Here is a 72,089-nt window from a genome sequence, read left to right on the forward strand (position 1 = left end):
GCTGAAGTTGCAGAAAGAGCAGGTCAAACTTAAGAATCAAAGTGCTACTGAAATCCAAGCTGCTTATGACTCTCTCCTTCAGGCTCATGAGGAAACTAGTGCGGAAGCCAAGGAGTTCCAAGCGCGGACGGAACGTGCGGAACAAGATCGTCAATGGTTCCTTACTCGGGGAATTGACGCTGTAAGTTATGCTTAACCACTTGTTGTTTTTCTCTCAATGTTTGATACTAGGAACTCATGTTTTCGTCTTAACAGGTTGTCCGCCATAGAAAAGGAAGTAAGGAGCTAACTGACAGTTTCTCCAATGTGATGGCTGCTTCATCCTCACTTGGGCGTGTTACGGGTTTCCATGAGGAAGTGAACTAGGCGCGAGGTAACCGCACATTCAAATATCATCCGCTCTATGGTGTAAACGTCAAACAAGATCGTGTCAACCGGGTTAAGGAACATGACACTTTAGTCTTCCCCCTACAAGATGTGCTTCCAGAATTTGCTTCCGCATATGACGGCGTACAACTTTTGAAGACTTATCTTGGGGAAGACTCTGAGGATGACTCTTCCGAAGACACGTCGTTGAAGGCTCTGGAAGGCCCATCGGCTTCAAATCCTTAGGATAAGCTTAGATGTGTTATATCTTGTAAATTTTTCTTTTCCTTCTTGTAATTACTTTTTGATATTTTATATCTCTTGAGAAGATTTTTCTGAAATCTTCGACTTTTTGAAGTATTAGAAAGTTTGGATAACTATGATGACGTGGCGGAGAGAAAAACTTATTGAGGACAACTGATAAGACGTTCATGACGCCTTTGACAGCCTGTTTTCATCATCTTGAATTTCCCGCCTGACGTGTCAGTCATCTGGAGGTCCGCGGTTTCTCTCTCTTCTGGCAATTTACAAATCGCATTAATTGCGATTGGTATAAATACAACCCTTGTAGTTTCCATTTAAACTTTATCACTTTTAGATTTCTCTTAGACATTGGAGATTTTTCAACCTTCTCTTATATTTCTTCCTTTTTTCTGTGATTTCTTCATCTTACTGTTATTCCGATGGCTAAAGAAAAGAAGAGTACCCCTACTATCAACGAGGTTGCCGTTTGTCTTAAAGAAGAAGACTATAATGATGTTGTCAATGTTTATGGATTAACGACGGTGTGGGAACCGGAACTTCCTTCTAGTGGTTCTATTGCTACTAACCCGCCTCCAAAGAAAATGGCTGTATACATAGACCATTTTACCACGAGAACTTTCGGATTCCGATTACTAAATTTGTCCAATCGTTCTTAACAACTTATAAGGTTCATCTTTCTCAGATCCATCCCTTCGGGATGTTAAGGATTCGACACTTCGAATTTTGTTGCCAGACCTACAACTTTGACCCATATGTTGGCATGTTTGCCGTTTTTTACAAGATGACCTTTCGCGATGGGTGGTATAGCTTCGCGACTGTGGAGAAGAGGGTTACAGGCACGGAATGGCTCCGTAGCCTCCATGGCTGGAAACCTAAGTTTTTCTGGATCCGAGAGGATGTTATTCCTTTTGCGATGCATAGGCGGAAGGCACAAGAGGCTATGCGGGTGGTTGTGGCTTCCGCCTATGAAAATCAGCCATGGTACCAATCGATGATCTCCACACCGACTCCCATGCGCCCAATCCACGAAGGGGCGATGGTGTGTGCCAAGATGAGCCGCCTATGGCCGTTTCCAAATCTATAACCATATTACGAGGAGACCAACAAGAGTAAGTTTGTTGTTATCTCTGTTTTGTCATTAAGAATTTTCTGATTTGTTTCCTTGCTTCGTGTAGGTGAAGGTTCTGCCTTTAGCACCTTGTTGGATCGCAAGGGGGGGAATGATGGTGCGCCGCCCAATCGACAAAAGGAATGCGTCCTTTCTTCAGCGCACCCGTTCTAATTTCGTGTTCCCCACGGCTTTCCGCCCGGAACCCAAAGTGTCAGAGGCGATGTATGCTAAAGGTGAGGTGTGCGTTAAAGAATGCATCCAGAAATGTGAGGGCATTTTGAAACCCAAACCTATGACTGCTCTTACTTCTAGCGGAGTGATTGTTCTCTTCTCGTCTAGTGAGGAGTCATCATTTTGCGAAGAAGTTTATTCAATTGATGCTAATAAAGCTGTGGGCTCAACTGCAGGTCTTACCCGTCAACAAGCCGCGACTAATCAGGAACCAAGCCCTGATAACGTTGATGTTACTGCGGAAGTTGAGGGTCCAGAACCTGATGACGCTGCTGCTGAGGGTAAACGTCCGGTTGTTGACGTGGGTGTTTCCAAGGCGGCGGTTAAGCGCAAGGTTAACCCTGTGAAGATTGCCTTAAAGAAGAAAAAAATCCAAGAAAACGACTTCTTCCGCCTTGGAAGCCCGTTTAGAACAACTTGATGCGGAGGACCCTTCTCTAGGTATGTAAATTTTGTCTCTACTCTTTATTTATTTTGAGTTGGAGAATTTCTAACCCATTGTTAACACTTTTTTAGTGAACCTGGATAACCTTTCTGAGGGTATTTCGGGTTTGAAGGATTCACCTCTTTGTCCGCCACCGCCACCTCCTAATACTGCTGAGGATCCGGTCATTTTGACGTATGATTCCCCGCTGAAGAAGGAAATTGATACGATCCATCCTGCCGGGAAGTCGCCTTCTCATACTATTCACCGCTTCAGGGATCAAGGTGGTAAGAGTACCTTCCCTTATGCTTCTCAAACTTCTCCTACTGCTGAGGAGGAAGACCCCACCCCGCATCAACCTAACTGGTCCTTGCGTCGGGATTCGACATTCCGCGACGTGGACACATGTTTTGAATTTTTGGAGGAGTGTCTTCCTCATGGTGAAAAGAATAGATGCCGCCTTAGTATTCGCCAAGAATTACTAAATTCCCATTCTTATTATTTGGCGAATACTATGTCCACTACTCATGAGATAACCAGAGATTGGTTGGCGATGAATGAGGAATGGGATGAATTGGCGGCTTCTGCTTCTGATGCTAAAGGAGAAGCCCTTAAGGGTATAAATGAAGCTAGGGAAGCCGGCCAGGCTCTGGAAGCGGAAAAGGCTGCGCGGTCCGCGGATGAGGAAGCCAGGGTCGCTCTTCACAAGCAATTAGATGAACATGCCAAATTACTGGAAACCCTGCAGGCTGAATCAGCGGCCAAGGACAAGCGCTTGATTGATCTTAACGCTAAAAACCGTGATCAAGCCTTGGAATGTGCTAAACACAAGATGGAAATCATCCAGGCCAAGGCGGACCAAAAATGGTTATTGGCGAAAGCTATTCCCAAGGTATGTGCCTTATTCTCATCATAAATGTTCCAAGTACTTTTAGAGTTACTTATGTGTAACTGTTCTATTAGGTCATTGCCGATGTTCGGGCGAGTGACGAGCTTGGGAATTGTGTTGCTATCCTCCTCAAAGCTTCGAAGCAGGCCGGTCGCCAACTGGGATTTCAAGAAGGTTATGAGTTTGGCTCAACCTCTAGGCTTCCTAAGGAGTATGTTTTGGCTGGCCAAGATACTGTTGCCATCATTAAACAGAAATCAAAGGACTTTTATTCTTTGAAATTTTCTTTGACGAGGCAGATATCCATGCTTGCTGATGAGGAGGATAGCATTTAGCAACTAAAGACTCTTCTTGAACTTGACAAAGAAGATGAAGAAGAATAAGAAGATGCGGGAGGCAATACTGCGGAACATGAAGATGCCGCGTCATAGATAGATTTTTCTTTTTTCTTTTTAACTAGGCTCCTTCATCTTTTGTAATCCCTTTTTGTATGAATAAAGAAGGCTTTGTTATTGCATCCGTCACACTTTGTTTATATTATTTTTTTATATATAATATAAGTGTTTTCAGAGGATCTTCTTTGTGTACAAATAAAGGATTATGTGACAATACAAGTCTCAAATGACTGAAATGAAAATTTTCATAACTGAGGCATAAGCCGAATTACAAGAAATGAAATTACAAAGTTTTTAACATCTAGTTAGGCACGTGGGCCAAAAGACAAACCACAAAATGTAACATTTCTTCAGTTGGGCCCCATTCCAAGTTCTAGGGATCTCTGCCCCATCCAACCTTTCTAGTGTATAGGCACCTTTAGACAGAACTTTCTGGATTCTATAAGGTCCTTCCCATGCAACTTGCCCGTAGGCTCTTGTCCTGAGGCTTCGTTATTGCGGGAGACATAGTCTCCCGCATCGAATTCACATATTTGAACCCGCGAGTCATAATATTTTTGCAACTGTCGTTTGTAATTATGCTCGCGGATTGATGTCATTTCTCTCCTTTCCTCGAGGAGGTCGAGGTTCATCCGAAGCTCATGATCATTATCTTCAATCATAAGGACTCTAGCGGATGGAATACCAATCTCGGCGGGAATCATGGCTTCTGTGCCATATGTTAAACTGAAGGGGGTTTCAGAATTACTGGAATTCCTTTAAGTGCGGAAGGCCCATAGTACATGGGGCAATTCGTCCACCCATCCCGTTCGTTTTGTTCCCAGCCTCATTTTGATTCTTTCTTTGATCGTCCGATTTGTTCTTTCGACTTGACCATTCGCTTGCGGGTGGGCTACAAAGGTGAAGATTTGAGAAATGTGTAACTCTTTTAACCATTCTTGCAACCCACTGTCCGCGAATTGTGTCCCGTTGTCACTAACGAGCTCTAGAGGGAGGCCAAAACGGCATATAATGAATTCCCACAAGAATTTTTTAATGCTCGCTGCTGTTATAGAAGCAACTGGTTTGGCCTTCACCCATTTTGTAAAGTAGTCGATGGCTACTATTAGGAACTTGATACGTCCGGGGGCTTCAGGGAAATGTCCCATTATGTCAACTGCCCATTTCTGGAACGGCCAAACTCATGGCCTTCGGGATTGACCAGCCTGAGGCCTGCACCACATCCCTCATTGCTTGAAGCTCCATCTGTGAATAAGGACCAAATTTGTCCTAATTCCGGAGGTGCTTGGGGTTGTTGCTCGATTAAGCATTCTTTTTCTTTGTGATGCGGAACTTTTGTCACGAAGTCCGCCAACACCTGCCCTTTGATTGATGGCTTAGGTTTGTATTCTATTGCATGTTCACCTAGTTCGATGGCCCATTTGGCCAGTCGGCCAGATAATTCGGGCTTACTGAGAACATTTTTGAGCTTGTATCCGGTTAAAACATTGATGGGGTGCCCTTGAAAGTACCCGCAGAGGCGTCGGGCAGCATAGACTAGTGCTAAAACAAGTTTCTCAAGCATGGAGTATCTTGTTTCCGGGTCCGATAATGTTCTGCTGACGTAGTAGATCGGTGTTTGAATATTCTTTCGATCTGTCAGGAGGACGACCCCAATGGCAATGTCTGACGCTGATAGGTATAACGTTAAAGGTTCCCCCGCACAGGGTGCTGTTAACGTGGGCAGCTCCATCAAACATTTTTTAACCTCCAAAAAAGCTTGTTCTGCTTCCGCAGTCCAATTGAAATGTGCTTTCTTAAGGCAATTTCTTAGTGTTGAGATAAATCGGTGAGATTTGGCTGCATTGTTTTCCAAGAATCGATTCAAAGCAACCAAACGCCCATTGAGTGTCTGAACTTCCTTGAGGGAGGACGAGGAAGGCATGCGGGCTATAGCTTGAACTTTGTCTGGATTAGCTTTGAAGCACGCATCCGTGACAATTACTCCCAAAATTTTCCTTCTTCCATTCCAGATGAACACTTGGCTGGATTCAATTTCATGTTGATACTCTTCAAAGTGTCGAATGTCTCTTCGATATCTCTCAACATTTGATCTTCTTCAACGCTTTTGATTACGAGATCATCCATATACACCTCTAGATTTCGACCGATTTGACTTTTAAACGCTATGTCCATCAATCGTTGATATGTGGCTTCCGCATTTTTTAGTCCGAAAGGCATCATTTTGTAATAAAAGGTGTCTTGATCGGTACGAAATGCTGTTTTATCCTCATCACCCGCTGCCATGCGGATCTGATGGTAGCCTTTGTAGGCATCCATGAAGCACTTAAATTTGAACGGTGCTACAACATCAACCTTGAGGTCTATTTCAGGTAAATGATAACAATCCTTGGGACATGCTTTATTTAGGTCCTTGAAATCGATACACATCTGCCATGCCCCATTGCTTTTAGGGACGATGACTGGGTTGGCGACCCACGTTTGGTAACGGATTGGACGAATAATCCCTGCCAGCAAGAGGTCATGGACTTGTTCATTCATTGCATTTGTTTGTTTCGGACCCATCTTACGTTGCTTTTGAACAATTGGCGTAAACAACGGGTTTACCCTTAGTTTGTGTTCCGCAATGTTCCACAGGACACCCGTCATATCCGTAGGTTGCCATGCGAAAACATCGACATTTTTTGATAATAACTATTTCAAGAAAGTCCGTACTATCTCGGAGATAGCAGGTCCAATTGTTACAGTTTGATCGGGGAAATCTTTGTTCAAGACCCACTTTTCCGGTTCAGTTCTCAAGGTTTGTTTTGGAATCTTGCTAGGTTTTGAGCTCTCGGTTGCAAAGCAGTGCCTGTTAACATGAATTATTGCGATGCCAGTACAAGTTGGGACTCCTACTGCACCGTGTGCCGTGGACGGATGAGCATTGAAATCACCAATCGCTTCTCGCCCAAGGATAATGTCATGTTTCGATGTTGCTGGCAAAACCAGAAATTCGACCTCCTCGGTCCTTGAATGAATTCCATCACTTAGGGTGACTGGGAATGGAATTACACCTCGCGAATGCATGATTTCTCTTCCAAATCCAGACACTGGAGCGTGAATGGGTTTCAGTCTTTCTTTATCTTCTTCTTCAAGCTGATCAAAGCATTGTTCATACATGATATCTGATGTGCTGCCGGTGTCGAAGAAGACGTAATGAGAACGATAGTGTCCGAAGAGAGCAGTGATGATCAGGGGATTCTTACTGTTCGGACCCCCTTTAATTCGAGGGAAGATCATTGGCTCATTCTTCCATTCTTCATCATCAGACTCTTTTCTTTTATTCCCTGTATGGAACTCTCCTTGTATCATATGAACGTTCAAATCTTTGATTTGCTTCTTACTCGGGCCTTGGATGTCCCGAACAGGTGCTTTTCCATTGTCCGGTTTTCCATTTTTTACCAAGTGTTTTAGCTTTCCAGATTTCACAGCCGTTTCAATTTCATTTTTCAATGTTCTACATTCATTCGTATTATGACCAATGTCGACATGATACGAACAGTGCTTGGTAGCATCCAAGAATTGTAACACCCCGACCAAAGGCGGATTATACATCGGGGCGCCACATATTGTTTCATTACTCGTGACACTATTGGGTGTCAATATTTAATAAATACATTCATTCGCGCACGCGCAGGGTAAACACAAGATAACATAAATCATCATAAATCAATATATTATAAATCATAATATTCGAACAGCAATAACTTGTCTTGATACATTTTAATCTAGGTCAAAAATAAAGAAACTTCCTATGTGTCCACAAGCTCCAAAACAGCTACTGCAAACCTGAACATGTGTTAAAATAAACGTCAAACACTTGCGTGTTGGTGAGAAATCAAGTTTAATACAATACATAGATAATCATAAATCTGCGCGCAACACGTGTATGTCTGGTGTTTAACAAGGGTGCAATCAGCTTGTGATCAAGCCTAAATAGATCATAGCTCATAGTTCATAGTTCAATCCGTGCTCCCAATTGAGCACAAAAACGAGAAAACATCTGTGCAAGTGTAAACAAAGAAAACCGTAAACGATAGGTCTCCCGTGTTCATCTAATGGATCCATGAAAACTTCGGAATAGGCCGAACAAAGCGGTTAATGATACACACATACAAATAAACAGCCAAGTAAACGTCCTCAACACATGGGATACTGCGCGACTAAAGTTCATAAACAAGTTTAAGACTCTAAGTTTGTATGAACACATGAACATCCCAAAACATTAAAAGCAAAAAGGGATTAGGTATGAAATTACTCACTTGATAAACGATGCGGTGTAAGATAAAGCAAGAACCAACTTTAAACAAGCACAAGTTAACCTATAAATAAGATTATTGTTTTAATGATTGGTTTAAGTCTTGATTATAAGTTAGCATAATTAGTAAGTAAATTATTATATATATATATTACCGGAAAAGCAGGGCAGAACAGGGAGGAAGACGGAGGCAGAGAGGGAGACGGCAGAGAGAGCAAGGGGCAAGAGAACAGGAGAGATTAAGTGTTTTGTGTGTGTAGTGTTAGGAAAAATAATACTATTATTTATAGAGAAACCCTAGGAGACATGAATCCAAAAAAAGGGGAAAGGATCTTAAACAGGATCAAGTAAAAGATATCAAAAAGCATAAGAATCCAAAAGCAAAAGATATGGAAAGATATGGCAGCTGCAGAGGCAAGATAAAGCTGACAGGGAACAGTAAAAAGCATGGGCGGGTCAGATAAAGGTACTGGTCAAGCATGGCAAAAGCAGATCTCAAAAGATAATGTCAGTCACTTTATCTGCCAACCAATGGGGTTGGTGCGCATGCTGCGCCAAAAGTGGCTTTTCAGACATAAAGCAGATTAGGTCAACAGCTCAGAAGATAAGACAACACAAAAGCAAACGGCTAGATTCAACAGAAGAAAACTCAAAGGGTTCAGCGCGAGAAGGCTAAGGCGCGAAGGCAGACACAGAAGGTCAAGAGAGCGCGAGCGCGAAGGCAGACAGAACCAACCTTAACGCGTCGCGGAAAGAACTACATTTCTAAGCGCGCCGCGGGAAGAATCACATTTCTTAGCGCGCCGCGGGAGGAACTAAAATTCCTAGCGCGCCGCGGGAAGAACTATAATTCTTCGCGCGTCGAGGGATGAACTACGAATCTTAGCGCGCTGCGAGAAGAACTACAAATCCTTAGCGCGTCGCGGGAAGAACTACCGTTCTTAGCGCGCTGCGAGAAGAATTACAATCCTTAGCGCGTCGCGGGAAGAACTACCGTTCTTAGCGCGCTGCGAGAAGAATTACAATTCTTAGCGCGCTGCGAGAAGAGTTCGTCTCGCGAATCGCTGAAACAGGTGGTCTTCACGCAGGCTTCCTTGCAAGGGGTCTGCGCAGACAACCTTAGGCGGGAAGGAACAAAAGAGTTAGAAGAAAAAGAGGGAAACAAGGCTTAAGGGCGGGACGGCGACAAGAGGGAAAAGAAGGCGGAAAGAGAGAAGGAGAGGGACGGGACGGCGGAAAGAAAAAGAGAGAGAAAGAGGCGGGAAGGAAATATATATTATTATTTAAAAGTAAAATATAAGTATAAATAAATATTAAATCATAAAAGAAAGAGATCGGATAAGAGAAACGGGTACCTGGGTCGGGTCGGATTCGGGGCAGATGTCACAGTCTCCCCTACTTTAAGAAATTTCGTCCCGAAATTTATCTCGAAGTAGGTTGCGCAGAGAACAGGTGCGGGTACTTGATCTTCATTTGATCTTCCCTTTCCCATGTAAACTCGGCTCCGCGCTTGGACTCCCAACGAATTTTCACGATAGGGATACGACTGCGCTTGGTTTGCTTAACCTCGCGATCCATAATCTCAACAGGCTTCTCAACGAAATGCATAGATTCATCAACTTGAACTTCATCAAGTGGAATGTGAAGGTTCTCGTCAGCTAAACACTTCTTGAGATTGGATACATGGAACGTTGGATGCACATTACTGAGCGCGGGCGGCAGGTCAAGTCTGTAGGCAACTTTTCCTACACGCGCGAGAATCTTGAATGGACCAACATAACGAGGAGCAAGCTTACCCTTCTTCCCAAAGCGGACAACACCTTTCCAAGGCGACACTTTGAGGAGAACAAGATCACCAACTTGAAATTCGAGAGGCTTTCGCCTACGATCTGCGTAACTCTTCTGTCGGCTTCTGGCAGTCAGCAGATGATCACGGATCTTAGCGATTTTATCGGTTGTCTCTTGAACAAGTTCGGGTCCTGTGATTTGAGTTTCACCCACTTCGCTCCAACAAATCGGGGAGCGGCACTTACGACCGTAAAGTGCTTCAAATGGGGCCATACCAATACTGGAATGATAGCTGTTATTATAAGAGAACTCGATCAAAGGCAGGTGTGAATCCCAATTACCTCCAAAATCAAGAACACAAGATCGGAGCATATCCTCAAGAGTTTGAATAGTTCGCTCAGACTGACCGTCAGTCTGAGGATGATATGCCGTACTCATGTCCAAGCGAGTTCCTAGCGCAGATTGGAGAGATTTCCAAAAGCGAGATATAAAACGGCCATCGCGATCGGATATGATGCTCAAAGGAGTACCATGGCGGCAGACAATTTCCTTGACATAAAGCTGCGCGAGTTGCTCAACACGGTAGTTTTCACGAATGGGCAGAAAGTGAGCAGACTTAGTCAATCGATCCACTATTACCCAAATGCTATCATGTTTGCTTGCTGTCAAAGGTAACTTGGTAATAAAGTCCATCGCTACACATTCCCATTTCCACGCAGGAATTTCTGGTTGTTCGAGCAAACCAGATGGGCGTTGGTGTTCAGCTTTTACTTTAGAACAAGTCAGGCATCTAGCTACGAACACAGCAATATCCTTCTTCATACCGGGCCACCAATAAGTAATGCGCAAATCCTTGTACATCTTATCAGCGCCAGGATGAATAGAATACCGAGATTTGTGCGCTTCACACAGGATATCAGCGCGAAGATTCTCATCAAAGGGAATCCAGATGCGATTGAGATAGCAGAAAATTCCACTCAGATTAGGCACAAAATGCGCTTCCGCGCCACACGCTAACTCGGCGCGAAGGTTACCATTACTGATGGATGCGCGCTGCGCGTCACGAATACGCGATTCAAGGTTGCTTTGAATCGGCGCGAAGTGAAGCTGGGTGCGCGGCAAGATACAGTTAAGCTGGCAGGGTTTTCGGCTGAGCGCATCGGCTACCACATTAGCCTTACCAGGATGATACCGGATCTCACAATCGTAATCGCTGATGAGTTCGTTCCATCGGCGTTGCCTCATGTTAAGTTCCTTTTGATCAAAGATATGCTGAAGGCTTTTATGGTCAGTGTAAAGGATACACTTAGTACCATAAAGGTAGTGTCTCCAGATCTTTAAAGCAAAAACAACTGCACCAAGTTCGAGATCGTGAGTTGTAAAATTCTTTTCATGAACCTTGAGTTGCCTTGATGCGTAAGCGATAACCTTGCCTCGTTGCATAAGAACACAACCGAGACCTTGGTTGGATGCATCGCAATACACGACAAAATCATCATTACCCTCAGGTAGCGCAAGAACAGGAGCTTCACACAACAAACGCTTGAGCGTTAGAAAGGCTTCTTCTTGCTTCGAGCCCCAAATATACGGTTTACCTTTGTGCGTTAGAGCTGTTAAAGGCAATGCGATCTTTGAGAAGTTCGAAATGAAGCGCCGGTAATAACCAGCTAAGCCCAGAAAGGAACGGATCTCAGAAGGAGTGGATGGCGTAATCCAGTTCTTGATTGCTTCAATTTTGGATGGGTCGACATGAATACCCATCTTGTTTACAACATGACCAAGAAACTGTACTTCATCAGACCAGAATTCACACTTGGAAAGCTTAGCATAGAGTTGCTCCGCTCTAAGCTTTTGCAACACCAACCGGAGATGTTGCTCGTGCTCGGCCTTGGTCTTAGAATACACCAGAACATCGTCGATAAACACAATCACGAATTTATCCAAGAAAGGCCTACACACCCGATTCATTAGATCCATGAAAACGGCGGGTGCGTTGGTTAAACCGAAGGACATGACCAAGAATTCAAAATGGCCATAACGAGTTCGAAAAGCAGTCTTCGGAACATCTTCATCGCGGATGCGCAACTGGTGATAGCCAGAGCGGAGATCAATCTTCGAGAAACAAGAGGCACCTTGGAGTTGATCAAAGAGGTCGTCAATACGCGGTAAGGGATACCGGTTTTTAATGGTGAGTTTGTTCAACTCGCGGTAATCCATACACATGCGAAACGATCCATCTTTCTTTTTAACGAACAACATCGGAGCACCCCAGGGCGAAGAGCTAGGGCGAATGAATCCTTTAGCAGTCAACTCTTGAAGTTGGCTTGCCAATTCTTGCATCTCAGCGGGTGCAAGACGATAAGGAGATTTAGCTACGGGGGAAGCACCAGGGACAAGATCAATACGGAACTCGACTTCACGAGCGGGAGGGATACCAGGAAGATCATCAGGAAAAACTTCAGGGAAATCACGCACAACAGGGATATCGCGAAGCTTCTTTTCTTCAGCAGGTTTAACCACATGGGCTAGAAATGCAATACACTTCTTCCGCATGAGTCTTTGGGCTTCGGCGCAAGACATAAGTTTAAGACCACTGGAGGGTTTTTCGCCGTAAATATGAAGATCACCATTTTCTCGAGGAATGCGAATCAACTTCTTGGCGCAAATAACTTCGGCGCGATTATGCGAAAGCCAGTCCATACCAATAATAACATCAAAGCTTCCAAGAGGCATAGGGATGAGGTCAATCAGAAAATCGTTTTCGTTAAGGTTCAGCGTGCAATCTTTAATCACTGAGTTTATTAAAACAGTTTCACCATTAGCCAATTCAACTGAAAAATCCTCTTTTAAGTTATCGCGCGGTCGCGCAAGCTTCTGCTCGAAGGCGCGAGAGATAAAACTTCGATCGGCGCCAGTATCAAAAAGTACAGAAGCATAAAATCCGTTAAGCAAAAATGTACCATTAACTACGTCATTATTCGCTTGCGCTTGGTGCGCGGTTATGTTAAAAGCTCGTCCACGCGTCACTTGGTTTGAAATCTGGTTCACCGGATTCGCTTGCGTAATCTGAACTTGTAGTCTCGGGCACGCGTTCCGGAAATGACTGGGATCACCGCAGTTATAGCACGACCTGGGTCGTGGGTTTTGGTAGGTTGGTTGTGGGTTCTGCGGGTAGACTGGTGGTATTGGATTGGCGGGAGGGACTCTACAGTATTCGGTTGAGTGACCAACGCGGCCACATCGGTTACATTGTCGACACGGGGTCTGAGTTGGGTGGTGAAATCTACAGGTTGGGCAAAGGGGTTGGTTTCCTGTGTAAGGTTTCTTAAGAGGCGGGGCAGGGAGTGCGGGATTGGTTAAGGCATAGTTATGGACTACAGGAGGTGTTGGGTAGGTTGACAGAGGGTTAGGCGTGTAAACTGGAGGTGGGTAGGCGGGTTGCTGGACTATGGGCGGGTTGGTAAGCGCGTAAGCTTGTCTGCGCCTACGTTTCTGGTTATGGTTTGAGGGTTCAGGTTTGGTTTCTGCGGGTTCAGGGGCAGTCTTGGTGGGTTTGGTCTTTTCTGTTCCCCGCAGGAACAGGGTTCCTGCTCTGACATGGTTGTCGCTGAGCACAGCGGCCAACTCAATGGCGTCAGAGAGGGTTACTGGGTTCCTGGCCCATACAGAATCTTGAATTTCCATGGGGAGACCCCCAAGGAATTTCTCTATGGCTCGGCGGGAAGGGGTAACAAGGTGAGGGACAAGCAGGCTTAGTTCATGGAAGCGCGTCGCGTACTCGCGCGCTTCGCCACTGTACTGCTTAAGATTCCAAAATTCCTCCTCCAGGCGCTTAACTTCGTTGGGAGGGCAGAATTCTCGCGTAAGAATTTCCTTAAATTCCTCCCAGAGCATGCTGGAAGCAGCTTCTGCGCCACGCGCATGAGCTACTCCATTCCACCATGTAAGCGCTCTGGATTCCAGGACACTGGAAGCATACAGGGTTCGTCTGTCTGAGGGGCATTGGGTGTGGAGGAAAGTGTTTTCTATTTTCTCAAGCCACTGAAGCATCACGGTGGCTCCTTCAAGGCCTGTGAACTTTGGAGGGTTACCCGCGTTAAAGGATTTAATGTTGTAACTAGAGGTGTTGGTATTGTTTTGGCTCAAAGCTTGGGCTATTGCGGCGGCCATTTCCTGGGAACGTTGCTGTCTACGCATGCGCGAGGCTTCTCTTCTCTGAAATCGGCGAGATAGCGGAGGCATTCTATAAAAATTTTAATTTTAGTTAATATCTTGGTTTTAACGCAAAGTTTTAATCTTTATAAAGCTTGGTTTCGCGGAGTCAGTTACTGTCAAAAGTTAAAGTAAAATAAATGACCCTAAATGCAGACTTAATAAAGGTAACAAATTCGAATCAAGAATCGACAATTCATGTATCACCATTACTTTCCGAATTCCCAATTTAAGATATACGAGCAAACGAGTATTGGAGGTTGACGATTCATGTATCACCATGACTTTTCAATCTTCAATATAAAATATACAAGAAAATGAGTATTGGAGAGTGACAATTCATGTATCACCATGACTTTTCAAGTCTCCAACCTCAGAACATAATCGTAAATGGGAATTGAAAATCAACTATTCATGTATCACCATGACTTTTCGGATTTTCAAACCCAACAAACGAATATGTAAGAAAAATCAATAAAAATCGAAATTCAACAAAAATCGAAATATCGCGAAATAAAACATAAAATCATATACTGCGTAAGCGCGAGCATATTCATAAATAACGAGTAATTAACAATAAGCGCGCAAACATGAGATTTCTCTCATGCGCGAGAAGGGACTCTTAGGTATTCTAGGCCGTTACGTCTAACCACCTATCCTAAAGTCAACGCGCTCTGATACCAATCTGTAACACCCCGACCAAAGGCGGATTATACATCGGGGCGCCACATATTGTTTCATTACTCGTGACACTATTGGGTGTCAATATTTAATAAATACATTCATTCGCGCACGCGCAGGGTAAACACAAGATAACATAAATCATCATAAATCAATATATTATAAATCATAATATTCGAACAGCAATAACTTGTCTTGATACATTTTAATCTAGGTCAAAAATAAAGAAACTTCCTATGTGTCCACAAGCTCCAAAACAGCTACTGCAAACCTGAACATGTGTTAAAATAAACGTCAAACACTTGCGTGTTGGTGAGAAATCAAGTTTAATACAATACATAGATAATCATAAATCTGCGCGCAACACGTGTATGTCTGGTGTTTAACAAGGGTGCAATCAGATTGTGATCAAGCCTAAATAGATCATAGCTCATAGTTCATAGTTCAATCCGTGCTCCCAATTGAGCACAAAAACGAGAAAACATCTGTGCAAGTGTAAACAAAGAAAACCGTAAACGATAGGTCTCCCGTGTTCATCTAATGGATCCATGAAAACTTCGGAATAGGCCGAACAAAGCGGTTAATGATACACACATACAAATAAACAGCCAAGTAAACGTCCTCAACACATGGGATACTGCGCGACTAAAGTTCATAAACAAGTTTAAGACTCTAAGTTTGTATGAACACATGAACATCCCAAAACATTAAAAGCAAAAAGGGATTAGGTACGAGATTACTCACTTGATAAACGATGCGGTGTAAGATAAAGCAAGAACCAACTTTAAACAAGCACAAGTTAACCTATAAATAAGATTATTGTTTTAATGATTGGTTTAAGTCTTGATTATAAGTTAGCATAATTAGTAAGTAAATTATTATATATATATATTACCGGAAAAGCAGGGCAGAACAGGGAGGAAGACGGAGGCAGAGAGGGAGACGGCAGAGAGAGCAAGGGGCAAGAGAACAGGAGAGATTAAGTGTTTTGTGTGTGTAGTGTTAGGAAAAATAATACTATTATTTATAGAGAAACCCTAGGAGACATGAATCCAAAAAAAGGGGAAAGGATCTTAAACAGGATCAAGTAAAAGATATCAAAAAGCATAAGAATCCAAAAGCAAAAGATATGGAAAGATATGGCAGCTGCAGAGGCAAGATAAAGCTGACAGGGAACAGTAAAAAGCATGGGCGGGTCAGATAAAGGTACTGGTCAAGCATGGCAAAAGCAGATCTCAAAAGATAATGTCAGTCACTTTATCTGCCAACCAATGGGGTTGGTGCGCATGCTGCGCCAAAAGTGGCTTTTCAGACATAAAGCAGATTAGGTCAACAGCTCAGAAGATAAGACAACACAAAAGCAAACAGCTAGATTCAACAGAAGAAAACTCAAAGGGTTCAGCGCGAGAAGGCTAAGGCGCGAAGGCAGACACAGAAGGTCAAGAGAGCGCGAGCGCGAAGGCAGACAGAACCAACCTTAACGCGTCGCGGAAAGAACTACATTTCTAAGCGCGCCGCGGGAAGAATCACATTTCTTAGCGCGCCGCGGGAGGAACTAAAATTCCTAGCGCGCCGCGGGAAGAACTATAATTCTTCGCGCGTCGAGGGATGAACTACGAATCTTAGCGCGCTGCGAGAAGAACTACAAATCCTTAGCGCGTCGCGGGAAGAACTACCGTTCTTAGCGCGCTGCGAGAAGAATTACAATCCTTAGCGCGTCGCGGGAAGAACTACCGTTCTTAGCGCGCTGCGAGAAGAATTACAATTCTTAGCGCGCTGCGAGAAGAGTTCGTCTCGCGAATCGCTGAAACAGGTGGTCTTCACGCAGGCTTCCTTGCAAGGGGTCTGCGCAGACAACCTTAGGCGGGAAGGAACAAAAGAGTTAGAAGAAAAAGAGGGAAACAAGGCTTAAGGGCGGGACGGCGACAAGAGGGAAAAGAAGGCGGAAAGAGAGAAGGAGAGGGACGGGACGGCGGAAAGAAAAAGAGAGAGAAAGAGGCGGGAAGGAAATATATATTATTATTTAAAAGTAAAATATAAGTATAAATAAATATTAAATCATAAAAGAAAGAGATCGGATAAGAGAAACGGGTACCTGGGTCGGGTCGGATTCGGGGCAGATGTCACAAGAATGATCTTCTTGTTAGTGGCTGTGGCTTTCTAAATTTTATATTCTCTGTAGTGAGAATTTCAGCGGGAGTCTTTGAAAGAGGAGTCCAACTGTTGGGACTTCGGTTTGCGGGTCCCGCTTTGTTCTTGTTGCCTATGAGGGATCTTGCATCAAATGGTTTTGACACTTCCGCACTTGGCTGAAGCCTTGACCAGATATGGCCTTTTGCCTGTCTATTAGGTCTTGGATTCTGAAATTCAACTAAATTTTTGTTTCGGGTTACCATTCCTCAATGTTTTCTCAGTGTTAGCATACACCTTTGCCGCAGTCATAAGGTCGTCCCACTCTTTTGGCATTCCATCTCTGCCCGTAAGCGTGCGGACTAAATCGTCGCATTTGACGTTTTAGCGAAAGGCACCATGAAGCATGTCTTTACTGATTCCGCCAATATTCAAGCTTTCGTCATTGAACCTGGTGGTAAAATCTTCCATGGACTCGTTATCGTGGCGGATAACATCCAAAATTTCTGATTGGTCTCGCGTATGTTTTTTCTGTTGACTGAAGTGTTGGGAAAATTTTTTCACTAGATCGTCCCAACTAGAAATTTCACTGTTAGGTAACTTTTCGAACCACTCTCTTGCTGCCCCTGTTAGTGTCAATGCGAACATGTGACATCAATAAGGCAGCGTCCAACCACTAACACCACCTACCGCAATAAAGTTCTGGAGATGATCACTTGGATCAGTCATACCATTATACTTACCCACCGATGTAGGTATCTTAGCATTAACAGGAAAGGGTGCCGTGGCAATACTTGCTCTAAACTTTGATTTTTCAGCGAAGGCCGCGGGGCGGTATGGTTTAGTAAAGTCTTGTTCCGCATTGCTATGGTATACGGTATGGCGGACTATGTCATGCGGACGGATGCTTTTTGCTTGAGAACTCATCCTACTGTCTCCAGTATAAATACTGTAATCTCCCGGGTGGTAGGATGAATCGTAACCATCAAACTCATCTAAATAAGATGGCATCCGCATATTTATGCGAGGACGAGGACATAGCCTCGGAAGTTCGCCAAACTCTAGTTCCGTCTGTTGACTGTAACGGGTTTGACTTCCTCGCACTGTTGGCGGAGGAGAAGGAGATCCCCTAGGGGATTCCTCATAATCCAACGTGCGGGCGTGAAGTTTCTCGTTACGCTTTCTACGCTCGTATTCAGCCACCAAACTTTGTTGTTGCACGTGGAGCCACTCTTCAGGAGTCAAGGCTCCTCTGGATCTGGAATTACGTCTATGAGATCTCGCCGCGTCAGAGTCACCTGAATCATTTTCTAGATCCAACACTGACTGCTTTCGGCGAGTTTCTTCCGTAATCCGTCTGAGATTACCCAAATTAGAACCTTCCGGTGCCGAGGCCCGTCCCATATCTGGGGGGGTGATGCCGGTTGGTGCTGTGACGTTCGCTAGGGCAAAACCCCCAGGTGTTACGTCAATGTTCCGTGACCTTGGAGCTGTGACTCGCTCAAGAGTACCGCCACTTGGAGTCGTGATGCGTGCAAAAACACTAAGACCCGGAGGTGCTTCTGTGTTAGTTATACGTGACTCAGTTGCAGGGGTCCCGTCGGCCCTTCAGGAAGTTTTCTCATATCAAACGAACCAAAAAACCAACGAAAACTATTGTTGTTCTAACACGTCCCACGGATGGCGCCAATGAAGAAACACGAATCCACTCCCCGGGTATGGGTCCTGGATCCAATGAGTCCACAGGGTACAATACGACAACTACTACCACGATATGAGTAAGGTTTCCTAAAGTCCAGTGACCGTAACCTGCAAAACAAACACCGTGAGTCTCGTTACAGGAAGGACAAGAGGGGGGTCTTCCTGTAACTACCCTCCGGCGTGAAAATCAGTAACGTTCGTAATAAAGAAAGTACTGAAGTACAAAGACTAAGTGTAGTCATAATATAGGTGAGTGAATGAATACCTCATACCATTTGACAAGGTATTTATAGCCGAAGGATGAAGGAAGGATGATTGGGGCAGCTGTCCTCTTCTAGAAGATCTCTTATAACCGTCTGGACACGTGTCCTCTTGTGATAGGTTGAGCTATACGTCTCATGTGCATTAGTATAACAACCTGGACACGCGTCACCAAATGATAGGACGGATTGCACCCTGGCCATGTGCACGGTTATAACAACCTGGCCAGGTGTCCTTTATTCATTGGTTAATATGTTATGTATTTCCCAAGTTAGAATCGTAAGCTTTCTTCTAGAGAGTATTTGAGTGATGACAGTTGTCCTGCTAGCACTGTCCTCCAGTTGTTTAAGCGGACAGATGTCATGTCTTGCGGATGACTTTTGAGGACGCCAGGATGCTTCCGCGTGTGTTATGAGAACGTTCCTCCTTACTCGTAACATGCGGGTGGCTCAAGTGTCCCGCGGGTGGTTTATAAGAGGGTTCTCTATGACCCGCGGGTAGTATTTAAGGATATTTGGGTTTTTTTTTGTACCCTACCTCTACAGTGACTTAAACATTTATCATTGCCTCATCCCCTAAAGATTATTAAATGTTACGATCCACGAAAATGAAATGAAGGGAACTAAAAAGCTTGTAGAGTCTCTAATGGAGTATCAACTTTAGGTTATAGGCAATGTAATTTGTTATACTGTATAAACATAAGTTTTTAGGTGGTTTGCTAAAGGTTACAAGTACGGACAATAAAACACAAATTGTCATGCTTGGGCTTAACAATGTCATCCCTACACGTTTTTTCAATATATTTAGTCAATTCTATGCAATTTTTTATGTTCAGATTCTTATAACTTGAAAATGGTATAAATCTGTTTATTGAAATTCAAACTTGTTGACAAATTGTATAAATCTCTATATCTTTCAATAAAGTTAAAGACAAATTAACTAAACTCCGCATTTTATACAAATTTAGTTACTTCCTTATGTTGTGAATAAACTTAGAAGATTGCATTTAACATTTACTAGAATTTCATTTTACTCGAGTCGACTATTGAAACATGTTTAACGAGCAGTTACAATGTCTTGCGGATACGTAAAATGTATAAAATTTTCTAGTAATGTAGTTTATATATAATACAACACGAAAAAAGAAAAGGAAAAAAGATTCGATGATTTACACGAGTTCTTTTGTGGTTCTTAAACTCACCATGGAAATGTAAAATGTAGAATATCCATATATTTTAGAGAGAAATATAAAAATAAGTATATATTATACGGATTAATATTTTGGCTGGTTTCCAAAATATTTGGAAAACGAAGACGAGCAGCCTCATCTTGGAAGGCTAAGATTATGACATCATCAACTCCAAAGTGCAACTTTTCTATCCTATGTGATTTCTAGGTTCATTGCTTTACAAAACAAGTTGGATTCTATTCTATCTGATCACTACCCATTACATATTAAAAGTAGGATTAAGAAGAATGAGTTGCTTGATAATATATTAAGATCATTATCTGTTTATTTTATTAATGGAAAAAGAATATTCCTTATTGTAATGTTTTTAATATAAAACTGGTGGAGCACATGTATCTTAAATTTTTGAGTAATATAACCTTTAATGCTATATGTTATACAATGCTAAATTGTTAGGGGTGTTTAAAAAAAATCTGAATCTATATCCGTATTCTAAATATTTAAAAATCCGAATTCGAATTATTCAAATCTCGAATATCCGAATTTTCGGATTCAGATGGTGATTTTGAAATTTTTGGATAGTTCAGATATTCGAACTATTCAAAATATTCTTTTTTTAGTTACTAAATAATAAATATTATTTATATATTTTCGATAAAAAAATTTTATTTCGGATAATTTTTTGGATATTTAGGATATTTTAGATATCCGAAATATTTGTTAAGTAGTTCTTTAAATTTTTTATAATAATTATATTCAACCTAATTTTCAGAATCTTGCTCCCTATCCGATTGGATATCCGAAAGGTTCGGATATTTGAAGTTTTTTCGGATATCTGACTATGAACACCCTACTTAGCGGGTTGGTACAACCAGCGTGGTGCGTTTATTAGTCGATGTGAATTTTATCGGTATAGGATTACTAGAACTAAACCAAAACGTAAATTCTTAAACACCCAACTCCTAGGTATCGAGTTATGGCACTGGAACTAAGCATAAAGGCAAAACCCACGCCTTGCGGATAACCAACGCAGATTTGGTCGGTATTAATTATAGCAACGTATACATAAATTAGTAAGCCAAAAAAACTATAAAAAAAGAAGAAAAACTTGTGTGGCACCACCTCGTTGCGCCATGTGTCCCTATAAAGTTTTTGCGTACTAATATTTGATTTTTATTTTGTATAATACTAAAAGAAGATCATGAGACGCTTTTACTACCGTCACGTATGCAAAATGAGATTTAACTAATTAAACTCTCAAATAAATTCTATGGTTTTAACATGTATTAATTGATAGAAAAAAGAAAAGAAAACATGTGATTAGTAGTTTTGCAGGTGGCCCCACCTCCATTGCAAGTGAACCTTTCGACACCCTCTTTAGCTTGAATGCAATGGCGTTCATCAAGTTAAAGTATTATGAGGCATGGTAGTAGCGAATTGGCGATGTAATTTCAAATTTATGTAATTTTTTGTAATCGCATGTTGTCCTACTCGTGAAGGTGTTTTAATAAAGTTTATCTTAAAAAACGAAGCCACTTGAAGCCTCCGCAACACATGGTCTAATAACGAGAATCTTTATATCCGAGCTCCCTCATAGAGTCATAGGTAGTTTGTGTTCACTATAGCATGTTTGTTATATATATATTTTTTCTTTTTGACATTTAACGCGTCTTGTGACCTTCACGTCCAGGCATGCGTGGCTTATTTCTTCTATGGTCGGAGCTCCAAAGATTCAAAAACGATGTTTTCTTTTTTAATATTGATTATTCTGGTCTAAGTCAATAATCTCCAACTAAAATGTTCAAATTAATAAATGAAAATCCATGAAAAAAGAAAATAAATATGCACCCACACACGTATACTAATCCTCCTTTACTGCACCGTCCTCTCTCTATATATATACCATCTGCCACTATATACAATGACACTTTAACATCATAACTGCGTGTCAACTCCAATAATATTATTCGAGCTTCCAAACACAGTCCAAATTAATAAATAAACTAACACTCATGAAGGGTGTTATTAATGGTGTAGTTAAACCATGCAACCTAGCCAGACCAACTCATCTGGCTAAGGTCTTACACTACACCACTCGTACCGACCATCGCACCCGGCAGTTGAAAGTTATCAAGAGTTCTTGGAATAGCGAATCGGGTCAAACCCGAGTGGCCAATCGCGTGGCTAAGTTGGGTCATAAGTGGAGGGAGTATCAAGGGATCAAGAATTGGGAAGGGTTGCTTGATCCTTTAGATGATGATCTTCGGCATGAGATACTCCGGTATGGCGATTTTGTCGAAGCCGCATACCGGAGTTTCGAGTTTGACACGTCATCACAAGACTATGCCACGTGTAAATTTACTAAAGATACAATGTTGGATAGTTGTGAATTAGGGGGGTGTGGATATAAGGTGACTAAAAATTTACATGCCACGTGTGAGGTTCAAATGCCAGGTTGGATTGACAGGGTGCCAAGCTGGACATCTGCTAATTCCAGCTGGATTGGTTATGTGGCGGTTTGTAATGATGAGAAGGAGATTGCACGATTGGGGCGGAGGGATGTGGTTATTGCCTATAGAGGAACCGCCACGTGTCTTGAGTGGATCGAGAATGTACGTGCCACGCTGACGTCATTGTCTAATGACGTGGCACATGAAAAGAAAAGAGCAATGGTACAAAAAGGGTTTCTTAGTATGTACACGACAGCAACTCCCATGTGTCCAAGTCTAAGAGACATGGTGAGGGAGGAGATGTCAAGAATAATTGAGACGTATGGCGATGAGCCACTTAGCGTGACGATAACTGGTCATAGCCTTGGTGCGGCCCTAGCCACGCTCACGGCCTATGACATAACCTCGACATTCAAGAACTCCCCAATGGTGACCGTTGTTTCCTTTGGTGGACCACGTGTTGGAAACAAGCATTTCCGATCACAATTGGAAAATAGTGGAACTAGAATCCTGCGAATCGTGAACACGACCGATGTGATCACGAAAGTCCCAGGATTCTTGGTTGATGATAGCAATGACATGACAAAAAGAAGAGTTCATGTTTCAGGGTTGCGAGGATGGCTACAAAAACAAGTAGACGAAACCAATTGGTTTGGATACACTGACGTGGGCAAAGAACTTCGACTTAGCAGCTACGCGTCACCATATCTCACCAAAAGCGACTTTGCCACGTGTCATGACCTAAAAACCTATCTTCACTTAGTCGATGGTTTCGTGAGCTCTACGTGTCCATTCAGAGCCACGGCAAAAAGACTATTAGCCGGGGCGAAAAATTAGAGGTCACAAATTTTGTTAAGACGACTAAAACATAGTACTCAAAGAGCGTGACATTTTTGTCCGATTTTTACCACCAAAGTAATTGCACTACAACGATCGACGGAACAAGATGTCAATTCAATTGGTGGCAACACGCATTTTACGAACGAATTTGTGATTGTAAATACCCAGTTTTCTAGTATCGAAGGTGTCACTTTACAAGAAAACATGTAAAATTTTGATGTCACCAAAAGTGTATAGATTCCAAGAAAATAGGCAAAAACCCTAATGGGAAATAATGATTGAAGCAAGTCAAGTAAATGGAAAAGTAGTTTTGGAAAATGGGTGTTTCTTTTTTTCGTGCAGGCTGCAGAGAAATGATAACAGCAATGATCACCTTTTGTAAATGCATGCATATCGATCCATGTATGTGAGCTAAGTTCCTTGCACCAAAAGTAAACGACTACCCTTAGTTATCCAACCACAAACTTTTAGTGCTCTTATAACAACTTCTGCCAATCATTTAGTTTGATCATTACAAGGATTTCATCAAATGGTAACATTTTAATATCATAAATTTATTGGTTTTTTTGTTATGTTAGGAATAAGAGAATTTAATTATATATTTGAATGGCAAGTATGATTTAAAAATAAACCAGGACAAAACCAAAATTACATGATAAGTTAAGTCTAGTCGGAAGACGATCCAAAAGTAACCTCCTGCAACTCAATATATTAACCTTCCTAGGCATATATTTGTTCCATCTAATACCTTTAACTGAAAACGTATCATCTTGTTCGAAATCCTAAATCCACTTAATCGGCATCGTTCAAGAAAATGTCTTAAAAGAAACAATTTCATCTCATTTCATTATGTGACCGGCCTCTAATTTAGCAAACAATCTTTTTAACCTCCAAATTGAATAATCTAATTCACCATCTTAATTTTATTAAGTATAATATTTTCTACTGATATCATACATTTTGTTGGAACTAAAATACAAGATAATACGTTGTAATTTGGTGTTTGTTGTAAACGTAATATTAATTAATATGTAAATGCAAATTATCTTTAGGTTTTTGTATTTAAGTAGTCAAGCAAATTGAACGATACACTCATGTAGTTCGATTCATGTAGTTCGATACGTACGTAGCTAGATAACTAATTGGAATTTACACATATATTTTATTATTTTTACAATAAGAAGCTTATTTTTTTTCTTATGTTAAATACCTTTTAGATTATTCACGTAATTAGGGTTTTGTTGGAGGTACATGATGAACTGGTGACTAGCTGCCTAGCTGGATCTCTTATCAGTTTTAAAAAATGTAAAGAAATGGCTAGTAAAAAGGCAAATTAAAAAATATTAATTAGCCTGGATTCTTTATGCATTTGTATAGTTTAGAGAACAAACATCTACAATTTCCTAATTAACGATATTATAAAACGAGTGTAATTAATAATAGTTTTATTTGCCCTTTATAATTTAGCTGAATATTTTGAAACACACGTTAATTTCGTCTAATAAAAGTCTCTGTTATGTTCTAACAAGAGTGATAACAAACTACAACGTTGGTCATGCATAAAGTAGATAGATCTTACAATCTGAATACAATGAACCATCTTCGTTGTTAATATTAATTAAATAACTATTTCATAATTACAAAAGTTGAATTTTGTAACAAAATCGGTATCATCGGCATTTTATTTTGATTTTCTACTAGAAAATGAAAGGCAATAATGTAAGACTAATTAGCAAGGATCAACCAAACATATATTATTGTTCTTCTAGAAGGCTAAGAGTATATCACTATTATTGATAAACTAAAGTTTACAAGGAAGCAATTAAGGGTGGTGGAAGTGTTCTTTCACCCGTAACTTATCAAATCTGATGTTGAATTTTTCATCTTTAGTTTTTGTGATAACTTCACTGTGCGAACTAATGATTTACATGCGTGTATTTTTTGAAATTCGCAATCGTATAGCCAATAAGGCCTGATTAGAGAGAGGCGCGCGGGGGGGGGGGGGGTCAACAGTCTCCGACCCTAACACCACACTAGCCCCAAATTTTTAAATAAAGTGTTTAAACTCAATTACTTAATTCATTTAGCCCATTTTTATATTAAAAAAATATGTATTTTTAATGTTTAAACTTAATTACTTAATTCATTTAGACCATCTTATATATATAACAAATGTACAACCAATCATAACAAACAAGTTCAATTAAAAAATATAATTGTTTCTATAAAACTATTTTTACTAAAAGCTCAAATTTTTTCTCGCATGCTGCGCAATTTTTTTTTATGATTTTCAAGACCCTGCTTAGAGCATTTGCCCATATTAACGCTCCAAAATGATTTTCAATTTGTCTCACTGTGTGGTGGATTAATGGTTCTATCATCAAACTTAACTCGTTAATTAATGCCTAATATGATCACTTGTTATATCATACTATGACTTTTTATAAGCCAGTAGAACTCATTAAGTTGAATAAGTGGATTTATCATCACATAGTTCACTAACACCTAATATGAATTGTTATAAACTGAAATGGTTAGATGCAGTCTAATACGAATGATATATTTCGCTGTAAAACAATTCATTTAAAGGATTGTTTATTGATTTAGAACGCTTTATTTGATTTGCCGGAAATGGTGAATGTTTATATATTTATTTATCATTCATTAATAACAGTTATTACCGTCTTAAACCATCATTGGTCATCTGTCAATGATATTCACTTTTGATCGGTCGGAAATATTGACCGGTGATTGTGTTGTTGGTGATACATGAGTGAAAGGCCTATTGGAGATCTGTTCGTAAGTTTCGTGAGGGGTATTGGCAAAACTTCTATTTACGCTCAATTGCTTGAAAAGATTTCACAAACAAGTTATCAACGCATAGTAATTTCAACGACGAAGCTTATTTTGTTAATAAGTAATTAGAAGGGTATAGAATTTTTCTAAAATTGGTGCTTCCCCATAGATAATTAATCAAATTTAAAACAAAAAAAAAACAATGTATTATTCTACTAGAATACGTTGAAATACTTAGTGGACGGTTGGAAGGAAGGAAGGAGTATTATTTTAGGGCACTTACCCAAAATGGGTAGTTTGAGAAAAACGTTTGGTCATAAAACGGGTACGTGGAGGTCATAAAATGTGAAACACACTAACAACGTACTAATAAACAATTTATAGTACGTGTAAAATAAGAGCTAGTATATATGTGTCGTCCTAGACTAGAGTTCTGTGGTCTTACTATGTTGTCAGGTCCACACGTATTGTTTACGGAATGTCTTCACACCCCCACCAAACTCTTTTACGTCTTAATGTTTAAAACTTTAAATATAATTAATGTGTGGATGTCAAAACACATGGAGACAATATTATGTTAATTGGTTGACCATCAATAAACATTTATATTTATTATATGAGTAAGTTAAAGTTTTATTTATATTTTAATAAATAAATGAAAAGGTGACGTCTTTACTTTAGTTTGGTGGTATACTTTATCTCAATGACGCAATCGATTCAGATGGAGGTGCACAAAGCCATTTTAAACTTTATATAAGCTTGGTTTAGTCAACAAAAGTTAAAATTGGTTTATGATCGGTTTTGGAAACGGGTTGAAACCAATTTATTGAACGGTTACTATTGGTTATTTACTGGTTTTTGCCCGGTTTCAGTTCGGTTAATTGGTTTTAGTATAGAGAATTACAAATCAATTCCGAACCTACCATTTAATCGGTTCCAAGCCTACGGTTTCAATAGTTCCAAACCGATTTATATATAATCAGTTTCAAACTGGTTCTTTAATTTGCCCACCTCGCGATTCAAATAACAATTTTCAATTAACTTGTTATATCACTAGTAATAAATGCAAGGTGATAACTGGTTAATGTAGTTCTTAATGATTTCTATAATTATGTTTGTTTGCTTAAACTAAGGGGCATACAACCTTAACGTCATTTCCTCACTCGTCATGTGAGTTTTTCTTCAATCATTCAACATCACCCTTTAACACATTTCAACCTAGAGGTATACACTATTCTTCATCATTCTTCATTTCATATTTTTCTTTTTTATTTAATACAATTATTATATTTAATATTAAGAATTAAATTATACTAATAATTAAGTTTAATGTTAAAACAATAAAATAATAATGATAATAATAAGTGATTTTTCATACTATTAATATTTAATAAAAATCAATTGATTTTATTAAAAATAATTAAACTTAACAATTTATATATATAAAAATCAGGTGCTTTCTGGGGTTCTCTATTTGCCCCAAGTACCGTAAGATCGTGTGTTGTGGAGAAGAAGATGATATACCTCTTTCTCCACTTGGGTGCATTGGATTAGGTTGGGTTGCTAACAATGTTCCCCTTCTGGCGTTACTATGGTGGCCCCGTAAGGAGCTCTGTCCTATTTTGGAACTTATGTGGAAGATGACACCCTCTTTTAACGCCCATTTGAAGACCACAACATTCAACCTAAGTGACATTTACTTCATATAATATATTGCGTCTTTTTGTTTTTTTCTAAATTAACAATTTTCTTTTAACGATTGTAAATTTAGTGCTTTTACAAAAAGAAAAAAAGACAATGCATAGTAAAATATTATGTACTTTATAGTTGTATAGTAACCAAGAGAACTATAAAATTTATCTTTTAGATATTTTCTAAGTTTTCTTCAAATTAGGTTGTTTTTTAAGTTTTTTGTTTTTAAATAAAACATCATTCATGTTTTTTTTATGATTACCTAAATAGCACATTGATTTAATTTACATTGAAATAGAAGGAAAGTGAGCACTAAGATACACCATTAGCAACAAGCGACACCGTTAGCTCCTTTCAATCATAATTAACTAAAGTCCAGTAGAGTTTGAAGCATGCTTGTGAACGTGATATGGAAAAGAGAAAAACGTGTAGTGTTTTCTTTTGACAATAAATTAATACTCGAATGAAATTAATTAAAATAAAATAAAGTACACATGACAATGAATAATAAGTTTGAGTTCCTATAGAAAGAAACCTACGTGTGGTGTAGATTCTTTGATTTGAATTTATTAATTTGGGTTGACTTTGAATAAAGTACAAAAGCCCTTAAAAAAAGTCAATTTTTTCAACGCCTAAAGGATTGCTAAAGGTCACACTCGCAATTCAAGATCACGAAACTACAATTTCATTTGGTATTTGTAAAAAAATACCACATTGGTCGGTGTTTTCATTTTACAGCAAATTACTGATTACCGCGCGACCCGGTTTTTAAATCCGCATCAACTTACACGAAAAATAAATTCACTAGACTATAAGACGATTGTTTCTCGATCTAAGACTGTATGTTATGGGGCTTCAACTAGTGCGTTAACGAGGATGGCGTAGCCTGTATAGTCACGAACACCGCAACACGAGCAAAGGGGCTTCAGTCAGCTAGCGACACGATTTTGGAACGTTGGATCATTTGGATTTTGTGTGTTGGTCAAAGCGACCGTTAAAAGTTCAAACTAAATTCTAGACAGAATTACAAATTTTGTCCATTAAAAAAAGCTAAATTACGGTTCGTGTCCTTTTTTTAGTTTCTTTGCAGACGGTATCTTTTAAACATTATTTTCCTACACGTTATGTCATTTACGCTAACTGGGTTAGAAAACTCAGTTAAATACCCTCACGTGAGACGCATGTGAGGGCATATTGGTCTTTTCAATGAAGTGGTTTAAATATATTATTGTAAAAATAAATAATATATATATAAAGTGATACTCTCTCTCTCTCTACCCCTCTCCCTCCCTGTCTCCACACCAACACCACCCCTTAGCCACCAAAAACCAACTCAGTTTCTTCTTAAATCCGGCACCATCTCCGGTCATCTTCTCCGGCGAGGAAGACGACATGATTGTTATAAAGCTGTTGCAATCCTAATTAACCGCACCAATCGAAACCTTAATTAACAACAACCATCCTTCTTGTTCGCTAGATCTGAGACGTTTTTTCTCTTCGCTAGATCTGGGACAAATCGAAACCCTAATTCCTACTGCTTTTTCTTCTTGTAATACGTGTGTGGGTGATTGATTGTCAAGGCTATTCAAAACAGTGGTGGTGGATGGGTTGGAGGTGGTGGTGGTGGAGGTAGAGGCGAAAGATTCCGGTGGTAGTAGTGGCCGGACCGATTGGGGGGTTTTGGGTATGGGCGGGTTAGATGAATTGGGTTTTCGGATACGGGTTTTGGAAGAGGATGGGTCGGGTTCGGGTGATGGGCATCATTTGCGTTTGTGAACGGAAAGTGTGGCGGCGGTTTGTGAGATGGAGAGGAGGTGGTGGAGGAGGGTGGTGGTGGTGGTTAGAGATAGGTGGTTGACGGCGACGGTGGGGATTTGGGAGTGATGATGATTGGTGGGTTGAATGGAATGGTAGGGAATCTGCAATGAGGGGGGGGGGGGGTATGGTGGCCGGAGTGGTTGTGGTATGGTGATGTTATAAATTTGCAGGTATACATGAAAAGACCAATATGCCCTCACGTGCTTCTCACGTGAGGGTATTTAACTGAGTTTTTCTAACCCAGTTAGCGTAAATGACATAACGCTTTGGAAAATAATATTTAAAGGACACCGCCTGCAAGGAAACTAAAAAAAAGGATACGAACCATAATTTGGCTTTTTTTTAAAGAACAAAATTTGTAATTTGTCATAAATTCTATAAATACTAATTACTACACAATGTTCACCCACTTTTCCCCCAACATATTTATAAAAACACCCCTTTTCTTCTCAATTTTATAAACATATGTTCAATTGTTCATACTCCTTACTTCAAAACATAAAAAATATGGAATGAAATTCGTTTACCTCATATGATTCTTCGAAATAAGACATCTTAGTTTCGAAGCCGGTAAGATAACGGTTAACTACTTGGTTGAGCTGTCTTAAAGGAGAAACAGGCTAACGAGACAACCACCTCTTGATCGTTATCGAGTGGGCGCTAACAAAACTTTGGTACATTACTATTTTACTCTTTGTCCTGTTTATGTTGAATAACATTTTAGGCTACGTTTTCGAATGAGAAGACAATTATTTATGCGTTTTAGTAAATGATTTGTCAGAACGATATTTGTTTTTTCAACAAAGAGAATATACTAGAGGTAGACCCGATTTCACCACTATGTAAATATGTGCAGCCACTCTTCGGCAACTAGTGTATGCAAATTTGTCAGACGCAATGAATGAACATCTAGGAATGTCTTGAAAAAAAGTGTGCGCGATTCACTTCGTTTTTTTTGTCAATGCGTGTGTGCGCGTGCATACTTTAGTTATATATATATTTTAAAATTTTGAGTGTATACTTGACAATATTTATATATTATTTTTATCATAACTTATTCGTAGGGATCGTATCGATTTACTCACAAATATGTTTGTGTAAACCAATATTGTTTGATATCCAACGCATATACGAGGTGCACGGTGAAAAACATGGTTTTCGCGGAATGCTCAGTAGTTTCGACTGTACGTATGTTGGACGAGTTATGTGTCCTACGGCTTGGCAAGGTCAATTACCGTGGTGATCACCCTGACCCCTCTATTATACTTGAGGCGGCGGCCTCTCATGATCGTTGGTTTTGGCTTGAGTTTTTTGGTGTTGCCAAGTCAAATAGCGGCCCTAACGTTATCGATCAATCGCCGATATTTGATGACATTATCGACGGGATTGAGCCCGCTGAATCATTTTATTCAAGTGGGGAACAATTCAAGCACGACTACTACCTGATTGATGGTATTTACAACGAATGGACGACGCTTTTTCAAGCTTTTACGTCTACAATTGAAGACAAACGAAAGTACTTTACGAAAAAGCAAAAACCGACATGAAAAGATATTGAAAGAGCGTTTGGAGTTCTAAGGAAAAAAAGTTCAATTGATAGTGAATCCAATATGATTTTAGATAAGGGAGGAAATAATTGATTATACTTGTCTAATTCTACATAACATAATTCTGGAGGACCTACCAAGGTGATGTCCCACGACCATAATCGACAATCACCGACCAATAAAAACTCCAAAACGTATGAGATATCAAAAACTGTGAGGTACACGGAAACATTTGTCATAAGTTGATCGAGCATTTGTGGGATAGACGACTCGATGACCTTGTATTAGACTAGTGCTATATGTTGAATGTATTGTCTATGAATAAAGCGGATTATTGATGTGGCGTATAGAATGAAGAATATTCATTCAACAAAAACAATTATGGGTGAGCGTAAACATGGTAAAGCACGCAATAAGTGTGATACCCAAACTGATCAGACATGGCAATATCACATTATGGTTGGTTCCTCGGTCTCGAGAATACATTTAATCGTGTTTGAATCAGGTATGACGGGTGAAACTCGTTTGTTCCTATAGAGATGAGCATAAACCAGGTAAGACCCGCGATACCTAAACCAATAGACCTGGTTATATATATAATGTAGTCGGTTTTCGGTCTGAGAGTACCATTAATAGCATCTGGATTCGGGTCAAGTATGGTGGGTAAGACCCATTTACTTCCCTAAAAACAACATAAAAGTGTATGTTTAGCCCAACTATGTAGAAAAGGAGATTCCAAGATAATTTTTATTGAAGTAGTTGCTAGTTAGAGTCTAAATCGGCCCAATGCTTAAACTTGAACCCATGAAACTTTATTTAATCTATCATCTTGGGCTTTGAAATTTGTTCTTTAGAATAGGACATAAACAATATACAATTTAAAAATTTTGATCCCGATATATCACTACGTTTAAGATGTACGAAATTTTATATTTTTTACATTTTTTTTGTTTTTACGTGCTTTTAAACGGTTACAAATTATTATATCTTTTCCAACAACGGTGGTGCTTAAACCCTCACTCATGGACAAAGTCTTATCAACACCTTGATACGGTTAATAATATATTGTTGTAATCTTGGTGATTTTTTTATAATGTTTTTTATATCTATAATTTATCATTAACAATTTTAATTGGTTAGTTTGTCTTTATATAATTCAAGACTATAATTTATAATTTATGATTGATACAATTAAGTTGGTTAGTTTTAAAAACTTGAGATTTCTAAGAAGAAAATGCTTTTGTTTTGTCGGTGTTATATACGCTGACGGAGCTAGAAAGGAACTTGAAGAGCTCGTTAACGTACCTTCAACCGGCTAAACTTTATGTTAATATTGGTATTCGATGTTGTCGTTTTCTAATACTTTGACTATAAGATTGTTGTTGGTATAGTAGTGGAAACTAATATTGGTATTCGATGTTGTCGTTTCTAATACTCGAGACTAATGCTTGAACTAGAAGGAGGAAAAAAAAAGATTATGAAAACTGAATTTTCTTTCTCAATCAACACAACGCGCGCGAGGAAACTACCTAGTTACTAATTACTAGTAGTATACCCGCGCGATGCTGCGGTGACGACAATATGTTTAAACAGATTTTTAGTAATTACAACCTTAAAAACATATGGTACGATACGGTTTTTTCAAAACATGAATGATATCTTTTGTACGTTACAATTATTATACGAGTCATAAAAACCAAGTTTTATACTCGTGGCTTGGTAGTTTAAAAAAATGATCGAAACTCATTTTGCTGAGCATTTTGACATGAACCAAATCTATTATGGTAGTCACGATTGTTTGGGAAGTCTTTTGAAAATTTCATGCACGATCAAAGATTTAATGTTCACCCATAGCCAAAATGGATACATATAATTGTTATGACGCAAACCAAAACCTATTTTTTTTAAAAAAAAATGACTCGAATTCATTATACTTCTAAGATCTTTTAACCAGATTTTGACAATTTTTTTATGTCCCGAACTCATTTTACTTATTACCCATCTTATTCTGAACAAAACTTTATAAAAATTTTTATAATGACCTAAACCTATTTGGCTTACATCCCATTATAACTCGAACGTGTTTTAACATATCAAAGTCCTCGATCGTTAGCACAGAAATATAAAATATTAAAAAAATAATCGAAACTCATTTTGCTGAGCATTATAACTTGAACCAAATCTACTATGTTAGTCATAGTTATTTGGGAGTATTTTGAAACCATCATAAACGACCAAAGATTTAATGTCCACCTATAACCAAAATTGATACTTTTTTTAAATGACATGAATTCATTTTGCATATAATTATTTTGACGCAAACAAAAACCTTTTTTTTTAAATGGCTCGAACTCATTACGCTTATAACATGTTTTGACCAAAACCAGAATTGACATTTTTTTTTAAATAACTCAAACTCATTTTATTTATCGCTTGTTTTGATCTGAACAAAATTCTAAACATTTTTTATAATGACTTAAACTCATTTAGCTTACATACAGTTAAAATTCGTATTCGTTTTGATCTGTCAAAGTCCTCAATCGTTAACCCGAAACAATAAAAGTATATATTATTTAAATGATCAAACTCATTTTGACTTAAACCATAACTGATACTTTATTTTTAAATGACACGAAATCATTTTGGTTATAACATATGCATCAATATTCTTACACTTGAATGTCGACAAAAATAAACACGTCGTGATTGTATGTTTGAAATTTATTAAAACGTATTATATTCAAAGATATAAATAAAAAAAACAATGAAAAAGAATATAGATGATTATATGGGTAAACTTAAGGGGATGGAAAAGTAATTATTAATTAAATTTACAAAAGTTATAGTTGAAGGGTTAAATTTAAAATTATATTTTAGGTTCATAATTGCATATTTGAGTTGTACTCTTATGCTTAATTGACTTGTACATTATAATAAACACCTCAAAATAAAACAAAATTTACATTGAAACGTCAACAAAAATAAGCATGTTGCAATGGTAAGTTCGTTTTTGTTTAAAACACAATATATTAAAAGATTTTGAAGAAATAAACATTTTAAATAAATTTGTCAATTAAATGGGTAAAGATAGAGAGTTTATGTGTAACTACTTTATAAATTAACAAAATTGTATTGAAGTTGAAGGATCATTTTTGTAACTATATTTTAAAGTAAACAATTCTAACCGTTCAAGATGTCAAAGTTACAATACTGTCCTTAAATTTTCAAAATTTTATGCATTGATGATTGTATATTATGCAATAGTGATTGTACCTCTTAAAATTTAAGAGGTCCTTCACTCATGCTTTATATATAGCATAGATAAACGTTAATGGATATTGTTAACAATGTTAATGTTTCAACATAAAAGCGAAAACTGTGTGCCAACAAAAAAACTGTCATGAATTTATTTTGTTGGTAAAAAGAACCTTGTAGCAAACATGTGCACACAACTAGGGATGAGCAAAATCGGTATCGGTACCAATTGGTACCGGTACCGTACCGGTACGATCCCGAAATCGGTACCGATTTGGTACCGTCGGTACCGAATCGGTACGGTACGGTACCGGTATTTCCCGATTTTTTACCCTCGGTACCGGTACCGTCCCGGTACCGAACCGAATATTTCGGTACCGGTACCGGTACCGGTACCAAGAATTTCCAATTTTCGAAATCAGGAAAAATCAGGATCGGTACGGTCGGTACCGGTACCATCCGATGCTCATCCCTACACACAACTGGTATTGTTGAGGAATTTACAAGTTACAACAACTATTTCAGAGTTCATGAAACCCAAAAATAAAAAAAGGGAACTTATGATAAAAATATATATATGTAAGTCCTCTCATCACTCTCACTCACTATCTATGTGGGAAAAAAAATCAAGAAATGTTAACACGCTTCACTGCTTTCGGTTCCCATTTTTCTTCTTCGTTTCAACTCCAGTTGCTTGCCTTCCATTGCGCGCTGGCTGCTGAGCTTGTCTACTGATAACGGTTGCTTTTCGTGATGGTGAGGGTAAACGTCTTGGAATCATTGACCTGATTTAGTTGGTCAAATCATTAATCATATTTGTGATATATAGAAACTGAATCATTATAACATATATAGTAATATTAAATAATTACAACAAGTTGAAAGTAGTCCAAAATTATTTTAAACTTTTATTTGTAAATTCTTTATTAAGGAATCCGGTCAAAACTGGTCATTTTTGGTACATGTCGAAAACAAGTGCCAAATTTTTTGTCTTTTTTAAAAAATATATAAAGTTTTAATGATTGTTAAAAAAACATTATTATTACACTAATAATCTAGATCTTTTATACTTGAAACAAGAACAAGGTCATTAGCATTACCTCAAATCCGGGCTTTTTGTTGGTTTCCATTGGAATTATTCTTATTATTATTAACTTTGGACATTGTTGGAAGTTTAGCATGACTGAATTGCCAAAGCAGATCAGGTTCAGATGAGTCACTGGTGGCAGCATCAAGTTCATCCACACCATCAGTAGTCACAACCTCGAACCTGTTTCCACCTTCAAATATTGTATAAGATTGTTCCGAGTATAACTTGGAAGGATCCGGAACATATTTTTGGTAAAATGCATCAGAAATTGCAGCGTTTTTGGCTTCCCAACATCGGGCTGCATCTTGTTTGTTTACCATGACCTTATCAACCCAGTCGCCCGAGCCCGTGTCTTTGTCATCTTCTAAATATGCTTCTCCTGCACCGCTTACTGGAGGCCATTGCGGTGAATTTGCTAGTAGTTCGTCTAGATCAAAGCTTTGTGTTTTCTGCCTTTTTCTAGATTTCTTGTCAATCTGAAAAGATAGATAATGGGCCCGATTCGGATTAACGGTTTAACTCATTTGACATGTTCCACAATTTGACTAATCTATTAATTAAATTAAAAATTACCTCGGCGTTGCTTCTTCGGTCCTTGGTTTCCTACGACTTTTTGGCTCATGGTACGAATCTACCTGTTGTAAGTTAGGTGGGGATCAGGATGACAGTTTGCCACCCGGGCTTCCAGATACCTTGTGTTGCACATTTTCCTGATCCCCTTCTTTCCTTGCAAGAGCTGCCTTAAGATTGGCAATCTGTAACATTAAACATATATATTTCAATCTAAACAATCTCCTAAAATCAAAATATAGATCTACAAAAAGAGGTTATGTGAATAAGACCTGTTCTTTGAGGTCTTTCACATCTGAACTATCTTTGTGCACTTGGGCAGCACCAAGTTCAACGGTTGCGACCCGTTCAGCAAACTTAAGTGTACTAAGTGTTTCCCCAACTGCATTAAGTTCTGGGCTTATATGAAGAAACATCAATGTCTTTGCTTGCCCTCCTGATAATGCGCACAAGACAAGAAAAAAATGTTAAAACTTGTAAGCCAAAAGAAGTAAAGACTAAAAATGATTAAAACTTGAAAGCGAAAAGGGGTAAAGATTGAAAAAATATTAAAACTTGAAAGCAAAAAGGAGTAAAGATTGAAAGAAAAAAAAAAGTTGAAAGCCAGAAGGAGTAAATACTGGAAAAAAAATTAAAACTTGAAAGCAAAAAGGAGTAAAAATTGGAAAAAAATTAAAACTTGAAAGCCAAAAGGAGTAAAGATTGGAAAAAAATTAAAACTTGAAAGCATAAAGGAATAAAGATTGAAAAAAACTGAAACTTGAAAGTAAAAAGGGAGGAAAGATTGAAAAAAATTGAAGCTTTACAAAGATTTGTTATCTACCAAGTGAATCTTGAAGTAGTTGTGTGAGTTTGCTGTTTCTGTAAGGCACATGCGAGTTCTTCTGTGCAAGAGATGTCAGATGAGATCACATCGCCTAATGCTGACAGGGATTTGTTAATATGTTGTGCCTCTTTTAATCTGTCTCCAGCCACCTCTGATTTGTCAACTCTTTCACTGCCAGCTAGATCAACCAGATGCATACAACCACGAAGAACGTTTCCAGATGTTATGTCTTTCCCTTGGACATGTACAGTCAAACAACTGCAGACGTGCAGGCTTGGTTCAGTTGAAAACAGGTAAGTGTGGTGCGGTTATAAGAAAAAGATGTGGCACTACTAGTAGAGGTGGCAGACGTGCAGGCTTGGTTCAGTTGAAAACAGGTAAGTGTGGTGCGGTTATAAACGTACCGGCTCGTGTCGTGCAAAGCTGATTAACACATACCTTTATTTCCATTTTATGTATCATTTGTATACTATTCAGACTACTTTCAATGCATCCGACCCTTTTGACCTAGCTTAGCCCGTTTGACTCGTTAGAGATAAGTTTCTAACAGTAACAAAAAGAAAAAGGATATCTTTTGTTTAAACCCTCAGTAGCAAGCAGATCCCGAACTTGTTCGTTATAAATCTCAATCATTTGAACAGACACATCATACTCAAAGGCATCCTTCCTCGGTTCCGCGAGAAAAAAACAAGTCGCTTAACGCCCTATAGTTTACTCCTTGACTGTTATGCATTATAAAAAAACAAGATCTTTTGGTCCAGTCTAGATATAAAAGAAAAATAATTATATTAATTTTATATTATGAGTCTCATCTTAATAATTTTAAGTAATTCCCAATGCATCTTACCATTGTATGTGTTTTTCCTGATCCGGTTTGACCGTATGCGAAGATACAAACATTGTAACCGTCGAGAACGGACCGAATGAGCGGCCTAGTATCTGCAAAAACCTCAGCTGCAGAAAAAAAAAGAAAAAAAAAACATAATTACATAATTCAAAAAAAAAATTAACTGAAGAGACCAAAAGCAGTTTTGCAAACCATGGGTTGCTGAGGGCCCAAACACTTTGTTGAAGTTAAATGATCTACATCCTTTTCCATATTTGGCAGGGGTATTTATGGTAATTGTTCCTTCTTCTATGCTATCCACAACACTCTGCAGATTCAACTTTCCGGGCCTAACCCGACAATAAACTCTAATGTTTCCTTTAAGATCTTGGACTTGGTTATATAGCTTTCGGTTTTCCTCAACAACTCTATGATATCCAGAAGCAGCATTGGCCAAACCGTGAACATGCAGACCTACAACAACAAGGTTTTAGAATAAGTATTGAACACATAGCTCGTTTTCGTTTGAAATGTTAAAAAGCATACCAAGATTCTGAATCTCATCATGGAATTTCATTTGCATGAACTGCATCCCAGATTTTATGATTGAGAGAGTTTGTTTCAGATCCTGTGAAACAACAAATCATATAAGAGGCCAAAAGATTTAAAAAGTCATATAAAGTGATTGAATGTACTTCAAAATATATCATACCTTGATATCTTTTTCTTGTATATCAAAAAGCATTTGATATTTCATCTGTCTTCTTTTCTTTTCTTCATCAGGAATGGAGTTCTCATGAAAGTTTTGATTTTTCTTCACAACCGCGTGTTTTTTGTCTTCCACCTTGAATTTACAGTAAAAATTGAAAAAAAATGTCAAATAATGTATTTTAAACCCGTAAGATAATGTCTTTTTAATGAACTATATTAGAAAGAAAGAAAAACAGAAAAAATATAACCTTTATCTCATCAGAAGTGTTTTTTACAAAAGTCTTGTTTCCAGTGGAGGTATCTTTAGCTGCAACGTTTTTCTGTTAATAAAAAAATTTAAAGATGTAAAAAAGTGTGATTATAAAGGCAACATGAAAAATATCATAGCTAAAAACCTTACCAATTCAAATTGGTTAGCGATTCGATTCTCAAATTCTTCCATGACCTTACTTAGCACAGATTCTACAAGCTGCACAATCATAATGAGATAAACAATATTAATATATAATCCCAAACACCCCCCAAAATCAGAAAATTACAATGGGAACCTCATCTGGCTGACTGGCTTCTTATCCATTAGAATTGCACGGACAAGTGTATTCAACGATGAATTAGGCAGCATAGAAGCATAATGTAACTATCAGGATTAGCCAAGAAATAATTTTTTTTTTTGGGGTGGGGGGGGGGGGGGTCTAGATTACTAACCATTTTGCTATTCTCAGTTTTAACTAAGTATTCATCAATGTTTCATTCATTGAAACATCCCGTGACAACGAATTCTTGAACGCTTCTGAGTTTTTGCGTACAAAGTTCTTGTTAACCGCAACTGGTTTCACATTCCCACCAAATTTCCAAGCCCCGTTCGCACCCTTTTGTTTCCACTCGTGGTAGGATTTAAGTGCTAGAATACAGTTCATGATTCTAGCCGATTTACCTCCCTAATAATTCAAAAATAATAATAATAAAATAAAAAATAAATAAACTAAACATAAAGTATTCATTACATCATTCAAAGTTCAAACACCTACTTGTTCCAAAAAATAAACCAGAAAGTTTCTAACATTTTCAAAACATTGATATATCGATAAAGCCGCTTCATCGGGCACAGAAGCCGAATCACACGGGCCTTCAACCACCTAAACATGATCAAGAATTCCAAGATTTCTATGAACTTTGAATAATCTTTAATAATATTATTACAAAATTTACAATTTTTATAAAAATTACCTTATTAACAGCTCCTGGATCAACCTTATTAATCACATAGCAAAGAATTAAGCCACTTTTTAAAGCAACTCTAAACTCTTCCTCAGAAGGCTGAGCTGGCAATAGTCAACTAACTCCAATAGTCAACACCAGAACATGTATACAACAATTTACTAAAACATTTTTGTTGACCGAACCGTACCGTACCGTACCGACTCTAATGAAGACGGAAAAAAACCAAAAAATTACTCAAAACAAACGAACCATCGAATGACAGTAATGGGATTCATATAATCATACAAATATTGAAAGTAATGTTCAAATCATACACATATTAATGCACATCCTGATTATAGCCATATATGTAATGCCACTCCCATCATGGGTTATAATATCCCAAAAACACAATAACAATTCCATATAATTAGCAACAGTAATAAAACCCACCAACAAAAACTGCATTAATCATATGAACTTAAGGTTTATATCATTTATACATCAAGAAAAACCACCAGTCGATTACAAAAGAAATCTAAAATATTACTACATAATATCTATCATATGAAAATCAACATCGATCGATCTAAACCCTCAGTGCATGAGACCTGCACATGGGGCAAGTGTTTTTGGACAGTAACCAAGTCTTGATGCACGCGGCATGAAACTGATGCCCACAGTCGAGACGCCCGATCTTGTGGCTATTTTCACAGTTGCACAAACAAATAGAGCAGGTGATCACCTCTTTACCGACCTTCTTTCCTCCTCCTCGTGCCGTGTAGACAAGCAGATGCTTTGAAATTTCTTCTTAGGGTAAACCGGAGCCTGCACTTGGTTGCGGTGCAGAATCATCTGCCTCCATCATAAAAGTTTCTTCCAGTGAGTCATAGTCCGACATGTCTTGTGGTCTTGTATACGGTATCATGTAGTGGTTTTGCGTTGGTTGTCGATTGGTGTTGGGGATGTCGAGAATGAAAACATCGTCAAGAAACGAAACAAATCGAAGGTAGGGTTCGCCCGTGGCGTAATGAACTGGAACGACTTGAACGTTAACGGGGAATATAGGAACACCGTAAGCGGAGTAGCGCGGAATGGTGTTGTGATAATAAGAAAGATTCATCGTACAGGTTGATAAGAGAAACTATGGAGGAGTAATATCAACAATGGAGTAATGATCGATAAACTGATCTATGCTGCCCTTATATATAGTTTTATTAGTATTATTAGGTAACTTGCTCTACAAGCTTATACTTCTAACGGTAACTACTAACTACCACTTCAAGAGTTAATTAGTATTTGTGAATCAAATATTATCATGATTTAGTTACTTAACATATTTTGTTTCCTTTTTTATTTTTTTTTAACGGCCAACTAAGTAACGCCGGGTATCCCATACGTGGCCCCCAATGGCTAAAGGTAGCCCGAGCCGGCCACTAGTCCGGACGGACGGAGCCCCTAGCGGTCCACCTGTTGAGGGATTCACCGGATAAAACCCGACCTCCACGCCCGCCAAACGGCACGACAGCGAGGAGCCGGTAAAACCGGGTGAGATCAGGACTCGAACCCTAGCAAGCCAGGTTTCCTTTTTTAATGTTTCACCGATTTAATTATGATAAAAAAAGTATATTTTGTTTCCTATTCTATATTTTCTATCTTTGTTTGTTGAATCTTAAGTTTATTTAAAAGCAATTTTTATTAAACTTTTTTAAATTTTATCTTCAAGATTTACCTAGTCTAATCCTCTCCCCCATTTGAAATTTTTATCATCTCATTTAATTTAATTCTTTTAACTATAACCCATATTTCACATTTTTCTTCATACTTAATTTGTAAAACACAAGAAATCTATTCACCGTACTATCTTTGATATGGACCGATTTAAGATGGTCAATTTTCTGTTTTAGCTTTTTATAGTACACAAACACTCCCAAGAATCTAAAGAAGAAGTGAACAAGACATTGCTGTTAATTTTCTATATTTTCATTATTCTTTCAAATGCAATTACATGAACTATAAATATGCATCCATGCGATACAATAACTTGAGGGAACGTGGAGCACTAACCAAACCACTAAATATAATAAAGCATAATAAAGAAAAAAACTATGAAAACGTAGACTATGTGATCTAACATCAATGCAGTACGAAGTGGAAACATGTTTGACTACACCATGGCATGTATCACTATGGTGGCTAGCAAGTGTATCTCAATATAAAAGTATATGTATCAAAGGATTATCGAGGGGTTCCTCTATGGTGGCTAGCAAGTCTTCTTCAACGACACATTGTTCACCGACTGTGAGTCGGTACTTTATTTCCAATTTAAAATAACTTTATTTTTTAGTTTTAGAAAAATTAATACACATAATGAAAATTACTACAAATTACAAATATCTTAAACTCTAATACAAATTATGGATATTAATTCCATATACAAAAATTAATATAAAATCAACTTAGAGTTAAATTACAAAAAGTACAAAAGTAAAAAATAAACTCTAGCGATAAATTTGCATTGGGCTCGGTTTTAGCTTATCTATCATGAAAATCATGTCTCAAAAGATTCAACATCCAGGCCATGTAGTCAAATATAGTGTTGAGACTCTGTTTTACCACATTTCTTATGATGATATCTTGTTTTGGACCCAATTTTAACAAAGTATCTTGTGGCGATATCATGTGTCGTGATTAGTTTTAACAATCTTCATGATTTATTTTAAATATGTTAAAAAAGAAGCCGATCATTGAATTTAAACCAAAACAACATTTTATATAAAAGTATAAAACACTAGGAAATTGAAAAGAGGTACTAAAGCAAATGGGTAGTGTGTCCGTTAAATGTGAATCACCCACGTCACCCCGACCCAAACATCATCCATGAATATGACATTTTCATAAAAATTATTATGTGTTTATGATGACTATTACGTACGCATGCATGTCTTAACTTTTTTTAAAGAAAATAAATGTTCTTACGATGCCTATTATCAGTGGTGTATCCAGAAATATTTTTCTACGGGTTCGGAAAATTTCGAGCGATGGACGATCGATTGTTTATCAATTAGATTTGGGTTTTCTATGGGTTCGATGTCAAAATACACTAATATATAACAATTAAAACAAAATTTTGTATGGGTTCGTCCGAACCCGTTCCCTTAAAGCTGCCTACGCCCCTGCCTATTACATGTTTTAACTTTTTATTTGGCCTTTTATTTAAACCTATTTGACCAGGTTGCTAATCTTGAAAAACTATAGTCGTAGTTCCAAAAATTAGTACGAGGTTGAAGATTTCGTTTTACTGTTCGTAATTTTTTTTAAATGGTTCAACACAAAAAAAATTTACAGCTTTGGAATTACCCTAATAACCTATTAAACTTTGAATTTTTGTGAGAAGAGATGTCATCTGTCTATGTATATATGGATCTTGACGCTCAATGTCTGAATCACCCAAGAAACCATTAAACAAGAAACCGCTATAGTGAAAAAGCCCTATTGAACCTGGCATAGGAATACCATTGATTTTCCACACTCATTGTTGCAAACCCTCTTTTATCAGGCGTAGAACCGGACTCAATATAAAATAACATAAAAATGATATTTCAAAAAGGGTAACTTTGTAAAAGGTAATCAAGTTGGCAAGTTTTAAAAGTGTTCTAATTAGGTTACTCAATTTAAGTTTAAAAGTTTTTCCAATTAAGACACTCAACTTTTATATTTTTTTAATTATAGGTTTTAACATGTTTTTTTTTTTATTTTGGTTTTAATGAGAAATCTTTTTTCTTTTTTTTTCTGAGGTGGATTTGAAGTAGTAACGTGAATTCTATTTTTTTAATATAATTAACGTTTTTTAGTTCTAAAGTATACTAAATATATTGTAAATCCTGGACCCACATGTGTAACACCGCGTCTTATACTCTCTTCAATTTGAGACTAAATATAATAACTTAGAAAATATAAGGACAAAAATGTAATTCTGAAAATCTGAACTCATCGCGATACGCGACGGGGTAAGATTTAACCCATCGCGTAGCGCGATGGACTTGCACGTAAACCCAGAAAAGGGCGGCGTAGCAATACGCGACGGCCTAATCACCAAGGTCATCGCGTACCGCGATGACCAAGCTAAGTAACGTGGACACGTGTCCAACCACGTGTCAACACGTGGCACGATATGACAGGCCACATGTCACCACCAGATAAGGCGACGTAAAATTGCGGCGCCGCGGTACGCGACGGGTCACAAGGAACCCATCGTGTACCGCAACGGGGTACAAAATCGCCTATAAAAGGGAGAGATGAGTATGAGGCTTTCTCATCCCAAACACACCTCCATTTACACACACTTAAATTCGAAAGGCGTGCCCCATTGCCGTAACAAGCCGACATGCCATTTTCTCGTAATTCGTGCAAGGAACGGAGTTATAATCAAGTAGCAATCATATAAGCGAGTAGATCAAGATCCTGCCATTTTCTTATTATCAATCTAAGTATCCAAGCTAAGGTAGGAGTTATGTTTAAGTTATTTGAATTATAGCTTAGAATATCAATCGAGGCTATGACCTTTAACCTTGATCGTATTTTACAAACATTCACAATCAAGTTTTTATAAACGTTACTTCATGATAAAGTAATGTTAAACAAAAGATATATTTTGACAGGCATGTAGTAACTGTAAGGGGGATATCATTAGTAGTAAGTTTCTTGCCTAAGGAAAAGTAATTCGTACAAATCCCAATCAACCGAGGGACCCGTTTACTTACCTGGAGAAACTTACCAACGTGTTAGAACCTATTAAGCCAAAGCCTGCTATATCAAACGTCACATAAAACTAAATGTTTTCATTCACAATCAAAGATAAACAATTTCAAGGTTAAGCTTAGCAATCATAGCTTAATCAAGAAACACCATTCAAAACATTCATACGTACCTATTTATGTATAGATTAAGTACCATTCACAATCAATCAATCAATCAGTCAAGGTTTTCAACACCGACAGTACAGATGAATACGTTAACCTTTTTAATCAGTCAAAACATATTTATACTCAATGAGACGAACATATGTTTGTCTTAACGAGTCAATCAATGTCTACATGAGATCATGTGTTGGGTCCATATTTGGTGGTTTGTACTTAGTTCTAAGTGTTGTTGGGTTTCGTGGTGGGCTATGTATGTAAACCGAGATCACTAAGGGATCTCGATGGGCTTTGGGCTCGATTGTTAGCTTCCCTATATATAGAGAATACTTGTATAGGGTTTAGGGGTTGATCAATTGGTGAGCAGTTATTGAATACTCTCGTAGCCACCATCTAGAGAGCAATACCGATTTGTGTAATCTCATGTACCAGACGGTTTATTAATATAATCGTGTGCATTTGGAGTATTATCGTGTTTGTCATATTCATATTATTTCGTATCATTGTTCTTGACTTACCACTGTGTTAGGATTCCGCACTAACATCGTGTTTGGGTTGATATCATATTGTAGTAATCCATATTCGCGACTTACAATTGATATCAGAGCCTTGGACGATTTCAGGCTCGTTATTGTGATATCAACTGATTCAAAAATTCTGTTGTTTGGTGACGTTAATTGGTTTTTCCAACGAGTTTTGATCGGAGAAGAAGAGAAGGTTTAATTTTGGTGGAAGATTGATTTTCTTTTGGAAAATCAAATCCCATAAATCTCGGAGTTTGTTACAGTTGAAATTCTGCAGATCCTCTAGTTCTCGGTCAAAGATTAAATTTGTTGAACAAGTAATCATTGTTCTCTGCCCAGAATAAGAGTTTTCGGCCATATTAAAAGGTTTTCGTCCACTTTTGAACGTTCTCGGCCAGATTTGAGGGTTGTCCGGCCAATAGTTCTCGGTCAACAAAAGGGAGTTCTCGGTCAACAAACTTTAGATCTCGGTCAACTAGTTTTCGGCCAACTATAGTTCTCGGTCAATTGATTTTCTGCCACAAATCAACGTTCTCGGTCCTTTTTGTAGTTCTGGGCTAAGATCAAGTCAGGAGTAAAAAAAAAAAGTTTTTTGGCGGGAAAATTTTTCTTGAACGAAATTTTTCCAGAATACTCCTAATAAGCGAGACTTAATTCTTGAAAATTTTGGCGAAAACAATTTTTTGGGGAGATTTTCGGCGAATTTTTGGGGGGAAATTCGGAAAAATTTATCTTGAACAAAATTTTTCCTAGACACTTCTTTTGAGTGGGACATCTTTCTGGAGAATTTTGGAAATCATATTTGTTGAGAAATTTTGGCGGGAAAATCAGTTTAATCTCTTTAATTACTCAACGGATTCTCCACGACTCATCTCTGTTGGTACATGATGTCAGTAGTTCAGTGTCTAGTGTCTGTAATCGAGTCGTTTGGATTTGAGTTTGTATGTAAGCGAAGTTGCTAACAAGTTCGCTGATATAGGCGAACTTGTTAGACAAGCGAAGTTAGTGACAACTTCGCCTGAACATGCCAGGCGAAGTTGTCGTGATTATATAAACTAGGTTACGGCTTAGATAAAAAAAGGGAACGAGTTCATTAGTCAGAGAACGAGTCAGAGAGAGTCTGTATTTGGTGATCTTTGTATCACGTGTTTACGGTTGCAATATAACGGGTTTGTGTTTATTGTAACGTGTTTAATCGTTTTATGTTTCTCCCCACTTTTTGGTAACACTGCCTCTTGTTTTGTCTCACTCGACTCGGAAGACTTGTCCGAGTTAGATGAGACAGGACTAGGCACAGAAATTTTCACATTTGACACAGGCTTACTCGTTTCGCCTTTACTAACTTCTGGATCTTTAATAGTAACCTTAACCGGAACTGTCTGACTATAATCAACATCAACAGATTTCTGATTACTAGGATCATAAGTGTAATTATGATTGTAAGGTGGTGGAACTTCATGATAACCAATTCCACCCCTTTTAACTGGGGAACCTTGATCACTAACGAGGTGATCAAGTATAGCGGTGGAATTTCTGAATTTCTCAAGTTTCCTGTTTAGTTCCACCACTCTCACCTGATGATCAGCTATCTGTTTATCCCTTTCAGCTATTAGTTTGGTTTTTTCTTCTAACACTTCATAGCTCAGATCAATTACTTTAATTTTTTCAGCTAGATTTGCTTTTAGACTTCTAAAATCTTTTTCACTAGCTTTTATTTTTACTTTATAACTATTTTCTCTAGCTTTAGTGAAATGATGTTCTTCTTTTAAGGTTTTAAATTGAGCATCCAAACTAACATACTGATCAGTTATAGTTGTCAATTGTTCAGACAGATTTTCACACTTAGTGCAAGGGAGTTTAGTACTTACCTCGGTGAATGATCTTTCACATCTGCCATACAAGCTTCATTTTGAGCCTCTGCCATGTAAGCTTCACTTTCACCAGTCACTCCCTCAGTATCTGCAGTTTCGATATTCGCCACATTTGCCTGTTCGAACACTTCTTCAACGTGCAGATTCCAGTTATATTCCCCATTATGTCTGGAAATCATGGCTCTATTATCATTACCACCCCCATTCTGGTGTGTCGACCTGTTCTGACTACGTTCAACTCTCTCATTCGTGCACTCCTTCGCAAAGTGGCCATTCTGCTGACATTGTAACAGCGCACCTTTGACTTGTCAAAACCCGGTTTCTCACCAACAAACTTCCTTCCTGTCTTCTTCATAAACCTCTTCACCCTTCTCACAATCATCGCCATCTGCCACTGCAGATCCATCTCTTCCAGATCATCAGCATCTATCTGATCATAATCTTCATCCAAAGTCGCAGGATCAACAATCTTACCCTGAATGTAATTTTCATACGAAGCAATGAAGGATGCATAGAGAGCAAACTGCTGTTCAGCAGATTTAACACTCATGGGCATCCTTGAGTAGTTGTTGTTTGAAACACCTGGGGAAAAACTACTCTTGGTTGCTTGAGGGCTAGAAGCATTAGATCCACCAGCTACAAAGCATACATCTCCATTCATGTTGAGAGATACATGACCTTCATGTGTTGAGTTAGCGCCCGACTCTCCCTTTGAGTAGTAAGCAGACGAATCAGACTTCGAACTTGAACTTGTATTAACCTTGGCACCATACATTCCTGGATCTTGAACTTGATCAGTAGGTGTCTCTTTTCGAACCATGTTTAGTTCAAAAGTTCGTAGCTTGTTTACTGCCGTTTCCAAATCATAGTCGGCAAAGTCTTTGTCTTCTCTCATCAACACGGTGTACATCTCCCATTTCGGTGGGAGAGCATCAAGAAGCTTTTCAACAATCTCATCTTCTTTGTAAGTAATCGAATAATTGCTGAGTTCTGTCATCAGATGATAATATCTAGTGATGATATCATCAAGTGATTCATTCTTCAGATACTTGAAGACCGAGAACCGGGTTTTAAGTAGTTTAATCTTTGAAGCACGGATTCCCACATTACCCTCAAAACGGTTTTCAAGCGCTTCCCAAAGCTCTCTGGCAGTTTTATACTTTCTGAAAGTGTGCAGAATCTATTGTGGAAGAGCCATTGTAATTGCTGCATGAGCTTTGCTTTCGGCCTCATACATTTTCTTCTCTTCTTCTTCCATCTCTTTGTATTTTTTTATCTGATCACGACCCTCATACTCAACAGTAGGTGGAATGTAACCATCTTGTATGCATACCCACATCTTAGCATCTTGGTACTTGACATATTGTTCAAAACGATCTTTCCACGCTACATAATTGGTTTTCTTAAGCATCTTCGGTGCCTTTGTAGCCGAACCCGCTTCCACTTCCATCTTAACTAGTTCCGTAATGTTGATTGAAGACATCTTTCACGAAACACACAGAAACCCGAAAAATAAAAATTTTATTTTTAACAGTACTGTAGGCGAAGTTGTGGATAACTTCGCTTAAGTCTGAACTTCGCTGATTATGAACTTCGCTTTCTTATTAAATTCGCCTGATTCGGCGAAGTTGTGTAAAACTTCGCTTAAGGTAAGCGAACTTGTGAAGTAGGCGAAGTTGTGGGTAACTTCGCTTGAGATAAGCGAACTTGAGAAGGTAGGCGAAGTTGTGGATAACTTCGCTTAACCTTATATCTTCGCTGAAACCCTACGAACAGTGACGGCAACTTCGCCTGATGAACACGATGAATATGCAGGTTTGATTTCTGGACTTTACGAGGTTTGTGAAGGTGTTATGGGTTGTTTAAGATTGTAGGAGGTGAGTATAATACAAAAACTCAGAAAACTCGTCCCGCGAATAGTCGAACGGAACGATTTCTACACCCGCGTGATAATCCCGAACCACACAATCGAGCAAAAGCTCTGATACCAATTGTAAGTCCCCCCGGGGAGTCACCGATCGATACGAGATCCGCACGAGGTCTAGGAGTGCGAAATCCTCCTAGACTCGTTTATTGGTGTAGAAGACGAAGAACATGATTACACACAAACACATACACGAACAAACACACGAACGGGATAAACACATCTGCAGATATTTTATATAATAACCAGACACGTTACATACCAACATAAACAGAAACACGGCCGACCCGAGGTGAGCTCTACCTCGGGTCGTCCCACACGACTCTCCCTCTCTGTTTCTCTCTAGACAATTAAACTGATCACAAAACACTCTAATTTTCTGGATTACCAACCTAAACAAGACACAGCCGATATATATAATCACAACTTCACGGGCTTGGGCTTGGGCCAGTAGGTGAAGTTGTTATAACTTTGCCTATGGCGAAGTTGTAACAACTTCTGCCATAGGCGAAGTTATAACAACTTCGCCTACTGGCCCAAGCCCAAGCTCGTGAAGTTGTGATTATATATATCGTACAACAACAGTTACCAAACGAGTATCCAAATGGAATTGATCTAGGAGGAAGTTGGGATACCCATCTTGCTTTAATGGAATTCTCGTACAACAACAGTTACCAAACGAGTATCCAAATGGCACCATTTGAAGCTTTATATGGGCGTAAATGTAGAACACCTGTTTGTTGGTCATAGACAGGTGATAGTCAGTTGTCAGGACCTTAAATTGTTCAAAGAACCACCGATCAAGTAATACAAATTCATGAATGCTTGAAAACGGCAAGAGATAGACAAAAGAGCTATGCGGACATTCGCCGCAAGCCATTAGAATTCAAAGAAGGTGATAGAGTATTACTTAAGGTTTCACCTTGGAAAGGTGTAGTAAGATTCGGAAAGAAAGGAAAACTGAGTCCACGCTTTGTTGGACCATTTAAGATACTCGATAGAATCAGACTAGTTGCTTATCGACTAGAGTTACCCGATGAATGAAAGGTATTCACGACGTATTTCATGTATCCAATCTTCGCAAGTGTTTAGCCGATGAAACTCTTGCAATGCCATTAAAAGATGTTAAAATCAACGAGAAGCTTAAGTTTGTAGAACAGTTGATTCAAATAGAAGATAACATGATCAAGTTTCTCAAACATAAGCGTCTCAAGCTCGTAAAGGTCAAATGGGATTCAAGACGAGGACCCGAGTATACGTGGGAGCTCAAGTCGGAAATTTAGAAGAACTATCCCAATCTATTCCAATAAATCTCGAGGACGAGATTATTCAAAAGGTGGGGAAGATGTAACACCGCGTCTTATATCCTCTTCAATTTGAGCCTAAATATAATAACTTAGAAAATATAAGGACCAAAAATGTAAATTCTGAAAATCTGAACTCATCGCGATACGCGACGGGGTAAGATTGAACCCATCGCGTAGCGCGTTGGACTGATGGTCGGGTATTTTGTATATATATTAGTGTATTAATTATGTAGTTTTATTGAGTATATTGTTAGAACTTTGGTACTTCATACGTGCTTTTGTATTTCAGGTAATTGATCGTTAAAGATGCTAAATGGGAGACCTGTACGAGCATGGAATGATATCTCGGGAAGACCGAAGCATGATTTGATGTATTGGAAAGTGCTACAAGGATTCGGGAAGAGCATGGATGAGAAATTATAAGCCGATGCTAAAACTGAACAAGATTGGTTAACAAAATGCGACCATGAAGTAAAACGAGCATATCCTGAGCTAGAAAATGAGTTACGGGACCTATAATATATGAATTTTGGATTTCTCGACGAGAGGAATCCAAATATGAGGTTTCTTAGGTCGCGGTTTGCGACAGGTAGGGTCTATGGCCATTGCGATACGTGATGGTCTTAAAAAATGTAAAAAACGGATTTTGACCTATATCTTCTATTTTCCGAACCCTAATCAAGATTGACGACCAGCAGCAGCTATTAGGCGATTTTGGGTGAATTCCAAGGCTACCAATCATCTCTTGATCAATCCTAATGGCCTTCCTCATCATAATTGAAGATCTATCGATGACGATGCTCGGCTAGTCTTCTCCGAATCATACCTGGGATGTAAAGTTTGTAACAATTTCAGTTTCCTCATGTGACTAAGAACATTTATGTATAATTGTTTATGGTTAATCTATGATTATTGATGTCATACCCGACCAAAGACGGCGGAACATGCTGGGGTGCAACGTGATTGGACAAATACACAAGACACTATTTAAAGTGACAATATTTAATCAACTCATTTATTTCATAAATGAATCATCAACACATCTCGTTCACACAACAAACTGAATTCAAGTAACATTTATATTGCTCGTTTTACTAATATCCTAATGGTCTTGGTAACGTTTTTCGTCAAGCCCTCGAGTCAACAAAAGTCAAACCTGTAACATTTCATAAAATAAAGTTTATCAACACAAGGTTGGTGAGCAATTCATAAGTTTGAGCATATAAATATATAGTAATAAAAAGCCACAAAACTTGTATACGAAACAATAAATAAAAGCTATAAACTTGGATAAATAGTTATCGTTAAACAAGTTAGCAACACCTAGCTATAAGGGGATGCCAAACAGTCTAGGATTTTTTAGTTATCGTTAATTGCATTACGTTAACGACACCTTGCCATGAGGGGTTGCCAAATGGTATAGGATTTATAGTTCCACCATCCAAAAGCGATATACACATAGACATTTAAGCATAGAACACCAAATCGAGCAATTATTCAAGTAAAGTATACAATCACGTTTGTGGGTTTAAAGATTCAAGTAGATAAAGCATTTTGTTTGATAAGTATGAAATGTCACCCCAAAACGAAAGATGAAAAATGGGGTATGAAAGTACTCACCTCGACTGATGAATCGAGAAATAAATAGATAAATAAATGAAGCTCGAATGGTAAACTAACATATCCGACTTGAAAGCTAAATGAAAACGAATAATAAAATATATTAATGAACTTGAAACCATAATGAAACTATATTGGAAACATTGAATTGGACGGTTCGTTTGTAAATCGGATTATCGGTTAATTTGTTAATGGTTAGGGACTCGTACTTAAATGACAATTAAAATAAAAATAATATTATTTTATTAGGCTTTTAAATAACTAAACCAATATTAAATATAAGCAAGATGGGTTTAAAACAAGGGTTCGGTTTTATAAAAATAGATAGAGAATAAGTTTATAATGATGTTATTAATAATAAGAATAGAAATGATAATAATGATTTTAGAATAAGTTATATATATATATAAGATAAAGATGATAATAATACATAGTATTACTACCAAATGAGAATTGTTGTTAAAACTAATAATAGTAGTAGTAATAATAAATATAATAATTATTACTTTATTGTTGAAAATGTTATTAATTGATTTAAAAGTTTTAATAATAATAGTTATTATTATTATAATAATTATGTGTGTCACATTAATAATAACTAATACTTATAACGTTTTAATAATAGTAGTGTTTGTGATAAAAAGATGTAACTCGAGTGACAATGACGTTAAATGGTAACTAGGCCCGACATGGGTTTCGGTTCGATAAAACAAATGAATGGTATTAACAATATCAAATTTTAATAATATTCCTTTATAATAATAAAAATAATAAATATTATCTTGTTAATAATAATAATAATAATCGTTATAAATCATGAGTTTTATATATTTAAATAGTTCTATAGTAAATATACGATTTTTAACAATGATAACACAAGATCGGCCTAGGATGAAACTCGAACCCGGTTGTTCCTTTTTTCCCCAAACCAAACCAACTCCATAATTTAAATAACAAATTAAAACCAACTCTTTCCCACAATAATAAACACCCGATAACCCTTTCCATAATCCATTTAATTAAATCCGAAAACGAACTCGATAATGAAATCTTAAAATCCAACATCATGTATTATGTTAAGCCGAGCAAAACCGTAAATTAACAATACCTACTCGAAGTCGGAGAGGATAGAAGCACGGGTTCGCCGGAAAAGAAAACGAATCGGAGAGAGATAGAGTGAGAGAGAGAGAGTGACGTAGAGGGAGAGAGGGACACGAGAAGGAGAGAGAGAGAGAGAGAGAGAGAGAGAGAGAGAGATGCGGGAAAGAGAGTGAGGCAGAGAGAGACAGGCGGGGCTGCGGTGCTGGAGTGACCACGGCGGCCGGAATTCCGGTCGCCGGAAAAACGAGAAAGAAGAAGAGAGAGAAGGATGTTCGGTGGTGGTGGCTGCGGGTGAACAGGGGAGAGAAAGAGGGTGGCCGGAAACGCGTCGGAGGTCGGAGTCGCCGGAAAACGGCAGGGGAGTGGGGTAGTGCGTCAGAGGTGGTAGTGAGGATGGTGGCCGGATTTCGGTGGTGCTCGCCGGAGGCGGCGGTAGGGGTGGCGGCCGCCGGAAATAGGGAGAAAGAGATGGGGTGGGTTGGGAGTTAATATGATAGGGTTAGGGTTTTTGGGTTTGTTATATTTATAATATATTTTCAAACAAGCACCCCTTAAGTTTGAATTAATGTTTAATGTGAGTTAAAGGTTTGAAAAACTCATAACGACTTTTCGATAATCATTTTGAATTCCTTATGTTTTTCTTAATGACATTATAATATGACCAATATCGATTTATTGTTGATCGAGGTATATAATAATATTATATAATAATTAAATAAAGTTCTAAAATTATTTGAGCGGTTTTACAAAATAGAAGTTTATAATACGAATATAACTCGAGACTCAAATTAGACGGATGTCACAGTATCCCAAACTTTTTAGAAATTTCGCCCCGAAATTAGAATAAACTAGAAAGTAAATAATTACTAACGAATATTGTCTTTAGTAAAATAATTGCAAGCAAAACTTTTGACAAAAGAATAACGTCAAATCTTTGGATGGCTCGAAAAACGCTACAAATAAGAAACATAATAAAGGCACTTATATATAGGATGTACCAGCGGCGTATCCACCATTCCTTTATCACGATTCGCATTTCCATCGTTTTTCTGCCATCATCCTCGGGTCTGAGTTATCGCACACAAGTGTACTTACTATGGCTTCCATACGGGGATTTCGATAATTAAGTGTGCACCCATAATTATTTAGATCGTCGTATGGTCAACGTGGTTCGTTCCATTGTGTGGTTTAAGAGACATATTTATTTTGAAATCTTTAAATAATAGATGTGTAAATAAATTTGTTGAATTTTACCAATATTGACAAAACAGTACTAGCGGTTGAGAATTTCATGAGACTTTTTAGTAAGTAGGAAAATGGGATACATAAATGAAACAGTTTAAGGTCTTAGAATATAAACCAAGGCGAAAAATAACAATTCGTCTTAAATTAAGTAAAGACGATCAATTTAGATAACAAAAATTTATGGTAAACAATATGAAATAAGATTCGAAGTCAAAGGTCATCAAGATAGTTACCAAAGTTTATAAATCGAGGTAATAAATAAAATTGGTAAGATGGAACTCGATAAATAGAAATGAAAAGTCGAATAAATGATCACATAGAGTTGGGATAAACGATTATGCAACTTGCAATAACGTCGTACGATGAATTTCACACGTGAACAAACTTGAGGTTATAAGTATTTGAGGATATGATTACATGAAATGTGATAACATGAGAATGAGGTGAGTTTCTTTGGGGTGACGCATATGTGTATCAATATAAATAAACTAGTATTGATTAATAACCAAAAACAATCAATGAAATGTGATAAAACGTGAATACGACCGCTATTGTGAAACCATTTATATAATCGTCATTATAATAACGGTTTCTAATAACGCCAAACTTTGTAGACAGCCACACATAGGTCGTTAATAGATTAGATAAAATGATATAGAATAACGTATAGAATCGTGTTTACATAAAAGCTCAAATATAAACAACATTGTCATGGAAATATCGTTTAAAAGATAAACGAGATTTTTGACGAAGTTAAAGTTTTGAAAGTATTACACAAATTATTATTGAATAGATTGCATTCGATCACGAAAATCAAAACACACAAATGGAATCTCATGTGCATAATATTGTAATCGAAACATCTCATCAAATGAAAAGAAAAATCGCAATAATCGTGAGACTCGAATAAATGACGAATTAGGTAAATCGCGTTTTATATGCTCATTGAAAATATAAGAATAACATCGAAAATGAAATCTCAAGTAAAGTCGTCTTATTGTTTCCAAGAAAATGAATATAATAATATCAATATATCGCGGTATCGCGTAGCTAAAGAAACGTTTTGATCATTATCAAATGTAAATCTTGTAAGTCCAATTTGTTAAAGGAGTTTGTATACATTAAGTTATTGTGATGAAAATAAATTATATAAAGTGATGATGTTTGTGATAATAAGAGGTAATAGTTTGCATAAATCGTTATTGAACAAATTCAGGTCATAATATGAAGCATAAAGTATTTATAAACGCGTCCCAAAAGATTTGCAAAAATCATGGTCATTGAGTTTATGCAATATGGTGAAAGTTGAAATTTGTTACTAAATAAATTCCGCATTCAACAATCGTAATGATACCTCGAATTTATAAAGTCTTTATGAGATTTATCACCTTAGGTGACAATATTTATAAATCTTAAAATCACCCATATAATTATTTAATAATCTCCTTTTTATTTTTAAACAATTCCTCATAATAAAATTTTGTTGTCATGACAATATTACATTTTACAAAGATAATTTATAAAATATGGACATAACATGTAAACCGTTAATCTTGAAAGAGTTTATAATCTATAAGTGATTAATTGAACACATGAGGTTGATATAAATACGCTAGTTGTATGTAGGTATACATATATATATAAAAAGATTTAAGAGTAAAGCGAAGCTTGCGTGTGTAGGGATAGGTTTTAGGCTTTGAATAGTGAATGGTTTGGGAAAGTGGTGAAGAGTGAGTGTGTTTCGGTTGGCTTGCGTAGTTGGGTTTTTTTTTTTCTTGAGTTGGGTTTATGAGGTTTGTTGAGTTTAGGTCGTTTGTGTGGTTTAGGCTTGGATGATTTGTATGAGTAATGGTTGGGCTATTTAGGTGAGGTTTTGCTTATTTGAGCTAGGGTTAAGTTGATGGGTTGGATAATTCGATCTTGACTAGTTTGGGTTGAGATTCGGTTTATACGTGTATTTTGTAAGTAGTGGTTGGATTGTTATATTGATATCAAACTCTATAGTTGGATGGGAACGGTGTGGCGATACGGTTTGTGACTCGACATAGTATGGGTCGAAGGATTTTAAGTCATAGTTGAGTAAGCTTTGGTTTGTATATGTTCAAGGCATTTGTAAGTGTGTTTTCCGGTGTTCTTGAAGTATTAGGATGGTGAGTTTGATAGGTTTTCGTGGCGTGGGAGTGTCGGTATTTAAGGCTTTTTTTTTGGGTTAATATTGTGCATCTTAGATTCTGCATGGGGCTTGAGTTGATGAGGGTATACTTTTGGATGTTTAGGTTTCGTTCATATTGAGAAAGGATTTAAGTGCTCGAGAAACTTTTGAAATGGAAGGGTGGTTTGATTTAAGGTGGTAGTTTGAGACGGGATGCGGGTGTTTGGGAAATTGTGGTTGTGTATAGGGAGATTTTTTTTTTGACTTGTAATAAGTATTAATTTGAAAATATCATAATTTATAACTAATGTTCGAAATATCCATGAAAATTTTGATAATTAAAGTTACAAGTTAATATATGTATAAATATATATTATATAAATAGGATTTTGAGGTCCGAGCGTGTGAATCACACAACAATTTTTTTTATAAAGATTACAATAATTTTTATTTATTTATTTTATTTATTTATTTATTTTTTGCTTATGAGGAAAGTTAAAATACGTAAATTGAATGTCGAAATTTGTTATGAGGTCTCAGTATTAAATGATGAATGTCGTTTTTGGAAATACAAAGTTGCGAAATGAAAATTTTCTCTTACCAAGTTCGTTACTTAATATCTTGTGACGAAAAAAAATTATAGTAAGTTAAAATGACCGGCATTGCGAATCGAGAAATCACAAGTAAACAATTTTTTTGGTCTTTAAAGTAAAATTTATATGAAGTTTTGCATGAGAATTTCAAGAAGATTACAAGCTATAAGTTTGTGACTTTCTTGAAAAAAAAAAACATGGCAAAGCTATCATAAGAATTTTAAAACGCGGATAATCGTATGATTTAAATTTTTCATTTGCGAAAATTTATAATTAACCAAAGATTGTCTGATGAAAGTTGTTATGAAAATAAAATTGGGTAGTGAAAATTTTACCACGTGTATTATATAATATAGTATAATTAAAAATGTCGTGAGAAGTTTAAATAATTAAAATTTTGAAGTGATCGTCCAAAATAAACGGAATAGTTATAAAAATAAAACTTTTTATAAAATTTTCGTGCAAGAACATTAAAAACAATTTAAAGTTTATACAATAGGAAATTTACTTGAAAAGTTGAGGTGAAATTTATCATAAAACCTTCTTAATATGATAAAATTTATATAATAAGATTTTCGTTTGTAAATCGTCTTAATGAAAATAAATGGCATATTAAAAATTATTATGAATAGATCAAACTCTATATATACATATATTTAACCTATATCGAAGAGATCATAATGAACAAATTTGTAATAAAAATCATCGTGAAATCAAAATGAGAAAATTGGTGTAAAACTTTACCATATAAAATCGAGATATATATAAAAAAATATAACATTTATAAATGAAGACTTGTGATAAGAATTTATAACAAAATAAAGGAAAAATGGTTTAAATTCTTGAAACGTAATAATAATGTTTTAAGATTTAAAGGCGGAGAAATCGTGCATGAACCACCATGACTTGATATTCCGACACTAAAAACCTTTAATACAAAAATACCATGTTGGAGTCTAAACATGTGCACGTACCACCGCGTCTTTTTCATGTCTTCGACTCAAATAACGATTGTAACAAAAACAATAAATCAGAATACAACGTCATGTCAAAACACTAGTCCACGAAATCACCGTAGTTCTATTGTTTTAACACCGAAAATTAGGATGGCGGGTGGAACGCTCGCATTCGACTACTTAAAGTGGTCATCTCATATGAGACGATCTTTAAGGAGATTTGAAACAACGGGATCCAAGTTAAGCTCGTGATCCATAAAACACAATAAAAACTAATGTTTTTGCGTTTTAAGGTAAGGATACCTTGGAGTAATATGAAAGTGTGTGTATGTGTATATTTATGATTTGATAAAACAAATAAGTATATAAATAAACAAGTGCATTGAACAATCAAGTAGGGTAAACACGTATAGGCAACACGTATAAGGACCCTAAAGTAAAGACTATACTAGGCCGTTACGTCTAACCACCTATCTTATAGTCTTGTGGCTTTGATACCAATCTGTCACACCCTGACCAAAGGCGGCGGAACATGCTGGGGTGCAACGTGATTGGACAAATACACAAGACACTATTTAAAGTGACAATATTTAATCAACTCATTTATTTCATAAATGAATCATCAACACATCTCGTTCACACAACAAACTGAATTCAAGTAACATTTATATTGTTCGTTTTACTAATATCCTAATGGTCTTGGTAACGTTTTTCGTCAAGTCCTCGAGTCAACAAAAGTCAAACCTGTAACATTTCATAAAATAAAGTTTATCAACACAAGGTTGGTGAGCAATTCATAAGTTTGAGCATATAAATATATAGTAATAAAAAGCCACAAAACTTGTATACGAAACAATAAATAAAAGCTATAAACTTGGATAAATAGTTATCGCTAAACAAGTTAGCAACACCTAGCTATAAGGGGATGCCAAACAGTCTAGGATTTTATAGTTATCGTTAATTGCATTACGTTAACGACACCTTGCCATGAGGGGTTGCCAAATGGTATAGGATTTATAGTTCCACCATCCAAAAGCGATAAACACATAGACATTTAAGCATAGAACACCAAATCGAGCAATTATTCAAGTAAAGTATACAATCACGTTTGTGGGTTTAAAGATTCAAGTAGATAAAGCATTTTGTTTGATAAGTATGAAATGTCACCCCAAAACGAAAGATGAAAAATGGGGTATGAAAGTACTCACCTCGACTGATGAATCGAGAAATAAATAGATAAATAAATGAAGCTCGAATGGTAAACTAACATATCCGACTTGAAAGCTAAATGAAAACGAATAATAAAATATATTAATGAACTTGAAACCATAATGAAACTATATTGGAAACATTGAATTGGACGGTTCGTTTGTAAATCGGATTATCGGTTAATTTGTTAATGGTTAGGGACTCGTACTTAAATGACAATTAAAATAAAAATAATATTATTTTATTAGGCTTTTAAATAACTAAACCAATATTAAATACAAGCAAGATGGGTTTAAAACAAGGGTTCGGTTTTATAAAAATAGATAGAGAATAAGTTTATAATGATGTTATTAATAATAAGAATAGAAATGATAATAATGATTTTAGAATAAGTTATATATATATAAGATAAAGATGATAATAATACATAGTATTACTACCAAATGAGAATTGTTGTTAAAACTAATAATAGTAGTAGTAATAATAAATATAATAATTATTACTTTATTGTTGAAAATGTTATTAATTGATTTAAAAGTTTTAATAATAATAGTTATTATTATTATAATAATTATGTGTGTCACATTAATAATAACTAATACTTATAATGTTTTAATAATAGTAGTGTTTGTGATAAAAAGATGTAACTCGAGTGACAATGACGTTAAATGGTAACTAGGCCCGACATGGGTTTCGGTTCGATAAAACAAATGAATGGTATTAACAATATCAAATTTTAATAATATTCCTTTATAATAATAAAAATAATAAATATTATCTTGTTAATAATAATAATAATAATCGTTATAAATCATGAGTTTTATATATTTAAATAGTTCTATAGTAAATATACGATTTTTAACAATGATAACACAAGATCGGCCTAGGATGAAACTCGAACCCGGTTGTTCCTTTTTTCCCCAAACCAAACCAACTCCATAATTTAAATAACAAATTAAAACCAACTCTTTCCCACAATAATAAACACCCGATAACCCTTTCCATAATCCATTTAATTAAATCCGAAAACGAACTCGATAATGAAATCTTAAAATCCAACATCATGTATTATGTTAAGCCGAGCAAAACCGTAAATTAACAATACCTACTCGAAGTCGGAGAGGATAGAAGCACGGGTTCGCCGGAAAAGAAAACGAATCGGAGAGAGAGAGAGAGAGAGTGACGTAGAGGGAGAGAGGGACATGAGAAGGAGAGAGAGAGAGAGAGAGAGAGAGAGAGAGAGAGAGAGATGCGGGAAAGAGAGTGAGGCAGAGAGAGACAGGCGGGGCTGCGGTGCTGGAGTGACCACGGCGGCCGGAATTCCGGTCGCCGGAAAAACGAGAAAGAAGAAGAGAGAGAAGGATGTTCGGTGGTGGTGGCTGCGGGTGAACAGGGGAGAGAAAGAGGGTGGCCGGAAACGCGTCGGAGGTCGGAGTCGCCGGAAAACGGCAGGGGAGTGGGGTAGTGCGTCAGAGGTGGTAGTGAGGATGGTGGCCGGATTTCGGTGGTGCTCGCCGGAGGCGGCGGTAGGGGTGGCGGCCGCCGGAAATAGGGAGAAAGAGATGGGGTGGGTTGGGAGTTAATATGATAGGGTTAGGGTTTTTGGGTTTGTTATATTTATAATATATTTTCAAACAAGCACCCCTTAAGTTTGAATTAATGTTTAATGTGAGTTAAAGGTTTGAAAAACTCATAACGACTTTTCGATAATCATTTTGAATTCATTATGTTTTTCTTAACGACATTATAATATGACCAATATCGATTTATTGTTGATCGAGGTATATAATAATATTATATAATAATTAAATAAAGTTCTAAAATTATTTGAGCGGTTTTACAAAATAGAAGTTTATAATACGAATATAACTCGAGACTCAAATTAGACGGATGTCACAGTATCCCAAACTTTTTAGAAATTTCGCCCGAAATTAGAATAAACTAGAAAGTAAATAATTACTAACGAATATTGTCTTTAGTAAAATAATTGCAAGCAAAACTTTTGACAAAAGAATAACGTCAAATCCTTGGATGGCTCGAAAAACGCTACAAATAAGAAACATAATAAAGGCACTTATATATAGGATGTACCAGCGGCGTATCCACCATTCCTTTATCACGATTCGCATTTCCATCGTTGCCTAAGGTTTTGTCTAGTTGATTAGTCTGTAGTTAACCGTTAATAATTAATCTGTTATGTTGCATGAGATACTGTTGGTTGCTTACTTGAATTCCCGGGTGTGATTTGCTTTATTAACTGCTTACAACTCGTTTATTTGTTCGTTGCTTAGTTCTCTACATTTACTAAAATTGTTTGTGTGATCAGCACTAAAAATCAGTCACTTCATAATTAGAAATCTGTTACACGAATACATTGACCACATACTCCTTGTGATACGATACCCTACTTGCTCTAACTATTTAGAATAATTAGGTTTCTGATTGACTCAAACGACGGTCATCATGGACTTGCACGTAAAACCAGAAAAGGGCGGCGTAGCGATATGCGACGGCCTAATCACCAAGGTCATCGCGTACCGCGATGACCAGGCTAAGTAACGTGGACACGTGTCCAACCACGTGTCAACACGTGGCACAATATGACAGGCCACGTGTTACCACCAGATAAGGCGGCGTAAAATTGCGGCGCCGCGGTACGCAACGGGTCACAAGGAACCCTTCGCGTACCGCGACGGGGTCCAAAATTCGCCTATAAAAGGCGGAGACGGGTATGAAGCTTTCTCATCCCAAACACAACTCCATTTACACACACTTAACTTCGAAAGGCGTGACCCGTTGCCGTAACAAGTCGACGTGCCATTTTCTCGTAATTCGTGCAAGGAACGGAGTTATAATCAAGTAGCAATCATATAAGCGAGTAGATCAAGATCCTGCCATTTTCTTATTATCAATCTAAGTATCCAAGCTAAGGTAGGGGTTTTGTTTAAGTTATTTGAATTATAGCTTAGAATATCAATCGAGGCTATGACCTTTACCTTGATCGTATTTTACAAACATTCACAATTAAGTTTTTATAAACGTTACTTCATGATAAAGTAATGTTAAACAAAAGATATATTTTGACGGGCATGTAGTAAACCACAAAATCATGCCTTTCATATATTTTGTAAACCACACGATGGGACGAGTTATGTGGACCATCCGACGACCTAAGTAATTATGGAGGCCTACATAATTATCCAAATCCTCGCATGAAAGTCATAAAATGTACAATCGTGTGCCATAATCTAGAACCATAAGTACTGTTGAGTAATGGTGCAAATGTAGAGATGATAAGGACATGGTGGATACGTCGCTGGTATATCCTATATATAAGTGCCCTTATCGGATTTTCATTTGGAGCGTTGCTTCGGCTACTAAAAGTTCCATGATTACGATTAAAATTTTAAATGTTATTTTAAATGTTATTCCTTAAAATTTAATTATTTTAATTATATTATTGTTTAGTTTTCTTTAATTTCGGGACAAAATTCCCTAAAGTAGGGGAGACTGTAACAACTCGGGTTTCCATTTAATTTCTTTCATTCCAATACCCTACCCGGTTTTCGTTTTCGAGTAACTTATTCAATAAAATATGTGAATTATTTCTTTTCCTTTATTTATTAATATAACTTGGAAGTATATTCAATTTGCACCCTAAGGATTTGTTTTAACCTATTTTGTGTCCACACAATAAGTTAAGGGTCTAATTTGCAAATATTATCAAACCCAAACCCATCTTCTTTAACCAAACCCGTAACCCATAACCAAACCCGTAACCCGTGACCCATATTGCTTTCTTGATCCTTAATCTTCGCGTCATACTTGGAATTGATTCACTAAATCAATTGTGTTGCCTAAAACGAGTTATACCGGCGTATTAATTTTAAGAATGATATCATAAATCGATGTGATTAAATCAATATCATTCACCGTCTTAAGCCAATGCTTAATATACTAACTAGGATACATAATAACACAATTAAATTTGTTTACACTGTCTTTTGGACCTCTCGAATCAAACCCATATGGTTAATTATGTTATCATGGCCTTCTGGGTGTTGTTCTACATCGCGTCAATGGTCGAAAATATCTAGTCCTTGTTCATCTACAATTCGTAACATTATAAGGTAATCAATTTATGATTCCAGTTCTTTATAGTCTATATTATAATAACCCTATCGTTAATTAAGCAAAGATAAACTAGTTAATCGGATTGAAGGTTCTAGGGTTCTTAATCTAATTTGGGGATTTTAGCAGATCTACATATAATTTATTTTTGTTGTTCTTTAGCCATATGAACACCTAGCTCAGTTGGTTGCTGGTGTGGATGATTGCATCAGTGAGCCGGCCAGGGCACTAGTTCGAGCCCCGGCCAGCGCATATATTTTTGTGAGCATTAAATTTTGTTAATTAATTACTGATTAAACTTTTATAGCAAATAAACTTTATTTTTGTAAGAACCGATATGTCTTGCTTGGCGTAACTTGTCGTTAAACAACCTTATGAATCTTTATGTATATATATTTTATATGTATAATACATGTAAATATTGTTCTTTAAATAATATGGTATGACATTAATAAACATGCTCGTTCGTAAAAATAATTTTTGTTAAGGAATTTGAAATGCATATTCATCTAAATATGTCTATTATAAGTATTAGATTTATTTAAACATTATTGTATATTATATCGATATATTAAGAATTTATAGTGAAATATTATATTATAGATTATATCTAATCAAATTATTTTACTTAATATATATATATATATATATATATATTTAATTATATATTCATTTGGATTTTTATGATTAATTATATATTATATCATGGGTAATTATCGGGGAATTATAATTAATAAGACTGTTAATAACAATAACCGTAGAATTCAATCTATCAATAATATTTTAATCCCAAACATAACTCAGTTCACATTAAAATCTTAATTCATTAAATCGTGTATATCTTTTATTAATTAATTCATATTAAAATTATATTTAACTAGGAATCCTTGACGGTATATTCCAAAGGATTTATCATTCTCACATCATCATCATCATCATCATTTATATTTCGTTCAACCGATCAGGTGAGTAATCACTCCCCTTTTTACTTATTTTTAACCTTTTTGGGGACTTATGCGTATCGTATCATGTTTATCTATTATCTAGTATTCAAAACCGCAACTGTCTAATCCTTGTGTGTATATCAGTTTATGTCTAACTTGCTATTTGCTTACTTGCTTTATTTGAACCGCATTCGGAGAGGTCCAACATATTCTCAGTTTAGTATGATCAAACGACCGTCGTAGTGGCCGGCGTCCGACGCATTGACAATGGTTTCACCGACACCTCATTTTTGGTAACCAATGCCCACTAGCATGGCAACGGTTTAGCCCTTTCTTTATGTTTGATTGTTTGTGTATGTGTCATGGTTTAACTGTTTATCTCACAGGAACAGTTTGCATCTTTCGTTATATATTATATATACTATTACTGTTGTGTCTTAAACTGGTGTTTTACTCACTCAACATGTGTTGTTGACAAAAAATATATTTTATACGCATTTGCAGGTTATCAGCTTTGTTGTTTAGCAAGATGAAGATCACATAGAGATGCTTTTTAGGATATAAACTTAATTAATCGTTGTTGTAGTTTCTTTATACTTGATGTACTTAATTATAATTGTTTCATTTAAATAAATTAAATAGATATTGTCATTTAAATAATGTTGCATGATAGTAACCTTTGAAAAGATGTGAGCAATCAGTTCATCCCGGAATTTCCGCCGTAGGTTGGGGTGTGACAAAGCTTAGCAATCATAGCTTAATCAAGAAACACCATTCAAAACATTCATACGAACCTATTTATGTATAGGTTAAGTACCATTCACAATCAATCAATCAAACAATCAATCAATCAAGGTTTTCAATGTCACACCCCAAAACACGGCCTAGGAGTGTGACGCATATGTTGGTACCACAATTGTAAATAAATCAGAGTTGCGTTAGTTTGCGGAAGACTTATAAAACTTAAAGGATCAAAATGTAACATTTATATATATATATATATATATATATATATATATATATATATATATATATATATATATATATATATATATATATATTCAAAAGACGGGATTATAAAATACCCATTAGAGTTGTTAACAAAACATTACTTGTTTATATTTACAAACCACCATTTTAAGTTATTACAAAATACATCCGAGCCATCGGATTAAAATGTAGCACTTCGACATTCCAAGCGCTAATCTTGTTCACCTGCAAAATATAATTAAAATACGTCAGCAACGAATGCTGTGAACACGCTGACGCAAAAATAATTTCTTTTACTTTATTACCCCTCGAGACTACGCCTGCCTCGGCCCATCGTGGCTTAGGAATAACAAAGTCAAACAACACATTATAAACTTGAGCCTCTACTCTAGGTCACCTCAGCAAACACCGCAACGTTCGACTTAGTTAAGTACCGTAAATATACACATAAGGTCGTACTCCCTGCAGGAGAGCGTCCTACGACCATGGGTGGTGCGATGTACCCATTCATCGTGTAGTACCACCTATGTAAGGATCCAGACATACGTATACCACAGCCTGAGGGCTAGGTTATACCCTTATTTATAACGGTTTTAGGAACACGTAGTTCCTTGTAAACAATTTCACATAACATGGTGACTCATTTGAAAACAAGTTTATAAAAGTTTGGGGGCGTATTCACCTTGTCGCTTTGGGATCGGCTTCATTCACCGTTCGAGGGACTTTCCCTTTTTATCTCGTACCTATAGTACGAATATAAACATTTATTAGTCGGATACACGATCCGGCTTAAGACCTTTAATCTTATTTTATATCTCAACCTCGATGAACCTTTAGTTCATTTTCTTTTTACTTAAAAACCTTTAGTTTAAAAGTAATTTATAAACCTTTAGTTTATATAGAAACCCGGCGTTTCTTCTTCTCCAAGAAACGTAATTATTTTCTTTTATTATTTAAGAATACTCGTTTATTCATTAAATAATATTTTCATAACAAAGAATATATACATATACACATATATACGTATTCACAATATTCAATATACATTCTTTCATTCATTTCTTTGTTATGTTTTCTTTTCTTTTCTTTTATTAAGATATTAAGTATAACCCCGACTTAAGGCTTATGCCTTTAATATAATATTATATTATATTGAATTTGTTGTTACGCCTAACCTTATTGGCGTATTGGAAACCCTACGAAATTTAGCAGCACTCCAACGCCGCTTTACTTTTTTGATCAACTTTGGTATGCCAACTTCAACACTCGTCGGCACGCCTTTCGAGACTTCTCGCAATTACAACATCACCTTCTTGATTGAGTGTGGGTGGAGGGTGGCACAAACTTTGAGGAAACGCTGGTACACAAACGAGGGATTGGGGCACGCTTATCGAGGCGGATCGTTAATATGATTGGGATAATCTAGAGAGATGCTAGAGAGAAGTGAAAGAGCAGATTTGGTGTGTAGAAATGAGATGCCCTTGGCTGCTATTTATAGACGAAATTTGGAACCCCATCGCGGTACGCGATGGGTTCCTGGGCACCTATCGCGTATCGCGATATAGGTGTTATGAGTCACAACATAGGTCTGCCACGTGGCGACACGTGGCAGCCGTTGCGCCACATGGCGACACGTGGTGGCAGTGTTGCCACGTGGTGACACGTGGCGGCACCTGATGCCACCTTGTGCCACATGGCACACGTGTCACGATGTGTCAGTAGCTCCATCGCGGTACGCGATGGGCTTATTCTTTTGTCCATCGCGTATCGCGATAGGACAAAAAATCAGATTTTTCATTTTAAACCCTAAGGTTTGGAATTTGGCATTTTCAGTCCCTTAACTTTGGAAAGTTGACATTTTGAACTTAAAATTTTCACGATGTTACATTCAACACCGACAGTACATGTGAATACGTTAACCTTTTTAATCAGTCAAACATATTTATACTCAATGAGACGAACATGTGTTTGTCTTAACGAGTCAATCAATGTCTACATGAGATCATGTGATCTCTAAAACGTTATAATACAAAGTAGAGAATAAAATCAACTCATACCGAATACGCATGTGTATGGATCCAAACATAACTGTTAAAGCTCAATCAATCAATCAAAGGCAAAGAAGCCGCGAGCTTAAACGGTCATGACCAGTTCTCTGTTCAGGGCCGTGTGGCTCGGAGAATACCGTTGTGTGTGTAGGGCAGTGGTACATATACCTGAAGTAGAAATGCTTCCGCTGAGTTTGTCGAGAAAACTATATTTGTATTGTAATCGTCATTCAAAATGTTTTATTGAGTCATACGTGTTCACCAGCATATAGCTGACGTATTTTTCCAACCCATTGCAGGTAATTAAGCATTAGTAGCAATAGCAAGGATTGGAGTCTTATGAAGATAGAAGTGCTTAAAGATGGCTCCGTTTTTTATATAAAATCCTTGTAATATAAAACATATGTTTGTAAATCGAAACTTGATTATTTAATTCCCAAGTAAATTTTCAATGTAAATTAATATTATATTCAACCTAAAGTCTTCCGCTAAAACTAACCTATAAACTCTGGTATATTTACAAAACATGTACCAACTTGTGGTCACACGCCTAGGCCCTAAGTCGGGGTGTGACAACATGTTCTCCTCCATTGCTTTCTAGACGCACAAAAAAACCAATGAGGCTCAATTTGAAGATTTAATTACCCGATTTTGAGAAAAATTGCATGAGTAACCTAATTGGAACTCTTTTGAAACTTCGTTACTATTCTTTGACATATTCCATATTTCAAATGTTCATTTAAGTCAACCTTCTCTTGTGGCTTAGTGGTAGGAGACTTGAGATTTTCAGTGGAGACCCAAGTTCGAATCCTACTTGTGACACTTTAGATGGATATTGACAATGAAAGATTTGAGCTAGGCCTTGTGCAAAGGTTGTTAGTTCGAACACCGAGCCCACCCGGGTTTTCGTCCCACCTTGTGTTACGTCAGAGAGTTCTTCTCTTGTGGTGCACAACGACCATCAAGCGGTAGTCTACGGTATTGTTTCCCGTGTAAAGCCCAAGCCACTCTGAAAGCCAGTGTGGGCCCTGTTAAGACAACATAGTATGGCTAGCGTGGGGCAACGAGGCTTAATAAATTTGTGGAGTTCTGTGGCCTAACACACAAGAAAGTCATCGTTTCAAAAAAAAAATGTTCATTTTAGTCATAAACATATAAAATTGTTACATTTTACTAACTTGGTTTGTTTTGTTCTTTAGATGTTTATAAGTGTTTAGCGGTCGGTATGATGAGCATAAACTGGGCAACATCATGCGCAACAGTTATATGTGCATTTGTAGTTAGTGGTTACTGAAAGTGGTGAAGTCAGGTTCAGCAAGTTGAGGTTACAGTTTAGAAGGTTTTGGTCAAAACGCGTCTATTCAGAAAATGGCTATTTTGGTTCTGGTCGATACATGTTTGACTATCTTACTTAATGGGTTAAACCGATGTATGTTCTACCCAAACTAGATTAATGTGTGAAAAAAAAATTAAAACATGAATCAAGTCAAAGAGTGTTTAATGTGTAACTTTTACATCATTTTTGTTAACAAAATCATATAAAAGTTCTTGCCATCTATAACTTATGAATTTTGTGCCATATGTAACTTATGAATTTCTCGACGTGTGAGTAACATAAAATTCATTTTTTAAAGTTTGGGATGATGGTATTTGCTTTGTTTTGTACTAAATAATGACCAAAAATTTTGAAGATAGCACAATAGCACTCATTAGCGAAACGCTTCTATCGAACTTTCAAATTTCATAATAGACTGCATTCTTTAATTTTTTCAAGTTTTGCTTTATCTAATTGCATTTGAGGAAACATTATAGAAACGAGTTTTATATTCTGTGTTTAGTAGTGTAGTATGTGTAATTGTTATCATTTGATGTATGTTTTATATTTTGTGCTTTATCTCATCCGCTCCGTCCAAATTTAAAGTGAATCCCGTCTTTCCCGTCCAAATTTAAAGTAAATCATGTTTTTCCCGTCCAAATTTTGAGAATTTTTTTTTTGTTTTCTTCTCTAACACTATTTCTCTACTTCAACCTCTCTCTTTTTTTCTTCTTCTTCCTCATCTCCATCTTCTTCTTCTTCTTCTTCTTCTTCTTCTTCATCATCATCATCTCATTCGAACCAGAATACCTCCGGCCACGCGTAGGCGCATTAGGAGCATTACCCACCTCCACCGGTTTACCGGATGTCACCAGCGGCTCAATCATATTTTGCAACAAAACATCCAATGATAAACGCACCATGTTTTCACCCAAAATTTGCTCCGGTTTGAAGAATATGATGATGAAGAAGAAAATGATGATGATGGAGAAAAAGAGAGAGAGAGAGAGAGATTGAAGGAGAGATAAAAAGTGTTAGAGAGAGGACAAAAAAATTTTCTTAAAATTTGGACTGGAAAGACACAATTCACTTAAAATTTGAACGGGAAAAACGCGATTCTCTTTAAATTTGGACGAGAAAAACGTGATTCATTTTAAATTTGGATGGAGCATACAAAATTCAAATCTTTTTGAATCCCGTCGGAACGTTACCCAAAACGTAGTCTCAGACCAAATCTCTGGTCCATTTTATGAATATTGAAAATAATGGGCCATATTCCATTTTTTATCTCTAGAAAGGGCTCTTTTGGGAATTCTTCCATAATAATAATAATAATAATTTTATAAAAGTGTCGGTAAGACACTTGAAAGTGATGGATGAAATTTTCAAACCAATTATATGCATTTGTCTCTCTAATAGTGTTTTCAAATAGTATTTTTAGTATTATAAATGTCGTGTGATTGTAAGTAAAGTGTGCATCCAGTAGAATTGAGAATTCTCATATTTCTTTACTCTCTTTTCTTAGTTATATTCAAGTTCAATTATTACTTCAATAATCTTGTTATAATTAGGGCTAATATTATAACACGTTATCAGCACGAGCCGCTTATATCCTAATCAAGAAAGATAATAGACACAAAGGTATCTACATAATCATCATAAACACTTCTTTAATTATGTACATTTGAAATATATATATGCATATACATATACTAAGTAACAGCAGTAATGTGTATAAACATTTATTAAATTTTGATAACTATTCTAACTTTTATTTATATATGCACACTAATATCTCATTTAAAAGTTAGATTTATTTACACTAACAATTCTATTCTTATTATTATGCATAATAATTATATATTTCATAAAATAAATTGTATTTAATATCTTATTTATTATCTTACTTTAAAATAATTAATATTATACACACACACACACACACATACAAACGGTAATGTTACCGTTATAAAACGGTAATATAACCGTTGTAAAACGGTTATAAATTTTCACTATAAATAACCAATTATCAACCCCATTTTATTTACAACAAACATTCTTCTTATAAAATTTATCCAAGATAAAGCTTTCAAAATGATTCACCCGGTTTTGCTGTTGGTCACTATAATGCTTATACTACTTCTCATTCTAATTTTTAATCTCCCATATGAAGATTTCGGTATTTTCTTTTTCTTTTATATGTTTATAGCTCTACCAATGTATTGTATCTCATTGTTGATTGATATATATGGATTCTAATATTTATATTATTACTTGCTCTATTATGTTTAGCAACAAAATGTCAAATATCTCAAAACTCGAATTCCCTGCACTCAACATTTCTGGAGAAAACTATATGTCTTGGACAACAAATGTCAAAAGACATTTGAAATCAATGGATGTGTTAGATACAATCCAATAAGACAATGAGTGCTCTGACCAGGATAAAGCAAGAGCTGATGTTTTCTTCCATAAACATATTGATGAATTACTATTGCATGAGTATTTTAATTGTGATAACCCATATATGATATGAGAAGATTTGAAAAGCAGATTCGGTCATCTAAGGGAAGTTTTACTTCCTACTTCTAGAGATGAATGGAACAGTCTTAGGTTCCAAGATTTTAAGAGGGTAAATGATTACACCTCTGCTTTATACCGAATTTGCTCAAAGCTAGAATTTTGTGGGTATCCCATAACAGAAGAAGAAAAGTTAGAACTTTTTCCACGTTTCATGCATCAAATATAAACTTGCAAACACATTATCGTTTGCAGAATTTTAGGAGATACTCTGATCTAAATGCATTACTCCTTGTAGCAGAGAAAAATAATGAATTATTGATGAAAAATCATCAATCTCGTCCCACGGGTTCATTAGCAATACCAGAAGCACATGTTGCTCACAAAAATTCTCATAAAGATTCTGGTCATAAATGGGAACAAAGTCGTGGACGTGGCCGTGGTCATTTTGACAAAAGGCATTTTAATGATCGTAAGCATTCATTCAAATGGAACACTAATTCTTACGGTCGTGGTCGTGGCCGTGGCCGTAACCAGATAGCCAATAATTATCATGTCCCACACAATACCAATTCCAACCACCAAAATAAATGGAATGAAGCTGGTAGGTCCGAAAACAATGGCACTTCATGTTTTAGATGTGGAAGTACAAACCACTGGGCAAAGGCTTGTCGCACAGCTCCACATCTGTGTGAACTGTACCAAGCCTCCATAAAAGGAAAAGAGAAAGAAGTGAACCATGTTGATAACTTTAATAATATCAATGCTGAGCTGAGCGTTGAAGAAAATGAGGTGGAACTTTGAAACAAAGTTGATTGACGACTATAATTAGATGCAATTATTAAGTGTGTTCTCATTATCTTTAATTATGTAGTTCCTCTTTCATGTACTACTTGTGTTTCAGTTAAATAAAGTTCTTATTAAAATATCATATGTCTTCGTTATACACTTATTATTTTTCTTAATATTTTTCAAGATTTAAAATGAAAATCACTGGAGCACAAGATCAAACAAATGAAGAAGATATATGTATAGCGGATAGTGGAGCCACGCATACTATACTTAGATCTAAAAAATATTTTTATAAACTGAAACCAACAAAAGGGATCATCAATACAATATCAGGTCCTACAAACTTGATAGAAGGAGTGGGAAAA

At 37.0% G+C, this 72,089-nt stretch overlaps 2 pseudogenes across 1 annotated transcript; one reads left to right on the plus strand and one right to left on the minus strand.

Moving 5' to 3' along the window:
- The first annotated feature begins 21,723 nt into the window (after positions 1 to 21,723).
- Positions 21,724 to 23,284, plus strand: LOC143572736 (phospholipase A(1) DAD1, chloroplastic pseudogene; annotated as a pseudogene).
- Positions 23,285 to 34,986: 11,702 nt separating this feature from the next.
- Positions 34,987 to 40,686, minus strand: LOC143572745 (kinesin-like protein KIN-14I; annotated as a pseudogene). The gene is made up of 18 exons (XR_013142316.1): positions 40,386 to 40,686; positions 40,175 to 40,267; positions 39,591 to 39,694; positions 39,392 to 39,499; positions 39,100 to 39,301; positions 38,926 to 38,996; positions 38,764 to 38,832; positions 38,612 to 38,683; positions 38,365 to 38,496; positions 38,199 to 38,280; positions 37,866 to 38,126; positions 37,674 to 37,780; positions 37,227 to 37,588; positions 36,824 to 37,084; positions 36,273 to 36,436; positions 36,015 to 36,185; positions 35,441 to 35,906; positions 34,987 to 35,125 (listed from the first exon to the last, which is right to left on the minus strand). The product of XR_013142316.1 is annotated as a kinesin-like protein KIN-14I (transcript).
- Between the last annotated feature and the right edge of the window lie 31,403 nt (positions 40,687 to 72,089).

The sequence above is a fragment of the Bidens hawaiensis genome, unplaced genomic scaffold, assembly GCF_021521415.1.
Source record: "Bidens hawaiensis isolate Kalapana, Puna unplaced genomic scaffold, B.hawaiensis_p1.1 tig00026004_1, whole genome shotgun sequence".
NCBI lineage: Eukaryota > Viridiplantae > Streptophyta > Magnoliopsida > Asterales > Asteraceae > Bidens > Bidens hawaiensis.